Genomic DNA, 59798 nt, shown 5'->3' with positions numbered 1-59798 from the left:
TCTCCAGACAGTACAGTGTTAGTCAGCAGCCTCTACTAGTAATACATCGCCCCTGTCCAAAATCTCTAGGTAAAAAAAACACATTTTATACATTTGTCTGTTTAAAGATATAATCTCTTTAAAAAAGACAAAGGGTTTGTGTGTCAATTGTTTCGAATTAATTTCGAACGCAAAGAAAAGTAGTTTTCTTCCAAGAAATCACACATTTGTCGCATCCTCCATACTATACTTCTCTCTTGTAGTAGTAAAGCATTTTGATTTAAACTGAACAATATATTAAATGTTTCATCTATACACTTACGATTAACATAGGCAGCCTTGAACGGATTGCGGAAATCAAATATACAGATGGATTCAGAGTGTGCTTTCCAACTTTTGTGTAACATTTTCCTTTGATAGGTCGGAGTTGTTTTTAAAATCTGGATTAAATAAAAAGGAGTGACGTCAGTGTAAAACAGCTTTCCTTCATGGGGAACAACGGTTGTGTTCCATATTTCTAATTATTTTGGTTTCAAGATAGCAATTTAGTATGAAACATAAAAGCCAGCTGGATAAATCTGTTACACGTCATTTACAATGGTCTTTCAACTAATAGCCCGTGCAGGGATCAAACCCCAACTGTTGGTATGAGTTGCGTAAGGCTCTGCAACGTGCAGATGAGAAACTAACCTCCGCTTCTTCATTATATACACAGTGAGCTATATATGCGGTCTTACTGCCCCCTACGGGCTCTGTATTTGATTGCGGTACAAGACCGGCCATGGAGAAATGAAGTGAAGAGGGTGTGTTCATTAAAAGGCTCATAGCGTCCCAGGGAGGTCTCAAACCACCACTCTTTTGGTTAATAACCGAACCACAAAGACTCATGTACAGCTTAACACTTCTCGGTCTCAGTGAAAGTGATACACTCCATCTTAAAGGAAAATCGCCAACAGTGGCCGATATCTATTGGAATTTTTTTCATTCTATACTGCAAAGGGATGGACATATAAGGTCAGCAGGCTTGGGGAATTGGACCTTATGGTGAAGGCTGCGGGCTCAGCATCAGCAGAACCTGATCAGTATCGGTTGACTCCGATATACTTTGACAACTTAACTTCTGGATTTAGAGACATTTACCTTAGTGTCGGTATACTAAGATGTTTTGGTAACGAGGAAGGAGGGACAAAGCAAATTCGCAGAATGTGTGCTATTTTTAGTCCTCACATGCCAGAGGGTCAATATTAAAAAAAAATGTAACAGTATAATCTCTTGTACTTCACAATTTAATAGTGTCTGTTACATTGTGTCTCACACCTCAGTGTCAGACCTGTGAGACGAGCTTGTAATCAGGAGGGAGGGCCATAGCAATTCAGCAGAAATTGCATTCATCTTTTCCCAATGCATTCTTACATGCCATTTTCTCACATGCCATGCTCAGAGGGTCATATTTTTAAAATGGTATCATAAAATGTCCTGAAGTTCAGGATTTTGACAGTCTGTTATATTGTGTCTCACACCTTGATGTCAGAAATATGAGACGATTTTAAAATCAGGAGGGAGGGCCCTAGAAATATAGCAAACATTGCATTTACCATTTGACAATGTATTCTCTCATGCCATGTTCAGAGGGTTGTATTTAAAAAACGGTACAGTACAATGTCCTGAAGTTCAGGATTTTGATAGTCTTTTCCATTGTCTCTCACACATCTGTGTCAGAATTTTTAGACATTTTTATAACCAGGAGGTAGGTTCGATCACCCTCTGCTCATCCTCAGTTAACCATATAGTCTCATATACCATGTTCTAAATGTCCCATTTAAAACTGCTATATTAAAATTTCTTGTAAAATGCAAGAGTTTGAGTCTTTTTATGAACAGAAGGCAAGGTCGTGGAAAATATGCAGAAAGTGCCAGTGAATTTACGTTTTGCCTTTGTCTTATTTACTCGTGGTATAACATGCCAGTTTGTTTTATTGTGAGTTGTGTTTCTGAAATGTGTTTCATACAAAAATGCAATTTGGACAGTCTCTACTTACATATTCCCCTTTACTGAGGAAATATACAGTAATACATCCGCATAAGTATTTTAAAAAATGACTGTAGAGAGCCATCTACAGGCGAAAGACGACATAACATCACAGCAGCAGCATTTAATATGAAACGAAAAACGCAAAGCAGCAGCTGGCGAATAAGAAGCCAACTTCAGCCTCGTTAATGCAATAGCATTAGGTGAGGTGGAAAAATATTTCTTGCTCTGAATCTTAACATTTTTATAGGAGGTGTTCTAGGACTTCTTGCCTCAGAAAAAAAAACTGCCAGATATTTCTACTCCATCAATAGCAGCAGTGTTATCAGTACTGAGCCCTAAATGTAGGTCCTATCATCATATAAAAAGTCGAAAGTATCGACTGCATTCAACTGATAAAATGTATCTTCTATGAGAGTTATATCTTTATCCAAAATACATCGGAAACAAATTTGCACGTTTTTTGGGGGGGATCCTGAAGACTGAGACTCAAAACTTTTTTTTCCTTCTTTCCAGGAGGAAGGATTATTCAGATGCAAACATTGTCCCAAAATCGATATACTCTTCAATGATATTCAAATCCTCCATCTGAATGTCGATATTGAAATATGATATCGTACAAATTGTGGTTTTCTTTTTAAAGCAAATTTTATGCTTTAAATTAAATAAATTGTATTTATTATGAATGTGCCGGAATTTTTTCAGTACTTTAGAGGGTTCTGCCATTTTAGATGTTATGCTGTTCCTGTCTGATTTATCAAATGTGTCATTTAAATCTCCCGTCATTTCTATATCAGCATGAAGGCCTTGAAGTAAAGATTGCAATTCATCCAAAAATGCAATTCATCCAAAAAAAGTTTCCCACTGATGATACATACAAGGAAATGAATGTACATTTTCCCCCCAAATCAACAAATTTAAAATCAAATACCTCCCTCATCTGCAGGTGGAGAGAATAATGTCAGAATAAATACAGGTTTAAAAGTCAGAAGCATTGATAGTGCTATTTTAAAATGACACTAAAATGCTCACAATATATTAAAAAGCTCTGTAAAATAATAAAAAAAATAAAACAAGGTAAAAAGAAATAATACACAGTTATAAAGCTCAGGAATTATCAATGGGAAGTTACAATGGGTTGATATGATTTAAAAAATAAAATGTTTGAAAAAATCCACTTACAATATGCTAAAAATGGCAAGAATGCTTAAAACAGGTGTGTAAAATTTTAAAAAAATAAATAAAACAAGTTAAAAATAAATACTAAATGGGTTTAAAATTCAGGAATGTGATTGGTCAGATGCTTACAATGAGTGTTGCTGGTGTTTCGTGTGATTTACCGAAATGAAAAAAATATTCAATTTAAAAACGGCAAGAGCTCGTATGAAAAAAAAGTTCTTAAGTATCTTTGTTGTAACAGCTGCGCCAGAACTGGTGTATTCATATACATCAGAAAAGTAGCTGAACTTGACTGGTTTATATTCAGTTATATGCACTGGGGACGAAAAGGAGACTTACATGGATTTTATTAGGTTTGAGGAATCAGAAAATTAATTTTTACATGTTTATGCCTACGAGCAGAAATAACTTCCTGCTTTCAGCACTTTTATTGTTTTTGCTTGTAACCTCGAACAGAGAAACCCAGTACTGACTCATAGAAACGCCCCGGAGTTTCTGTGTTTCTGGGATTTAAGAGGGATGTACTGTATGAAGACAGTAAAGGGAGTTTTTTTTTTCCCGCTGTAGAGTATGAAGGCGGTTTGATGAGTCTGAAGGGAGGAGACACGCATTCCGCACGGGGAGCGCAGAACAACGAGTTTCACCTGCAGCTCGCCGAGTCCTGTCCTATATAACCCCTGAGCCTGGGACACACTGAGTCTCTAACCAGTGTTCGAGATGTAAAGGGTTGAACCCAGAAGTCGAGAGTGGAGTTTTTGTATAAGTGTAAGATTAAGGGAATAGGGTTTTGGTGGGTTTGGTGCACAGATGAGGTTTCGGTTTAGGTTTAGTTTGCTTTTGACACATTTGTAACGGCCATGGCAGCCTGTAGAGTTGGCATGTGCTGTTACTTTTGCGCACGTTTGGTGTATAAGGGTGGTGAGGTTTCGGCTCACTCGGGTGATATTTCATGGTTGGACTTTTCAAGGAAGGTGTTACAGAAAGTCAAATGATGTCAAATGCTTAATCACTTTGCTGAAGGGAATTGGTTTTGACATTAGTTTCAATCGGTGAAGTTACTGGAAGAATTCTGGATGAAAATAGAGGAGGAAAAAAAGATGTGGGCCTGATTAGAATGTTTGAATGGCAGAAGCTGATGGATCTTTCTAATGTGGTGTGAGCCTGGTCAGTACCTGGATGGGAGACCTCCTGGGAAAAACCAAGGTTGCTGCTGGAAGAGGTGTTAGTGGGGCCAGCAGGGGGTGCTCACCCTGTGGTCTGTGTGGGTCCTAATGCCCCAGTATAGTGACGGGGAAACTATACTGTAAACAGGCGCCGTCCTTCGGATGAGACTTAAAACCGAGGTCCTGACTCGCTGTGATCATTAAAAATCCCAGGGCGTTTCTCGAAAAGAGTAGGGGTGTAACCCCGGCGTCCTGGCCAAATTTCCCATTAGCCCTTACCAATCACGGCCTCCTAATAATCCACCTCTATGAATTGGCTACATTACTCTGCTCTCCTCCCCACTGAAAGCTGATGTGTGGTGAGCGTTCTGGCGCAGTATGGCTGCCATCACATCATCCAGGTGGATGCTGCACACTGGTGGTGGTGGAGGGGAGTCCCCATTACCTGTAAAGCGCTTTGAGTGGAGTGTCCAGAAAAGCGCTATATAAGTGTAAGCAATTATTATTAATTAATAGGACTGTGATTGTTCGCATGTTTAATGAGATGGTGATGAAGGAAGATGTTTTGACATGGTTGTCTAAGTATTGTTTAGTGAAAGGTGAGCTTCAGAAAGTCTTAGATGATAATGGCATCTGGAACTGTGCATGGAGAGTACCTGTTTCATTGCATGAAGACAAAAAATGGTTATGGTGGATTTAAACACATTCCTTCTTTGATTGGATTAGGTGAAAATAGAGGCCTTGTGTTCTACCAAGGGCAGCCAAAACCGTGCAGGAGATGTGGGGAGCTGGGTTACTTTGTGGATGCCTGTACAAAAGTGGTGTGTGGTATGTGCAAGGAAATTGGACATGCATATACTGAATGTACAAGCGTGAGGAAATGGAATCTCTGTGAGTGTGAAGGTCATGTGTTTAAAGACTGTCCAAATTCCTTTGCAAATAAAACAAAACTGGGAAGACCAATGCAAAAACGGGAAGAGTTTGAAGAGGCTTTTAGGGCTGGAGCAGTGGTTATGGATCAGGAACTGGATGTGGTTGATGTTGAAGAAAGTGGTGAAAAAGAGAGCGAGGGTTCAGAATGGAGTGAAGGGGATGAGGGGGAGGTAAAAGAGAATGATGATGTTGCAAAAAGTGAGGTGGAATCTGAATTGATTGGTAGCATCTCTTCCAATAGCCTGCCACCTGTGGAGACTGAAAGTGCTCAAATGAAATGTACAGAACAGAGGGTGCAGTCTGAAAGAGACATTGGATTTAGAAAATGATTTAACTCCGAGCAGTAGAGTGAGGGAAGATCATTTTCCGAGTCCTCAGGTAGGTTCTCCCATGGGTTTAGATGTCTCCAATATATGTGATCTTACTGACCAAGCTTTAGAACCAGAGACTCAAGGAGGGCAGGTGGAGAAATATCCTATGGAGACAATTAAAGCAAAAGGGGGGGTGTCACCTACTGAATGATTGTAGCCAGAGCTTTAAGTCTCCCCTGGTCCTACTTAAGTATGGCTCTTAATATTGTGTCAATAAATGTGAGAAGCATTCGCTCTAAGTTAAGGGCAAGGAATATACTATAATTTGTGAGGAAGGTAAATGCTGATATTGTGTTGTTACAGGAGTGGGGGTTACCCTTTAAAAACTGCTAAAGGATATGGATGAACTGTGGACATTGGGCCCATCAATCTGGAGTGGGTCCAAAGAAAATAAATCTGATGGTATAGCTGTTCTAACTAAAAATAAGATGGTAGAGGTACGTCAGCACCTTGTAGTGAAACCAGGGAGAGCACTGGTGGTGTATCTGGGTTTCATGAATGTCTAATTTAAACTCTTAAATATATATTGTCTGAGTTGCTCCCATGACAGACATGTCCTAATTCAGGAACTGAGTATATTTATTGGGATGGGAACCAGTGGTTTTAGCTGGGGATTTTAATTCTCTTTTAGAAAGAGAAGGCAGAATGAGGGGCGAGAGACGGGTCTAATTTGATAAATCATCAATATTATTGCAAACATTATGTAAAGATTTTAAACTGAAAGATGGCTTCAAACTTCATAGTCAGGGGAGGGCAGGTTTCACATGGCACTAGTCTAATGGGAACCAAGCCTCACACATTTTGTTTTGATACGTGATTTTACTTGCACGACCGCAGGCCTAACCCCTGTTTTTTTTTCTCTGACCATTGTCTGCTGTCATGTACAATTTCTATTCCAACAGCTGTTACTGTGGGGAAGGGTGTGTGGAAGCTCGATATTTTGCTTCTGGAAGGTGAGGAAGTGACGCACAGGTTCAGGGAAAGATATAAGGAATGGCGGTCTTTGTATGACCTGTTTGACACAAGAGCACAGTGGCCGACCCTGCGCTCTGACCCCCAGCTTCTCTCCCTGTCTGTGTGTCTCATGGAGTTAGAAAGACTACAAGCTGTGCAAACTTTTAAATCTGTAACATAATTTCAAGGGTGTATGATAGATCATTCACAAGATCAAATGGCTGTTTATTATTGTAAGAACTGTAGTTCACTACTGTTCTTTTGACTCTTGAGCTTGCATTATACAGCCGTTGAGTGCATTTTGAACCTAAGAGATATCCAACTGATTCAACCTGTCTGATGAATGTTAAATGGGTTGTGACTTTTGGCAAAGTTTTTTGCAACATTATTTGTTTCATGAATACCATTCATCTCTATAACAATTTTCCTGCACCCTGAACATATGTTTTAAATTGCTTGATCCCATTTGGTGCAACCTTTCCGTTGTACTCTTAATGTGTTGTTTGCATTAGGAGTGTGTTAAATAAGCAGAAAAGAAGCCCGTTTCTTCTACTGCTTCTGATCTTATACAGTGGTCAGAATCTCTCATCCAAAAGCTGATGAGTGGGAGGGGGGGGGAATTAGTGCAATTAAATTAGATCAATTAAAGGACAACAACCAGAAACACTGGTTCTCAGACTGAACGCATTCTCCTTCAATAATCTTTTTTACCAACAGGTGAGTGGAGTTGCCATGGGCACCAGAATGGGACCCAGCTATGCCAATATCTTTGTTGGCTGGGTAGAAGAACGCTTCTTCGCTTCCTACACTGGCTATGTCCCTGACCTCTACAAGCGATATATTGATGACTGCGTCAGTGCCGCCACATGCTCCAACGATCAGCTTAAGTGCTTCCTGCACCATTTCACCAACTTCCACCTGTCCCTCAAATATATGGTTAACATATCTTCCACTACTCTTCCGTTTCTGGACATCAACTTCTCCATCAACTACCCCAGACTCTCCACTTCTGTTTATTACAAACCCACGGATTCACACAGCTATCTCTTGTTTTCACCCCAAACATACTAAAAATTCTCTCCCTTTTTCACAGTTCCTTCGGCTACAACAAGTATGCAGTGACGACATCGACTTCCAGAATCAAATCCTCAAAATCTACTCCTTTTTCATCAACAGAGGATACCCCAGCAGTGTTATTGACAGGGCCCTTGCCCGAGCCAAAAACACCCCTCGGACCATCAACCCAATCAGGAACTCCCACCATAACAACCGCATTCCTTTGGTGCTTCCCTAACACACTTCCTATCCCCAGGACTGTTAACGACAACTTTTCCATCCTACAGGATGATCCCTCCATTGGGGCCCTCTTTTCTGACCGCCCCATCATCTCATATCGGCAATCACCTAATCTGCGCAACCTTCGTGTTCACAGCTCCCTTGACCGCTCTCAGCAACCATCCACACCAGGTACTTTCCCCTGCAACAGAGCTCGCTGTATCGCCTGCAAGTACACATCCAACACCACACTCATTCAAGGCCCCTCAGGACAATTCTGAATCACCCAGATGGCATCTTGTACCTCCAGCAACCTTATTTACTGTATCTCTTGCAGTAAATGCCCAGTTTCTCTCTATATTGGAGAAACAGGAAGGAGACTTGGAGACCGCTTCAGAGAACATGTCAGGGCTGTGAAGATTGAAGATCTCTCCAAAAACCACTGTTTCTCATTTCACCTCTGATGGCCATGACCACTCTAATCTCTACGTCTGTGTTCTCAAAGATGGTTTTCTGAACTGATAAATTAGTAAGACTACTGAAACCAAACTTATCCTGCAGCTAGGATCACACCTTCCCCCTTCTCTAAACGACAGACTACTATTCTACTAAGTTTTTCTCCATTCATTGGAAGTTTCATTTCACACCTCTCAACACCTTTTCTGACTTCACACCTCTTGATTGGCCTCTCTTTCTGTCCCCTGCTCCCGCCTCTCACCCCTCCTCCCTCCCAGCCTTTGTTCTCCCACTACATTACCTTTGCCTACTGCCTTCTCTCTCTCACACCTGAAGAATGCTCCACGGCCGAAACATTGTTTTCTCTCTTCTTTTTTTCAGCATGGAATAAACCTATTACTTGTTCCTTAACAACCGGAAACAATATCTTCGGTCTTTCCAGAGCTGTAAGTAGTCATTCCAAGTTTATTAACTTGTCTCTGTGCTTGTATGTACTCTTCAATAGCCACTAATGTTATTTACAACAGCTATTTTAAAAAAGTAAATTTGCATTCTTTTGGACTTCTTTCTAAAGAATTGGCACATTTGGCAGCGCGGTGGCTCTGTGGCTAAGGATCTGCACCTGTGGCTGGAAGGTTGCTGGTTTACATCCCACGGTCGGCAGAGGAATCCTACTCCATTGGGCTCCTGAACAAGGCCCTTAACCCCAACTGCTCCAGGGGTGCCGTATAAATGGCTGACCCTGCGCTCTGACCCCCAGCTACTCTCCCTGTATGTGTATCTCAAGGAGAGCAAGCTGGGGTATGCAAAATAGGAATTCCTAATGCAAGAAATTGTATATGGTCAAAACAGTGATCATATCTTATTGGCACATGGTAATCTCCAAGGAACAAGTAATAGGTTTATTCCATGCTGAAAAGAGAAGAAGAAAACACAATGTTTTGACCATGGAGACTTCTTCAGTTATGATTTGATTTTTTACAATCATACCCACACAAACTTTGGAATTTTTAAAAATCTTGCAAACACAACCCAGATATGTTGACTTTTAAAAAACAAAAACAATTTGGGGGTATTTTTTTTAAAGAAACACATACTTCTTTTCTAGTTTTTTTTATGTGGCTTTGACTGCCAGAAATCCTCAGTGAAACGGTATGCAGATCCTATGCAGATGCAGGAGCAAGTAGTTATTGAGACAGGTGAACAATCCAGAACGTCAGGTGAGATTGTTAGGTGAAAGGTAGATCGAAATACTTGAAGTACAGAGAGAAGCAAACAATCCAAATCGGAAGGTGAGGTCTAAGGTCCAGAGGCAAAAGGGAGTTCAGAAACCAGTAAGCGAGATTCAGAGTAAACGCGAGGTAGAGCTCTCAAAGAGAAGACTCAATACCGAGTAGCGGGAAGCGGGTTTGGATGGTTAAAAGAGTGCTGCTTGCCGCACAGTAGAGCATGTGCTGGTGGATTAACACATGTTATTATTAACCCGCTGCTGGTACTGGTTAGTTCTTTTGTGAGTTGATCTCCCCGGGTTGGTGGTCGTGACATTGACAGAATGCTGTTTTGTGATTGATGCTATATCAAAATATAGGGTCCCTCAAAAATTAAACACAGAAATAAAAACATTTAATGGACTTGTACATCTGTTGGGTATTGAATTTCAATTATGTTTCCACTTCATTCAGATGTGTTCCCTATTTTTCAGATTGTTGGCAATGCCACATGTTAAAGGAGGACAGAGAAGTAGGAGGCCAGAGCTGTGGTCAAGGGCTGGTGGAGTAGGGAGTGAGATCAAAGAATTTCTGAAGTTTTCTAAGATAGAAAAAAAAATTAGGTGGCATGACAATATGTGGTCAACACTGTCAAACAGAGTCCTTGGAGAGGATTGCTCCAGCAACAAGAAATGGTTATCAGTGATTTGGCATGAAGATAGAAAAAAAGTAAGAATCCAAGTGCTTAGGGCGCAGAAGGAGGTGAGTATTGGTAAGGATTCACAACCAGATGACAGTACACAATCTATAGTCCATATTTCAAGTCAAAGTGAGGGACATAGTTTGGAAGGCAACACAGAGCTCAGAAGTTCATCAGGAGATACAGAAGATGCATGGGCTGCACACGGCAGCACAGACAGTGGTGACATGTTTGAAGGAGAAAAAATCTGTGTAGAATCAGAAAAAAAGCCTGAAGAGCACAGTGAATATTCCCAGGGGGAAAGCGTACCTGGGACATCACCTCAGGATAAAAAGGGATTAAGAAAGATTATGTCTGTGCCTAAAACTTTCCAAGTATGTCTGAAGGCTGAACAATGGAGAATAATACCACCTTTAAAAGGTACATCTAAACTAAGATGATCATGGACCCATATCTTATATAGAGAGTTCAGGAAGATAAATCCTTGCTGCCCAATAGCCTTCAAATACCAATACATCAGGAAAGAGAACAGTAGAAAAAAAAACTTTTTTATAATTATAGCAGTCTGTACTTTCAGTTCCTACCTTCAGTACCTTCAGTTCAGTACTTTCAGTTCCTGTAGTGTAAAATACACAATGACAACAAGACACAAACCAATGGGCAATGATGACATCACAATTGATGTTGTACGAGTAGGGCAAATACAACACAGTGAAAGGGAAACACAATTTCGACAGGCACGTCAGCCTTATCGTTGAAAGATTGCCCGTGCCCTCACAAAAGGAATCAGCAATGTGTACTAGAGGCAGCTGAACAGAACTCCGCTTGCTGAAATTGCAGCAGCCAATTTATCTAGGGCTCACAAGCAAGTATTAAACTTGCTCGGCAAGTTCGGCATTTCATTTATTCTGCGGAAACATCGTATCGGAATGAACTGCCCGAGATAAAAGAGTAATTGCGGCTTCAGGTTGTTTTTACAGAGCATTGCGTTGTTCTGTTCATGCTGACTACATGCTTAAAAGTAGTCATTTACTGCAAGCGTTGCTTTTCCAGGTTTTTCTGAAATTCCTCGCATGTGAGCCAGCACTAAAATATTTCATTCCCGTCGCTGAATACATCGTGGAAACGGTATTTGCAACAGAATGCTGTCACACATGAAACCTCTTTGTTATTCGGTTCTGAAGTTTGAAAATGAAAATAAAACGGGGGTCACTTCATAGGCTTGAAAGAAGTCCAAGCAGCATAAAAACCCATGAATTCTCACAAATTGCATTGTGCAATACTAATCACTGGCGACAGTTATGTTCTCTGGCTATTGAGACTCCCACATTGCAAGTTTTTTTTGAAGACTTTGAAACAGGAATGGGTGGGGTTTGAAACCACAATCTTCAGTTTAGGAATCCAACGCCTTACCATCTGGCCACTGCAACTTTGAGTAAACATGGGAATAATGTTGTTCAAATTATTTTTTTTCTGAATCTGGTTTACATCGCCTGGAGGTAGCAACAACAATAAAAGGGATACTTAACAAGGAGATACGCTGTAGCAGTGTGACTCCAACAGATGCTCCTGAAGCGGCTGGAGGTTTAAGCCAGCTCCTTAGAGCGCTCGGCCGCGTTACTATCAACAGCGGCTCTTCAGCTCTTGTTGTTTGACCTAGTGGTTTTATAAGGCGTGGAAACGACCGCAACTTCGTTTTCTGAGATGCTTTCTCTCACGTGGTAAAATCTCAACCTCTTTGACATCTCTGGCTATAGTTTTTCTGTAGAGCACATCTGCTTATAGTGCCCTTGAAGGCATTTTATTTTTACAGGAAGACGCATTCCATAACAATCTCCCCTGTTTTAGAAATGCTTCATAAGGCGTGTTTGATTCAATGGACAAACAGTATACTAATTGTACAATGCAGATCTATGCGGCATTCGTATTGGATTTGAGTGGGATTCTGAAATACTTCTTGAAAAGGTATTCAGATTTTCTTGAACCTATAATAAAAACACAGACCTGAAACTCCCTAGCTTCCAATCTCTGATGTTGCTGTCCTTAAACTCGGACGTGATGTTCTGCAGACGTGCAGTGTCCCTTTACTGTCGTTGTTTTCAAAACGACCTCCGTTGTCGGGCGCAGTTAATGTGGAACTGGCCTGACTGCACAGGAAAGTACAGAATGATAAAATGTTTCTACGGCTCAAAATGTCCCTTTAGACCCTCGTCATGTCTCTTTGAGGAACAGGTAGGTAGAGAGGTTTAACAGATGCACATGATGTTTCACACGGGGTGTTACCTGTTGTAGTGTTTCAAAAGATGTGTTAGCGGACCACAGATTATCTTGAAAAGATTTGGGTTTGCACTGGCTGGGATTCAAACCTGACTCAATTATTTGGAAGGCGCCTGTACTACCAACGCACTTCTGAGAAGCACCTGCAAATTATCACAATCCTCTCTCTCACCTACAAAGTTATGGAGACACAGACGTCCAATGAAAGCTCAAGGCTCCACTCAAGGCTTTATTCACTCAAGCCTCCACTCTTTTGTTGTGATGTCATTTTAATTAATATTAGCTTTGATAAGGTGTCATTTTTGCCTCTTAAAGGTAAAGTCTGCTCCTTTCTTCCTGGTATAGAAAGAACGTGTTCCATCTTTGTTTAAAAACACCACTAAAAGTAAATTATTCAGCTCTACCGCCTGTGTGCATTGACAAGACATCTCAAAAGGACATATTAAATAAGAACACGATCCTTTCTGTTACCATTCCTGTGGTTGGGGCGTCGTTTCACCCTTTTACGTTAAATCATCAGCACTGCTGTTTTTCTATGCATAGTTTAATCAAGAGCACTTAAAAGATGCAAAAAGCTTTCAAATAAAATAGAATTGAAAGACAGTCGAGTAAGGAAGTAGAAAAAAAGCACTCCCCCATCTGGGAATCAACCACCGTCGCCCATGTAACTGGATGCAAAAATAACAGATTAATTTGTGCCCAGTCTCTTGAAGCTTCGATGCGATTATTTTTCCTTCCTTATTTTTTAATTCCTATGAATTTACTCTGTAGTAGAAGAAACGCGAAAGTGGGAAACTGCAGGCATTCTTCATGAGTGGTGTGATCAGTGAGCATTTGCACATCTCTAAGTCTGTTCCATAACCTTTTTCATCGGGGATGTAGCTCAGTGGTAGAGCGCATGCTTTGCATGTATGAGGTCCCGGGTTCAATCCCTGGCATCTCCGGGTGCTTTATATTACAGTACTCACATCGCAATCTTCTGTTGAGTGAGAACTCTTTGCTTGTGTTCAGAGAGAGGCAGGTTTACACAATTAAATGCAGGCACACTCAACGTGTTGCAGAGTTGCGCTGCTGTTTTAAATGTACCTCTTTTAGTTCTGTTAAATCCTAAATTATTTGAACTAATAATATACTATAATAATATACAGTAAATATACTGATCCACATAAGAAGCGCTTTCGGTTTCTGATCATTTTTATTGAGCGCTGCTCTAAACTTTACATTTGCTCGGGCTAGTTTTCCCCATGAAAAAAAGACATATCCCTAACATAGAATATGGGAATATGGAATATAGAATATGGAGATCATCTCCAGCTTTGAGCTCAACTACAACAAGAAGTCATGCTAAATGAAGTATAGTAAGTAGACATCGCCAGACAACAGAACGAGAGAGTAGAAGGCAGGAATATATCTGTGTAGTTAATAAAATAGTTAAAACAATATAAAAACGTCTCTTTATTAAGACACACAACATGGCGACGAGAGATGAATGCTTGACGGACTCAAAGCGAGCAGAACACTGCAGATTTTAGTTCTCTTGCTGGTAGAAACGAACTTTTGAATTTTCGGACTTTTCGTTTAGCTTGCGCCATGGAAGATATGGCAGCCGCACCAAGAAGCTTTGCTTATGCCCAGCTTTTTCCACCGCCTCTACTGAACCTCGGAGCTCCGGATTTGTATACGGAATACAAGATATGGAGTCGTACAGATTTTTTTTTTAAATAGCCAGTGGATCTACAGAAGCTTAGGATGCCGTGAGACGTGCTACATTACTGCACTGTATCGGGGCTCCAGTGCAGCGGATTTTCGCCAACCTCCCTGTAGAAAAAGGTACATATGAACAGACTGTAGCTGCCTTAGACGCTTACTTTACACCGCGGAGAAATGTGGTTTTGGAACGGCATAAATTTAGGCAGAGAACTCAGTCTCAGGACGAATCTGTTGATGTTTTTGTGACTGTACTAAGAGAACTGGCTAAATCGTGTGACTTTGGAGTATTGGAAACTGACATGTTAAGAGATCAACTTGTGGAAAAATGTGCACATAAGAGACTATAAATTGCTGCAGGAGGAAGGGCTGACTTTAGAAATTGCTCTTACAGTCGCTAGAATTCATGAAGCAGCTCAAGCAGAATCAAGAATGCTTTCTGACCACAGTGACAAAGTGACACTGAACGGGGCGCTCGCTCATACTTTACAAACAAAAGCCGAGCAGCAGGGCGCAGTCATGCTAGAGAAATAGAAGAACAGGGGACGGCTGACATTACATGTTACAGGTGCGGACTAACAACGCACAAAGCAGATGAATGCGGAGCGTGAACAGCAAAATGTCTACACTGTAAGAAAACAGGACATTATGCACGAGTGTGTAGAAAGAAAGACGCTTCTCATCAGGAAAATAAATTTAATACAAATAAGGAAGGGACAAAACTGCGAGCAGTTCAAGAACCTTCTTCAGACACAGATGAATTTGTTAATTCCACTGACCCTGAAGGTAAAGAAACTGTTCAAATAAATGGCCAAGAGATAAAAATGGTGATAGATACAGGAAGTCAAATAAACTTCATTGGAGTAGAACTTTTCAAGAAAGTGTTTGCACACAGAACTAAACCTCAGCAGACTAAGAAGAAAAATTATGCCTATGCACATATGAGTCCACTTAAGTGTGTTGGCTACTTCGAGGCACAGCTGAAATGGCAGAAAAATGTAATAAAGGACAAAGTCTTTGTAGTTGAAGGAAATATAGAAGTGTTGTTGAGAAGAAAAGCATGTTTTGATCTGAAGATTCTGAATGTAGGAGACACTGTCAATGCGGTTGACCAGTCTTCAGAGAGGTTTAAGCGGTTAGCACAGGAATATGAGTCACTCTTTAAAGGCTTAGGACAGATCAAGGGGTTACAGTCACAAGGTTACAGTAGATGAGAAAGTTTCACCAGTAGCTCAAAGTCTGAGACAAATACCCTATCCAATGATAGAAGCTGTTAATCAAGAGTTAGATAAAATGTTGGATGATGGAATTATTAAAGACGTGAATGAAGGTGCAGAATGGATCTCAAATATTCTGATAATACCTAAAAAAGACACCAAGGAAGTGAGACTGTTTGTGGATCTGCGAGAAGTGAATAAAGCAGTTATCAGAGAGAGACATCCAGTACCAATGGTTGGCAGCATATTGCAAGCAGTGCAAGGAGCCAAAGTTTTTGCAAAGTTAGATGTTCGAAAAGGATTCTGGCAAGTTAAGTTGGCCCTGGGATCAAGACACCTTACTACCTTCACCACACACAGGGGTTGTTACCATTTCAGAGTAGTTGCTTTTGGCTTGTCTAGTGCCCCAGAGGCCTATCAGAAGGCTATGGACTCAATGTTGTGTGAAATGCCAGGTGTTTTATGGTATATGTATGATGTTGTAGTAAATGCGGAAAATGAAGAACAACTAGAACAGAGGCTCAGGCAAGTATTCCAAAGATTCCAAGACAGAGGCTTAACTTTAAATAAAGATAAGTGTATATTTGGCCTGAAAGAGATCGAGATACTGGGACATTTGGTCACTGCAGAAGGAATAAAACCAGACCCGAAAAAGGTGGCAGCTGTTTGCAGTGCACCGAGACCTGAGAATGTTGCGCTTCTGCACTTGTTCTTAGGCACTTGTGGATTTTTGATTAAATTAATTCCTAATTATGCAGATATATCAGAACCCCTTAGAAAACTAACGAGGAAAGGACAGAAGTGGGAATGGACATCGGAAACTGAGAAAGCCTTTGCCGAGTTGAAAAGAGCACTTGTAACTGAACCGTGTCTGGCATACTTCAAACTAGATGCGCCACCAGTAGTGATCAGTGACGCGAGTCCTGTAGGACTTGGAGCAGTATTGCTACAAAGACCAGAAGAAGCCAGTGGCATATGCAAGTCGCTCACTTACCCCAACAGAAAGGCATTACTCGCAAATAGAGCATGAAGCCTTGGGTTGTGTTTGGGCAGTGGAACATTTTAGGACATATTTATGGGGAGGCAAGTTCACACTTCAAACAGATCATAAACCCCTCATTTACATGTTCAATCCCAAAAAGGCAACATTGTTACCACCCAGGATACAAAGACTTGGATTGAGATTACGGCCATATGATTACAAAATTGAACACATAGTAGGGAAAACCAGTGTCGCAGACTCATTGTCACGTCTTCCTTTACCAGACACAGAAGACACTGGTTATGTAGACACCTATGTTGATAGAGTGCTTTCAATCAGCACTTATGAACTGCATGCACTGACATTTGAGGAACTTAAGCAAGCCACAAACGAAGATGACACATTGAAATTGTTGATGTCCATATTGGAAAAAGGACAATGGCCTAATCCAATTCCAGAAGAACTTCAGCCATACCACTGGTGTAGGTTGGAGTTATCTACATATGATGGACTGCTTTTAAGAGGACAGAGGATTGTGTTACAGAAAACAAAAATCAGACAAGCATTGAAAATAGCACATGAGACACATCAGGGTGTGGTTCGTACAAAACAGTACCTGAGAAGGAAATTTTACTGGCCCAACATGGACAGTGATGTTGAAAGACTAGTCAGGAATTGTTCCACTTGTGTGTTGAATCAGCCATTGTAGGAGGATCAACCTCTCCAACCACTTGAATTACCACCAAGGCCTTGGACAAAATTGGGCATTGATCTGGTAGGTCCCATTCAGAATGAATACATATTGATTCTCACAGACTATTATACCTCTTACCCTGAGGTGGTAGTTGTATCAGACATATCTTCAGCCACAGTTATTAGAGAGCTGATGAACATCTTTGCATGATTTGGTTATCCAATAGAGGTAGTAACAGATAATGGCAGGCAATTCATAGGACAGTTGTTTGAATAATTTCTGACTAACTGTGGAATTAAACACATCCGTGCATCACCTTACTATCCGAGCAGTAATGGCAAAATTTAAAGATTTAAATTTTGCCATTATCACAGATACCTGAAAAAGGCCTTGAGAGCAGCTGCGACAGAAGGAAAAAAAATGGAGAGAGGAACTCCCTAAGATTTTGCTGGCTTATTCATCAACACCTCACAGGGCATCTGGAGAAACCCCAGCTAATCGTATCTTTGGACGTGATATCCGGACTAAACTACCAAACGTGGAAAAGAAAGAAGAAGAGCCAAGGGACATTCAAAAGACAAAAGATTTCCATAGACATCATGAGGAGTACGCACACAAAATGAAATTATATGCAGACGAGACACATCGATCAAAGGGATCACAACTTCAAGGTCGGTGATGTAGGGTTTGTAGCTGGCCTAGACAATGGTAAATTGGATGCCAAGTTCAAAGACACTCGCTATATGTTATTGAGAAACAGCTCTTGTAAGTCTTTTGAGTTAGTGAATGTGGAAGATGGCTAAAAAATAATGAGAAATGTAAAACATCTTCGACACGCTCCTCCATTGGACCATGATTTTGAATCTGCAGAAACAGAAAATGCTGAGAATACTGGACTTTCTGATGTGCAGGAAGTGCCGAGTTCCCAGACAGTGGAGAGTACATCCATAGGAGAGCCAGTAACTTTGCCCAGAAGTGAAGTAACAACCAGAAGTGGCAGGGTTATCAGGAAACTGGCTCATTTCAGAGACATTTAAAAATATAAGACTTGCACAGCTCTCCAAATGTTAAATTGCCCTATTTTGTTTGTGTTATCTATGTACAGTAGATGTTGCTTAGACTGCTAGAAATGAGGTGATATTTAGAAATGACTTAAGTAGAAATTGAACTAAAATTTGAGTTGGAACGCATAGAAATAGTTGAAAAATAAAGTTGTAGGTGTTGAATAGAAATGGAAGGTTTTACATACATTTTGTTGTAATAGTTAATAACCGTTTACTGCTTGTTGATATAGAATTGTTACAATTGTATGGTAAAGTTATGGACTTTAAAAATAACAAAGGAAGGGATGTAGTTTAGTGAGTAGACATTGCGAGACAACAGAACGAGAGAGTAGAAGGCGGGAATATATGGTGTAAGGGCGTGATCTGTGTAGTTAATGAAATAGTTAAAATAATATAAGAACGGCTCTTTATTAAGATACACAACAGAGATATTTCAAACTTGATGGGAAATTAATTTTTTGACACAGAATCAGATTGAAATAACACAGACGACCGGGATATGTAATATCACTTTAAATCTCTGAAAGTCACAATCAGTTTGACACAAAGTACACAAGGAGTCTTGTCTGCACTAGAGTTCAACGAACAGTCAGGCAGGCTCATAGTTCCTATTAGCTGTAGACCTCCACTAATTAAGACTGTAGACCTGAGGAGTTACTCTGCACCATTGAGTAAGATAAATGTTTAAGGGCTTTTTCTGGTTTTGAGTCTCTGTAAGAGGCGAAGCAGACTTGGCTCTTGAATGCAGGAGAGAAATCCAGAGGATTCCTACCCACCCCCCCATGCAGGAAGGCCAATGTGCAGGGTGTGAATCCACACTCTGTAGGGGAATGTTGGGCTCTGTGGACACTGTGGACAGAGAGTCAGCACCAGGAATGGCTACTGGTGGATATTTCTTCATTACTGAAAACTCTGCCAGATGCTGTAGCACCCCCTGGCGTTCACCCATCTGCACAGCGCACAGTGGTTCCCTTGTCTGCACTGGTGCACCCTGTAGCTGTGGCCATAGTCAAGACAGGACACCTGAAGATAAAGAGTGCAGTGCCTCTCTCACCAGCCGTGGCTCAGTGTTTGAGAGGATAGGTATCACTGTTATGGCCTGTTCCTCTTGATCCGCTCGTAGACGTCTGACGCTGCTCTACCCACCCATACACTGGCCGTAGTGCCGACTATAGTTCCTGTGGCGATCCCAGCCTGCACAGTTATAGCGCCCCCGACCAAGAAGGCCCCAGCCACGCCTCCAGCCACACCCCCAGCCACGGTCAGCACAGGTATGGTCACCACACAGCCCACAGTCAGGCCAAACTTGATCTGATAGATCTGCAGGAACTTCTCACTCTTAGTGGCTGTGTACTCGCAGAGCTCCTCAAACTCCCACTGGCTGACTTTGTCCTTTACATAGTCCAGCAGTTCTGTCTTCTTTACCTCCAACATCTCCCTCATCTTCTTTGGACGTTTCAGCATGTTATTGCTCTACAGAACATTGAGGGGTAAGTACACTTCAGAGTAAAGGATAGCTCCATATATCTTTTGAACATTCCAGTACACCCCAGAAACAAGCAGAAGACTGCTCCAGAACACCCTGGACACAAGAGCCTATGCCAGAACACCCCGGACAAAAACAGAATGCAAATGTACACAAAGAAACAAGGAGTGTCCATCAGGACAGCCCAGAATGAAGCAAGAGGTACCCCAATTAAACTCCCACACACATCTATAAACTCAAAATATTCCCACACAATCATATATTTACCTGCTTATGCAGAAAGCCATCAAATTCCTGCTGCGCCTGCAGGAGAATTAACTCCTTCAGGAACTTCTCTCGCTCAGAGCCAAGGAACTGTGAGAGCTCCTGGAAGTCCTGCTGACTGACTTCACCCTGCACATGGGACAGCAGCTCTACCTCCTTCTGTTCTACAGTCCTCCTCATCCCCTGTGTGGGGACGGGCATGATACTTCTCTGAGGAAACAGAGCACAGGTTCACTTTAGAGCAGAGGGCATCACACTACACCCTCTGAATTGCACAGGGCTCCCAGAAACAAAAAGGAGCCAACCCCAAAATACCCCAGAAACAAGCAGAAGACATCCCAGTGGCATCCAGTAAAATACACAGACAATGTGACTTACAAACACTCTCTCATACCCTCCTTGTTTGTCACACTCTCACAGCCTCCGTGTTTCTAACTCTCACATGCTTCTTGTTTCTCATACTCTCACACCCTCCTTGTTTCACACACTAATACACCCTCCTTGTTTCACACACTCACACCCTCCACATTTCTCATACACACTCCTTGTTTCTCACACGAACACACCCTCCTTGTTTCAAACTCACACCCTTCTTTATTACTCTCACACCCTCCTTGTTTCTCACTCTCACACCCTCGATGTTTCTCACCCTAACACACACACCCTCCTTGCAAGACTTTAACATATCAAAGGATCCTCAGTTCCTCGCAATATTGTCTGCAAGGTGAACCTTTGTAGGGATGTCTGAGAACATTTTTGGGTAATGTTTCTTTCTTGAGGTTTGGGAGCGAGCCATAAACTCTACTGGAGCTTTCAGAGGAGTAAATGGTTTTCTGGAGGTCAGGTTGTCTCAGTATCTAGGACACATAGAGCGCAGAGACAGTAAGATCTGACTTCAAGCAGAACCTTTTCAAATCTTAGGTTCTTTTAAAACCCTGTGTGACAGAGGGATCTCTTTCACCGTCCACGGACGGTACAGTACACAACACACATTATCCCACAAGTTACACCTGTATTGCATCCACTTTCCTGTCAGTTAGCTAGCTATTGAGGGTGCACCCTTGTGGCTTGGCTGGCAGTTTCCCATTTCATACATGCAAAACATTACCAGAATTTATTTTGAAATCGGTTTCCTGTTATCTGTAGTAAATCAGACACAAACACAAACTCTGAAGGGCTAACGTTATATTTTCTGTTTATTTGTACTTTATTTGTAGCTGTGTGAGAGAGCTGATAGGGGCTAAGTGTGTTGGGACTCCTTGTTTGTAATTATCAGAGGAAGGGCTTATTATTTTTTGTGTATATTTGTTTCATTTCTTTACTTTTCCACTATATATAATTGTTTGTTGGTTTGTGGGGAGCACTGTCCTAATAAATCATCACTTTTGCACCTAAGTGCTATTGTGGCCGAGCCATTGTTCTGTTTTAAAATAACTAACTTGGGCACCCCTCCTGCCCTCCCTGTGACACCCTGCTCCCTGATATTGTGACAGAAAAGAAGTAGGATTGCTTTGTAGTAACAATAATGGAAAATAAAGAAATTCTTACTGATCATAACTGATAATTCTGTTGCTGCATGCTGTAGGTCAGAACCAGTAGGTTCTTGAAAAACCTCTAGCAGTCACAAGACTTTAACATTAGGGGAAAGAGAAACACAGAGAGGACATTGCTGCACAACAGCTTGAAAGCAGGAGTGTGAAAACATCAAATCTTGAAAAAGATGAGGGGACCCATGGTTAGTATCGCTGTCTCGCGCCGCTGGTGCCTTCATTTCAGTTCTGGTCCTGGGGCTCTATCTGGGTGGAGTTTGCATGTTCTCCTGTGTTCATGTGGGTTTTCTCTAGGTGCTCCTGTTTCCTCCCAAAGTCCAAAGACATGCTGGTAGATAAACTGGCTTCCCATGCTGGGAGTACCCTGTCTTCTGCCTGCAATCTAAAAATGCTCTTGGAAAACTAGTTTACACAAATGTTGTTGCGTGGAACCTTATTATTTTCTGTGACCCCTAATGTAACATTTATAATGTGCTGGCTGTCTTTGCAGTTTAGTTAATACATTTGATGTTGTTTTGTAATATTTTGCAGAGTCTATATGTATTTGCCCTTCATTGTAGTATTTCGTCTCCGAATAATAAACTTCAAAAAAAGAAAACAGAAGGATTATAAGTAGAACACACACACACTTCTTGTTTCATACTCACACCCTTCTTCATCACTCTCACACCCTTCTTCATCAGTCCCACACCCTCCTTGTTTCTCTCACACACAGCCTCTCAACCCTCCTTGTTTCACACACTCACACGCTCTCCTTGTTTCTCTCACATAGTCTCACACCCTCCTTGTTTCTCTCACACACTCTCATGCCCTCCTTGTTTCTCACACACACTCTCACACCCTCCTTGTTTCCTCGTTTCTCACTCTCATACCCTTCTTCTTCATCACTCACAGACCCTCCATGTTTCTCACTCTCACACACAAACCTTCCTTGTTTCTCATTCACAAACCCTCAAAGAAAAAAACTCAGTCTTCACTCAGCTTTCCAGACAAGCTTGTCAGAAGATTGTCAAACAGAGATCTTTAATTCAATATTCTGAAGGGGAGCATATCACAGAGAATGGGTTTCTCCTAGCACTCAGTAAGATATGCTCAGTTAACTGAAGTTACACTTTCCTTATTATACATTAAAAGTAGGCTAGACTTTAACATATTAAATAAATATACAGGGAAAAGACAGTGTCAGAAGTGTTTCAAGCATAAACAAAACAGGACAGGAAGATGCCATTTGTCTCTACTTGAATACAGGCTTTAGTTGCAGAAAGACTTCGGTCTTAGGTGCAAACAGAAAACCTTTCCTGTGCATCGTCACTGTCTAGACCCATGTCACTCAGTCTTCCACACCCTCCTTGTTTCTCCCCTTCCCCCCTCCAGTTTCTTATATGCACACACACACACACACACACACACACACTCTCACACTCTCACACACACACTCACCTGCTCATTCAGAAAGTTGGTGAATTCCTGCTTCTCCCTCATGATGATGAGGAGAGTATATTCTTTCAGGAATGTCTCACGCTCAGAGCCCAGGATCTCCAAGAGTTTCTGGAAATCCTGCTGACTGACTTCACCCTGCACACGGGCCTTCAGCTCAGCCTCTTTCAGCTCCACAGTCCTCCTCATCCCCTGTGTGGTGTTGTGGATGATCATTCTCTGAAGAAAGGGGGAGCAAGGTCAACAAGCCCAGGAGTTCAAGCACACACACACTCTCTGACACCTTTATACTAACATTGTCACACACTTTCACACACTGTTACCTGCTCATTCAGAAAGATGGTGAACTCCTGCTTCACATGCCGGAGAGTGAGCTTGTTGAGGGCATGGATTAGCTGGAGGAGGAAGCAAAGGAGTTACCGATTTAACTGACATTGATAGAGATGTTCTGGAATGAAACACACATTTCAAGGAATGTTCTATCCTGACAGGCTGAACGAACTGAGTCTCTTTATTCTGAAGGAACTGAAAACAGGAACAGAGAACAGTTGAAAAGGTTTTCTGGGTCAGCAGGGAAGAGAGGGACACACCTCTGCAGGAGAGGAAATTCTGTATGTGCTTGTGAGAATCACTTGTGCCACTTCCTGTGAAGACAAGAACAAGTTCAGTGTGGTTTCGTTGTGTAGTGTGGGGTCACAGCTTCACAGTTTCCATCACAGGCTATGCAGGTGTTAGTTAGCCCCAGTTCTGTCAAATTGGGACTGACACCTACACAGCTTCTTCCCCCAGGCCATAACTCTTATAAACAAGGACACTTCTCTCATCCCTCCTCTGTGATCAGCTGTACATCTTCATTTGTAGTGCAAAAACAAAATCTACAGATAAAAAGTGATATGTACAATTTAACGATACACACAGTTAAGTAATAAAATGTAAAATTAATACTGTGTTTATTTACAGAAAATATCAGTAGCATGTGCCATTAAATATATATATAGAGATATTACTTTTATGTTATTGGAATTTATGTCAATACCTGCACCAAGAGAAATTTATTGTACATTTTGTAATTAATGAATAAGGTTTCTGAATTCATTCTCAATAATTGACAGACAACACATCAGAACAACTAACAGTTCATATCACACTGTATCCACTGTATGGCTTGTAGTATATAGGGCTTTACTGCACTGTACTGGTTTTTAACTTTTTAACATGATCTTTGATGTGTTTTACCCTAGTGGTGTATTGATGGCTGTTGATTGGTTCAATGAATAATGTCTTACCTTGAATATCTCTGCCAGTGTCTTTCCTGTCACAGTTGACTGTATTGTCTGCAGGACCTGGACAATGTGGTTGATGTACTCTTTCAAGCAGTGCTGAAACTGTTCATTCATTTCTTAGAAAAACACGAGAAAACAAATGAGTAATAGAAGCTAGTCTTGAATTTAGACTAGACTATTAATTTTTGCTATTCACAATCCTCACAAACTCTGACACATGCAACCCAGTGGATTTCCTCAAAATGAACACTAAACCACCAACCAGATGTCACACTCCTTTATAAGCTCTTTGGGGTTTCTTTTCTTTATCATACACACACTTTCCACTGAGGGTGGCAATCACACTAACCACATCATTGAGGTAGCAGGATACATAATGTTACGATCCGTGCCTCTCGGCAACGGAAGAGGCAGAAGTAGGTGTAGCCCCTATCCATCAGTTCACCTATCAGTTTTCCCATTCACCACCACACCCCCGTCTCATCCTACTTAAACACCTGTCCTTCCCTACCTCGTTGCTCAGTATTGGTTTTCCCTATCGAGCTTCCTGGTTGCGCTTCTTCTACTCTGTGTTTGTCTTGGATTTCGGCTTACGGTTTTTCCCTTTGGACTTCGGCTTTTCGGATCTCGGCTTGGATTGGTACTTTCGCTCTGTCTTGGATAACTGGCTACCTCTGGATTCTCGGATTGCTCTACGGACTACGACTTCGGATCACACTTCGGCTTCGGTACACGTTCCCTTTCAGATATCTTGCTCCCCCTGGACTCTCGGCTCGTTCCTACGATTACGGTTTACTTTCGGTTTACGACTTGGCTTTGTTCGCTCCTGCAAGTGGGTTCACTCACTAGTTCGGTCCCTATTACCGAACTCGTAACACATAAATCCATAATCCATTACATCTGGGCCCTTTGACTTCAGAGTCTCCAGTTCATCCGTTTCTCCTCACTGCTAGGAACCTCCTGCTTCCAGACCCCAACACAGAGCCTCATGCTTCTACTCCATTAGGTCACTGTTTCAGACTCAACAGGTGCCTCAGATTCCCAGGTCCACCTCCAGCCATGATGTCCTCCCCTGACGCCACCAGGTTGAGTTACAACCTGGTGGCTCACACAAGCTCACACTACCTACATCACAGAGTCTATTCGGCACTACACACTGTGCCGAGACCCAACACACTGTCCCTCTCTAACACACACTCACAACCTCTCTGGTTTCTCACTCTCACACCTTTAGGTAATGAACTCACAGCTGCCAGCGCACCACTGTGTTACACCTACGTAGCTGCCAGCTCACTTCATTGTGCCCAGCCACCACCGCACTATCTCCCAGAGGGTGCAACTAGATAGACCCCACTCGCTTCCCCGATAACAATGTATTGCCAGGGGGAGGGTCCCTCTACCACACAACCCTCTCTGATCCACACACACTAACTCACAACTCACACATACAGTGGACACGACAGCCCTTCTCTCACACACTAGCAGGATGCTGTCCCTTTAAATCTTTCTATGATCTCATAAAGCTCAGTTTCTTCTGTCAGTCTCCTCACAGACTGACGTTTTCACTCTTTTCCCCGCAGGCTATTCCTCTCATAATCCCCGCTGGAATTGTCATTCGTCTCCACCCCCTCACAAGGTTAATTCATCAGCGAATCATTCTTTATTCACTCATACTAGACATGGCGGCACACTCTTCTAACATCGTCCCGACTAGTAGCGGCTCACAGCAGCTCACAGCTGCTACTGTCAAGCTTCAGCCCGGCTCTCCCACAGCAGAGCCTCCACATTTGTCCTTTCACTACTGCAGCCACAGCCACACTATGTTCTTGCTGGATGTTCCCCCCCCTTTTAAACCACTTCTACAGCTGCAGTTCATTCACCTATTCAAGTCTGGTGTGGTTTCCATGGCAACGTGTCTTCCTTAATCCGAGTTTCCACCCTCCACACCAAACACTCCCTGCATTGTACCACACATGCTTCCAGGCCATTAACAAACTCACAGCATTGCAGAACTTTACCACCCGGAGCTACCTGTAGCTGGTTTGCTACTCAACAGTACCTCCCTGTGGTTGACCAGAACACCTGTCTACAAGATTAGGGCAGCTGCTCTGGGAGTGGAGCTTTTTTACCTTGCATGGTTCCCTGTTGACTCCAAAGCAGTCGGTCCCCAGGAAAGGGCATGAGGTGGCAGCATGGCCTCTTCTCCCTGAGGATCCTCAGAACCTGTTTGTTTGTCCCTGACTCCTCCAAGCGCTGAAAGCACAGACAGACGTGTCGACAGGAAAGGGGTAGGATCCCATCCCTCTGTGTCTAAAATAATGCAGCTCTGAGCCTGAAGGAACAGGCTCTGGAGGGGGTTTCTTTAGTCTTGAGTCCCAAAATGACAGTCTGAAGGAAAGGAGTCTCTTTAGTCTGTAGGGTGTGTCCCACACTGCCAAGCTGGAGGAACAGAGTCTTTTTTAATCCAAAAGGAGTGTCCCACACTGACAGACTGAAGGAACTGCTTCTCTTTAGTCTGTGGCCTGTAGTTGTCTGTATGAGGCAGTGTTGTAGCTCCTGACCGGTCTAGAGTATCAGTATCTCTCTGCCTTTCTCAGCACGGGTCAGGGTTATATATACAGATGCAGCCATTCAAAATGCGCGGGCGATACCGCATTATTTTCCGGTATGCTGTATGCAGTCTACCGCAAGCTACCGGTAAATACCGCTAGTTACCGTAAATTCTCCTATAATACGACAAGCAAAATAATAGTATCCCGAATTTCCGCAAGGTGGAGCTAATAACGCTCAACCTCTCATGTTTGAGCTGTGGCCATCAGTCTTTAACGAAGATATTACTAATAGTATTAGTAATGAATGACCTTGGACAAGCTGTAAGTGTAAACTCAAAGTATTGCCCTGGTCAACATTCTTTTTTTCATTGACCGTCTTTGTAAAAGTACAGAAAATACAGAAAATGTAGAAATGCATTAGCCTGATTATGATTAAAAAACACATAATTAAACACGCGTTTGCGATTTAAATCAGAACACGATTTAAATCAATATAAATGTTTATATTGTAACGCATACTGTCCAGCCTCCATTTCTCTATAAAAATTCACTCTGTTGCACACACACACACAATAGAAGCAGGAACCGCTGTCAGAAAGGAAGAAAGTGACTATTCATTGTTATCAAAAATGACTTAGAATCGATCATGTTGTGATATTTTGAAATATAAAAGTCAATTGATTGTCCATAATATCGCTATTCTATTCTTTCGAAGAAATGTTTGTTAAAAGAAAAGTCCAGCACCAGCTGGATTTGAACACACAACCTGTGCGTTGTTAGTCACACACCTAGACCAGTAGGCTCTGTACGGGGGAACTCACATGAACAGGGAGGCGAAACAGCCTTACACAGCCCTGTCGCAGTACACGAATATAATCATACCGTTATTAAATTCTTGAGATACGCGATTCCATATTATATTCCCATTTAATCAAATTCTAAAAGTATGCTTGTTGACTCCGGTATCACGTTAGTTAAAGACTTCGAAGCTTAAAATGTTTAGGGAGAAATGGAATACTGGTGTGTATTTTTTTCTTTAAAGTACCAAGACCAGCTATATACTGTATGTTTATTTTCCAAAATTAATATCGTTTATGGCCTTCACACGCGTTGCAGTATGCTCCTATTCTTTTTATGCTCAGCTACTAAGATTTCCCTTCAGTGGTAAAATTCAATATCTAAAACGGGCACAGTAAAGACGTTTACAGTAAGTCTTTCTACGACAGACCAACGGACCACGAGTGCCCCTGTCGGTCAACCGATTACGTACCGCGTCATGATACGCGATACCGCAGCCAATTACCTGCGGTACGTGTCTGTACCGCACACTTTGAATGGCTGCATCTGTATATAAGGTCCATAGTATTTCTCCTACCTGGATGATTCTCTCCAGATGTCGGAATCCTCCAGACTGTCCAAATTCCCGAGTTTGTGTCCAGTCCCGCACCAGGAAATCAAACCCCTTTATCAGAGATTGAGAAAGATCTCATATCAGCTCACCTCACAAAGTCATGAAATCCTAACGATTTCTATAGATTGAAGAGCCTCACTTGCTGTCCTACAGTACAGCTCAAGTAATAATGTGCATGAGAATGATTGAAATAGATTAAATGGCCAAACCAACACTGAAGTAGCTGTCTCTGCACTAACTGCATTTCTAATATAAAACCCTGGGTAACTCTAAATTTCCTTAACTTAAACTACAACAAGACTGAAGTCATGTTGCACCTGTGTAACATTAAGGTAAAGCCAGTGTAGTAGCCCTATCTGTGGATAGCAGTGTGCTGGAATTTCAATCAAAATTGAGGAATTTAGGAGTGATCCTAGCTTGACTTCCTAACCAGGTGCACGTGATCACATTACCCCTGTCCTGGAGTCCTTGCACTGGCTTCCTGTCAGGTTTCTTGTTGATGTCAAAATCCTTTTGCTCACCTATAAGGTTCTGCATGGCCTGGCACCTCAGTAACTGTCTGAACTATTAACACCCTACTCCCCACCTCGCAACCAGTTAAAACAGGCCCTGGTCTGCAGGTGATAAAAGAGATCTGATCTTTTTTTGTGTTCACTGCACTCAAGAGTAAATTTCATACCTGAAAATGCTTCAGGTTAAAGGCTCCTTCACCCTTTTGTGCCACAAGATACAGCAGCTGCAAACAGAGTAAACACAAGCCAGCTGTGTCTCAGAGACAGAGAAAGAGAAAGTCATACTGTAGGTTCTCTCTGTTAAAACTGTCTGTAATTGCAGAGTTAATTGTTTCTGTTTTGGCAACAGTGTAGTTTACCACTCATGCCAATAATCCTGAGAAGAATTTGAATCTGTCAGACAGTCTGACAGAGACACAGGCACTCATAAAAAATAAACATGGATACACATATAAAACAAATATACACATATAAAACAAATATACAAATACAATCACATACACAGGCAGACACACATGGGGAAAGATAGGACTGGCCTATTTATATAGCCCTGTGAGGAAAACCAGGCAGTACAGAGCATCACACACAATAGCACCTCGAGTCATGCAGTGCTGTGCTCATGCCACACGTCACCAGCAGGGGGCAAACTCATACCCCGGTCAGAGAGACCCAGCACTGCAATTGGTCCACAGTCCCAGTTGAAGGACCTGTGACACTGAGAGGTTCCCGGTTTTAGCCCCCCACTGCACCACAGCTCCCTTGTGCAGGTGCTATGTGGCACATCAGGGGATAAGACCGTGGCTGGGTGCTGTACCTCCAGGTATTCCAGGTCTGTTTTCTTCACATCAGCATGAACGTTGAAGATCTGGGAGAGAGGACAGGGGAGACGTCACCTCTCCAGAGCACAGCAAGGGGTACAGAGTCATCAAGGAAGGTGGGACAGGGCCACGCAATTCTCACCATATGTGAGCTGAGAAAGACGCTCAGGGCAGACAGCTTCACACTCAGCTCCGTCTCCCGCAACAAATCCACGGATCCCTCAGTGTCCACCAGGAAGACAGCCAACTGGACAGAGGGGACAAAAACGGAATGTTCTGATCAGAGATGCAGTGGTCATCTGTCTCCTCTTCCCTTCCGGTACCAACACAGAGCTGATAGAGCTTTACACAAAGGGTGGTGAGAGTGTGGAACAAGCTGCCCAGCCAATGGCTCAATGGCCTACTAACTACTGTACCAATCAGACTGGATGGGAATGACCTCCTCTTATTTGTCTGGTGATTTGATGCACCAAAACCTTCCCATTCCTGAGCAGAGAATGCCACACAGATGCCCTGAGTGTGGACAAGTGGGTAACAGGGGCTGGTGAGGGTCAGTAGAGCTCTCATTCCTGCTTAGTCAGGATGCCTGCAGGGTCTGTGAAAGACTCTCTGACTTAGTTCAACCTGCACCTGTCTGAGTCATACAGTTGCGCCCCCTACAACAGATGAATTCCCAGCTTGCCCAGCCCTTGCCTTGCCCTCCTGTGTCTCCAGAAACAGAGGCCGGCTCCAGATGAACACACCCTTCGTCATGGTCTCAGTTCCAGGCTGCCACTCGAACCCTCGCAGAGGCTCATCGTCACTCATCCAGATGTCCTGTGTTCACAGGTAAAAGAGCATTCACAACCATGGTCATAAGACGGGACTTTACTCAGAGAGTGGTGGGGGTGGGATGTCAGGGCTGTATGACACTGCTTTATACAGAGAGCGGAGGGGGTGGGGTGCTCTCACCATTTTAGACAGTTTGCGCAGGAGGTAGTTGAGGAGGAAAGACTTGCCCTTCCTCCTCTCCCCGACAATGGCCACCACACAGAGTGGAGTCTCCCTTACATCTGAGCGCAGGAAACACTGCCGAAGCACATTCTCTTTCAACAGGAGGGAGCCATCAGGACTGACATGGACCAGCTGAATGGGCTTGCCAGAGCCCTGGAGGTGGGAGACAACATTTAGAACTGAGACCAGGAGGCATTTAACTTTACACAGAGGGTAGTGGAAGTGTGGAGCAGAGTGCTGATGCCCACTGGACGGGCATCTCTCTCTGACATCCCCCAGGTCAGAGTGCTTGCTGTTGCACCAGGAGCACAGGGCATCTAAAGTCTACCCATCTCACAGTGTATACTGTGCACCTGCCACACCAGGATTCTCCAGCAAGTGTATCTGGGTTTCAAAATGTTCCCCGTAGCCTGACTGTCAGGAAAGCTTCTAATGGAAAAAGAGACGCAGCCTCTGTGTCACCCTGCAGCCCTCGCAGAAAACAATACTACAACTCACCTCCTCTCTCTTGACTGTGCTCGCACGCTCACACACCTTGTGGCATTGGGGACAGGTGACCACGAGGTCGACCCAGAAGGACTCGATGCAGTCTTGGCAGAACTCGTGGCCACACTGGATAATCACTGGCTTGGAGAAACTGCCCAAGCAAATGGAGCACTGAGGCTCAGACAACACGGAGCTTCCTATGTCCTCCTGCTCGAGATCAGGAAACAGAGAGCTCTCTACTGCCTCCTGCTGCTGATCGGACATCAGGCAGGCCGAAGACATGCTGGAGCAGAGGGAAGAGAGAGACCGAGACACAGTCAGCAGCCAATCCACAGCCAAAGACAGAAAAGGACTTGGATGGCAGGACCAGCTGTCCTGGAACTGAGTTGTCTTCTAAACACATTATTATGATTTTAAGTTTAAATCATAATAATACCTTTTTTCTGATGGGCACTGAGAATTCCCCATTGACTGTCCCAAGTCACAATAATCCTGTTAAGACAAAGATAAAAACAAGAACAAGGACCAATTCAAGTACGATAGCATTTATAAATACACACACTGACAGATCAGAGCAGTGTAACATACAGTATCGATGACACACTGACAGATCAGAGCAGTGTAACTCACAGTATCAATCACTGACAGCCCACAGCAGTGTAACTCACAGTATTAATTACATACTGACAGATGAGAGCAATGTAACACACAGTATCGATCAAACACTGACAGATCAGAGCAGTGTAACTCACGGTATCAATCACTGACAGCCCACAGCAGTGTAACTCACAGTATTACATACTGACAGATGAGAGCAATGTAACACACAGTATCGATCACACACTGACAGATCAGAGCAGTGTAACTCACAGTATCAATCACTGACAGCCCACAGCAGTGTAACTCACAGTATTACATACTGACAGATGAGAGCAATGTAACACACAGTATCGATCACACACTGACAGATCAGAGCAGTGTAACTCACAGTATCAATCACTGACAGCCCACAGCAGTGTAACTCACAGTATCAATTACATACTGACAGATGAGAGCAATGTAACACACAGTATCGATCACACACTGACAGATCAGAGCAGTGTAACTCACAGTATCAATCACTGACAGCCCACAGCAGTTTAACTCACAGTATTACATACTGACAGATGAGAGCAATGTAACACACAGTATCGATCACACACTGACAGATCAGAGCAGTGTAACTCACAGTATCAATCACTGACAGCCCACAGCAGTGTAACTCACAGTATCAATTACATACTGACAGATGAGAGCAATGTAACAATCAGACACCGACATTTACTTAGCAGTGTAGCAGACAGCAGTGATCACACACTGAAAATCAGCAATATTTAACACTGATCACATTACTAAGTATTTATGTTTCAGATACAGGTCCAGTATTTTCACAGTGTTAAATAGATTTTAAATTTCTCTGAAGCCATAATAGGCTCTTGAACCAAGAAGAAGTATAGTAAGACAGTAATAATAAGAGGAACAGCCACACAGAACTCAACACCACACAGTCCGTCCTATAATAATAATATTTGCTTACACTTAATATAGAGCTTTTCTGGACACTCCACTCAAAGTGCTTTACAAGTAATGGGGAATCCCACTCCGCCACCAGTGTGCAGCCCCACCTGGATGATGATAATAACTTCAGCTCTGCTAGTCTAACACATCTGTACGATTTGCTCTAATTTCACTGGGCTGTACTGAAATACCACAGCTGTCTGGGCTCTCCTGATCCCTGTCTGTGTGGATGAGAAGATTTAATTTGTATTACTCACCAAAAGCAGCAGCTCCTTTTTCAGCAGAGTTGAAGTGAAAGTGAAAGATGTTCCATTTAAGGAAATTAGAACTATCAATTGTGAGCTGCTCACTCAGAAGGGTTCACAGAAATTGTTATGAAAGACTCTACTGCTAGAACACTTTCGGCCCGACAGTCTTCTTTTAAATTCTGATCTCACTGGACTTTGTTGCATTGGACCTGTTTTATACCCCAATTACACTGGGCTTCATTGCACTGGACTGTGTTTTTACCCTGGTCTCATAGGTTCTACTTCATTGCACTGCATTTTTACTCTGATCTCATAGGTTCTACTGCACTGTGCTTTTGTCATAATTTCACTGGGTTTACTACACAGACTGGGTTTTTACCTGAAATCACTTGGTTTTATTGCATTACACTGTGATTTTATCCTGATCTCTTTGGGCTTTACTGTACTGTACTGTGAGGATGTGGTCTGTTTGACTGGAGAGCAAACATAAATCATACTGACAGATCAGGGAATTAATATACTGATGTAACCTGAAATATTAGCCACCAATCAACACATTTGGCTTCCATCTCATGTAACTAAAATTTGTTGGCTGTGGCCTCACATGATTTTAACTTGTGAATCACTTGACTTCCAAGAAAGCACAAGGCAGCATGCTTTTTGTGTATTGAAATTCTATGTAACACTTCCAGGGTTATATATCATACTTAGCCTAATAAATAGATGTAATGTTTTGGATGTGATACCTAGCTTTGATGATTATTTGGATTCAACATTCATGAAATGCTATGAGCTGTAACAAAGTAGTTGGCACAGTTGGTATGTAATTCTTACATAATTTCCACCACTGGCATTATTCTGTTCAGTTTTACTTCTACTGTAGCTTTTAGATGACTAGCATTTTTACCCCCTTGAAGAAGTCAAAGATAATGAGAACTGCTTTTTGAGGTTTCAGGAGTATGAGGAAGTGCAGGTAAGCAGAAAACAAAAGGCTGGTTTTCAAGAATGTCACTTACAGATAAGGGTAGTATCAGCTGATTGTGGCAAGTCTGTTTATGCAGTTTTGCAATGCCATAGTCCCTGTAATGATTATGGAATGCATTGTCCTCTGTGAAACCAGTGCAGCAGTAGTAATAATAGCAATTGTTTGTAAACTATACCTTAACATTTTATTAATAGTGTTATGAATAGTTACAAGCAATCACCTTGTCTTGACGTTTACTATTTCCCCAATTTCGTCTGCACTACCTAAACTGCAAATCCCTTCTCCTAAATGGAGGACACACATATCTCCATTAGCAGGGCGATGTAACAGGTATGTAATGCATTGCCTGGGCATACTGTCAAAGTCCCTAAATAATGTTTAAGAAAACAAAAAACTACCTGATCTGTCAAATACTTTATCACAGTTAACTTTAAAACAAGGGTCTCCAACACAAGTTCTTGAGAATTATTTAGAATCAGTTGTATTGTGTTACAAACATGATGATAAGTTTCATTTATCTAATGAATTATATATAAGTGATAAAAAAATGAAAAAAATGAATAAAAGAATCAGAAAGAACCATAACTCCTAGTTGTGGAAAATATGTTGAGGCGAGCTGACTGTGTTCATCCCTGCCACAACCCTGGAGCAGGTCATCTTTCGGATAGTGCATCCTAGGAAGTGACTAGATATAACAACAGAAAGAGTTAACTGTGGTTCTCCCTTCAAGACTAATACACTAACTGCTGTGTCTATGTCCCTATCCTTCAGACATCTGAGAAAATACCTTTGATTCCTTACTGGTGGAGAATCTTTACACTTCCAAATGTTGCTAAAAATGGTTGACATCTTAATTGGGCTTAACAAGGTGGCTGAAACAAAGCCATGATGCTGGTCACAAAACCACCCATAAATTAAAAATAGTTTTTTTTTACATATTCCCACTCTATTTTAGACTTCCATAGATTGTGTGCAAGGATCAGGAAATTTGTTGTGAGAGAGAGAGATGGAAAAGGAGAAGGGCAGGAGATAATCCTGACAACCCTGAAGATATACATAGTATAAGAAAGTGTTTTTCACCCCAAGACGAACTCCCTCATCCCCTGAGAGTTCCAGTACAAGAGTACTCAGAAGGGTTCACAGAAATTGTTATGAAAGACTCTACTGGTAGAACACTTTCGGCCCGACAGTCTTCTTTTAAATTCTGATCTCACTGGACTTTGTTGCATTGGACCTGTTTTATACCCCAATTACACTGGGCTTCATTGCACTGGACTGTGTTTTTACCCTGGTCTCATAGGTTCTACTTCATTGCACTGCATTTTTACTCTGATCTCATAGGTTCTACTGCACTGTGCTTTTGTCATAATTTCACTGGGTTTACTACACAGACTGGGTTTTTACCTGAAATCACTTGGTTTTATTGCATTACACTGTGATTTTATCCTGATCTCTTTGGGCTTTACTGTACTGTACTGTGAGGATGTGGCCTGTTTGACTGGAGAGCAAACATAAATCATACTGACAGATCAGGGAATTAATATACTGATGTAACCTGAAATATTAGCCACCAATCAACACATTTGGCTTCCATCTCATGTAACTAAAATTTGTTGGCTGTGGCCTCACATGATTTTAACTTGTGAATCACTTGATTTCCAAGAAAGCACAAGGCAGCATGCTTTTTGTGTTTTGAAATTCTATGTAACACTTCCAGGGTTATATATCATACTTAGCCTAATATATAGATGTAATGTTTTGGATGTGATACCTAGCTTTGATGATTATTTGGATTCAACATTCATGAAATGCTATGAGCTGTAACAAAGTAGTTGGCACAGTTGGTATGTAATTCTTACATAATTTCCACCACTGGCATTATTCTGTTCAGTTTTACTTCTACTGTAGCTTTTAGATGACTAGCATTTTTACCCCCTTGAAGAAGTCAAAGATAATGAGAACTGCTTTTTGAGGTTTCAGGAGTATGAGGAAGTGCAGGTAAGCAGAAAACAAAAGGCTGGTTTTCAAGAATGTCACTTACAGATAAGGGTAGTATCAGCTGATTGTGGCAAGTCTGTTTATGCAGTTTTGCAATGCCATAGTCCCTGTAATGATTATGGAATGCATTGTCCTCTGTGAAACCAGTGCAGCAGTAGTAATAATAGCAATTGTTTGTAAACTATACCTTAACATTTTATTAATAGTGTTATGAATAGTTACAAGCGATCACCTTGTCTTGACGTTTACTATTTCCCCAATTTCGTCTGCACTACCTAAACTGCAAATCCCTTCTCCTAAATGGAGGACACACATATCTCCATTAGCAGGGCGATGTAACAGGTATGTAATGCATCGCCTGGGCATACTGTCAAAGTCCCTAAATAATGTTTAAGAAAACAAAAAACTATCTGATCTGTCAAATACTTTATCACAGTTAACTTTAAAACAAGGGTCTCCAACACAAGTTCTTGAGAATTATTTAGAATCAGTTGTATTGTGTTACAAACATGATGATAAGTTTCATTTATCTAATGAATTATATATAAGTGATAAAAAAATGAAAAAAAATGAATAAAAGAATCAGAAAGAACCATAACTCCTAGTTGTGGAAAATATGTTGAGGCGAGCTGACTGTGTTCATCCCTGCCACAACCCTGGAGCAGGTCATCTTTCGGATAGTGCATCCTAGGAAGTGACTAGATATAACAACAGAAAGAGTTAACTGTGGTTCTCCCTTCAAGACTAATACACTAACTGCTGTGTCTATGTCCCTATCCTTCAGACATCTGAGAAAATACCTTTGATTCCTTACTGGTGGAGAATCTTTACACTTCCAAATGTTGCTAAAAATGATTGACATCTTAATTGGGCTTAACAAGGTGGCTGAAACAAAGCCATGATGCTGGTCACAAAACCACCCATAAATTAAAAATAGTTTTTTTTTACATATTCCCTCTCTATTTTAGACTTCCATAGATTGTGTGCAAGGATCAGGAAATTTGTTGTGAGAGAGAGATGGAAAAGGAGAAGGGCAGGAGATAATCCTGACAACCCTGAAGATATACATAGTATTAGAAAGTGTTTTTCACCCCAAGACGAACTCCCTCATCCCCTGAGAGTTCCAGTACAAGAGTAGTAATACGTGAAATAAAGGCGTGTTAAAAGCTGAACATAAGGAAAACACATATATTATTATAACATTGAAACATTCACCACTTTCATCTGAAAGTTGGAGATCCTGCCAGTAAGAATGAAGGTAACAGATGGAAATTGAATCCATTATTGATCTATTTAAGAATGTAAGAAAATAACTGTTTTAACTTAGAAAGTCTTGAAGAAACAACTATGTAGATCTGTTTTCCAGCTTTGTATGTCTTGGAAAAATACATGGCTTGCTACGAAAGGTTGCACAGTGAGTTTAAAACTTAAAGATAAAGAAAATAATTTTTTATTTTCAATAATTTTTCAATGTCTTTTTTAACCCACCTCCACCCCACAACTTTGGATGACTTTGTTATTTTTATTTTTGTTTTCACTCACTCATTTTTGTTCTTTATTAGACAATAACAAAAAGAAAAACGTACATTCACAAAAAAATAATCCAAAAACGTCCTACTAATATTCTTAACATCCAGTGCCATTCAAGTATGTCTCTAATGGGCATCAAAAATTCATTAAGTTTCCCCTGTTAATTATATGAAATCTTTTCAAATGTAACTTGTGATACAGCCTCTTTAATCCATTCTTTGTAAGATGGTCCTGTACTGTCCATCCATTCTCACAATATTATTTTTTAGCAATAATACAGAGAGTCAAAAAAGTAGTTTTATGTTGAATTGCTGCTTTAACCTTTGATAAATCACCAAGGATACATGTAATGGGAGTAAGTGGAATTGAGATATTTAGGTGCCTGAGAGCTTTTCCCACTGTGGAGGTCCAGAATGACTGTATGTGCTGACAATACCATAGTGCCAAGTGCAATACCAAAGTGCGATAGTGATCCTTTATGTGTGTTACATTTGGAACACATTCCTGTATTATGCCACTTATGCCAATTTTTCTGGGGTATAATAGAGTCTGTTTAAAATTTTGTACTCAAGCAGTTTGTTATGTATAGTTCTAAATGGATAACTAACATTATGCAACACAATATCACAGTCTATGTCCTCTGACCCTACACAGAGATCAGCTGTCCACTGAGATGCACACATATCAAAAGACTTCTCTGACCTTACATTGAGAAGGTTGTAAAATGTCCAAGCCTTCACTTGTATGGTAGTCTGCAATAGTTTATTGCTGTAATTATCCAGTTCTTGTTTTAATTTACTTAGCAGAAAGGGTTTAGACAGTACATTTTTAAGTTTTGAGTAATTTAAAAACAAATTCGCTGGAAGAGATGTTTGATGAGATAATTCAGAAAAGGACAACAATTTGTTATCTCTAATCACATGACCCAATTTACTAACAGCTACTTGAATCCATACTGACCAATTAATTTGTTTTGACAGTATAGTTATTCTTGGTGATCTAAATAATGGTTGATGTACAGATAGTGAAGCATCATAAAATAATATTTTTTGCAGCTTTTTAATAAGAACCAACTTCTTATTATTATCATCTTATTATATACTTCTTATTATTATCAACCAAATAAGAACTTCTTTTTAAAAGAAGAACCAATTGGTGTTTCAAGTAAAGATTTAGGGCATGCTCTGCTATAATACAAACTTTCTAAGGAGATACCTAGCTATGATGCTGTATCATGCTCAATTTGTACCCAATCCTTTTCTTTTCTGATTTAAACCACTCCTTTGCTTGAACTGAGCCAAATGCCAAGTAATAATTGTAAAAAAGGTCTAACCCACCTTAATTTCTGCTACAGTAAGTATTTCAAAAGAACAAATAGCTTTTTTCCCTTTCCAGGCCAAAGATGTAATTGTTTTATGCAGTGCCTCAAACCATTTCTTGTCAATCTCCACAGGTAGCATTTTCAGTGTATAATTTACTTTAGGTAGTATTGACATCTTGACTATATTAGTTCTACCCCACATGGAAATAGATAAGCATCTCCATCTGAGTATATCCCCATTTATTTGATTTAACAAGTCTCTTAAATTAACATCTCTGGTAGCTTTCAAGCTAGACTTTATTCTCAGCCCCAGATACCCTATCTCTGTTGTAACTCGTACTGGGTGAGCAATCTTATGATTCAATGATAATGAATTGAGATACATAAGCTCCGTTTTGCTCCAGTTGACCTTATAACCTGACATCTTACCAAAACTTTCAGCTGCTGAGATTGATTTGTGCACATCTGTTAAAAACAGTATAACATCATCATCCTATAGAGCAATCTTATAAACATTTTTATGAACACCTAAACCTTTAATCTTGACTGATTCTATTATTTTGCAGGCTAAAGGTTCGAGTGCTAAATTAAATAGTAAAGATGAAATAAGACACCCTTGTTTGGTGCCTCTATATAAACAAAAGGTTTGGATACACAGCTGTTAGTCACTATGGATGCCTGTGGACTGCGATATAAGATTCCTACCCATATACAAAACACTTTTAACACATTAAATAAGTACTTCCATTAAACTCTGTCAAGGGCCTTCTCAGCAGCCAGTGTGCATATAGCTGATGTTGATTTACTGAGTTTAGCATGATAAATCAAATTAAACATTTTTCTTGTATTATTTAAAGAATAACTATTTTTCATAACTCCTGTTTGATCTGGATGTATGGTTTTTGGTAACACCGATTAGCAAGTACTTTGGCTAGAACCTTATTGTCCAAGTTCATTAAGCTTATTGGGCGGTAGCTACTGCACAATGATGGATCTTTACTCTTTTTATATACAAGGGTTATTAGAGACTCTCTAAATGATAGTGAAGTCATGTCTGTTAACCACAAATTATTACATGTTTGCAGTAAGATTGGACTAAGTACGGACTGAAATGTCTGGTAGAACTCAGCTGTATATCCATTGGGTCCAGGTGATTTATTGTGAGAAAAGGAATTGCTATTGCTTCTTTGACTTCTGATAGAGTGAGAGATGACTCAAGTTTCTATCTTCTGTACTAAGTTTTGGGAGCTCTGTATCTGCATATCTTCCAGTGTGCTAAAGGCTTCAGATGAATATACATTTTTCAAAGAAACTAACAAAGGTTGAATTTCTTTCTTTCTGATCTTTGGTAATTGTCCCATCCATTTTCTTGATGTTGCTAATAGTATTGCACATACAGCGCTTTTTTAACCAAGCTGCAAGCATTTTCCCTGCTTTTTCCCCTTCTTCACAGAAGCTATGTTGTGCTCTGCTTAATGCTAACTATATAAGTATAAGTGTAAATATAAGTGTTTGCAAACCTTATCAATTCAGCTTCTATCGTTGTAATAAATATTGGGTCATCTAAATTAGGACCATATACATTAACAAAAGTCACTAACTTGGAGTTTCATTTACCAGTCAAACAAATAAATCTACCATCATGACACTCTATTTTACTTTTGAGTGAAAAGGGAGCAAGTTTATGAATAAGAATGTCAACAGCACCCTTTTTGGATGAAACTCCAGATCCATAAGCTTGTCCATCACAATTTCTACAGATGTGATGCACATCCTCAGTTTTCAAATGAGTTTCTTGCAGGAATACTACTTGTGTTTTTAACCTCTTCAATCTATTCAATATCTTAGAGCGTTTGGTTATACTATTGACACCTTTATTATTCCATGTCACAATGTTGAGAATTATCCATTAAACATAAACAAATACAGTGTGAGAGTGAGAGAGTATGTTACAATGTTGTATATCCCAACCACCAAAGTGATGACTGCAAAATGCTGTCTCAAGCTCCCACCCTCCATTCCCCTTCCCTTAATGATCATGAAGCTGAGAAAAAAAAACCTTTCTTTTTACTCACCCAAGTCAATCATTATACCAGTATCTAAATGTATTCTTTATTAGTATACAACTTCACAAAATAATGTACATAAACATTATTACATTTCATATCTTGAAACATATTGTACTCTGAGGGCAAGGCTATCTTTCCAAATTTCAATGTGTTTAAACAATACACAAAGCACGTAAGCTGCTTTAACACAACATAGCACAACATAGACACAAGCAGAAGAGATTATAAATTCTATCCAGTTAAATGAAATACATAGGCGTTACACCATGTAAGAGTGGGGAATGAGACGGACAGATTTCACAGACGTCTGCTCTTTATTGTGCATAACTCATAACAGACACAGAACAGCAAAAACCCGCCAAGGCACCCAAGTGCCGCAAAGTGGTAATCCCCAAAACCCAAAGTGCCACAGCATCATAAACCCCAAATGGACGCTGTGTATGACATCCCCCATCCACCCCTTCAGAAGATGAAACAAACACAGTTCTTCCAGACAGTGAAAAGCCCTGCTGGAAGTAGGGCTGGCCAGCACAATAAAAGCTATAAAAAATCAGTAATAAACACATTAAGCCAGGCTGGTCTGGACCTGACTCTGGCTGGCCATGGAGAAGGAGCTATGGGTTGCTCCGTCACAGGAACAGACGGCTCCACCGGGACTTTGACCTTTCGCCTGGGAGTCCAGAAGGGGCAGGCTCGGCCTCCACGTCAGAGTGTGTGGGCGCTGTCACTCTGCCGAGGCAGCTGGCGTGCCATCAAAAGAGAGGCAGAAGGTGGAGGGACCCAGCTACTCTGTGACCTGTAAAGGAAAAGACAAAAAGACTGCAGCTTGTGCTCCCAATTGGGCCTTCGGATCCACCTGGACAGCGATCCCAAGCAGCTTCATTCACCCTGTGCGACATGTCATTCCACCTTTCATGTGGCGCTGGCGTTCGGCCACCCTGCTGTGGGTGCGTGCCATTTTTGAGAGTCTGGATCACGCGTTCCACACACCCGTTTGCCTTCAGGTTGTAGAAAACAATGCGAATGTGTCAAATGCCTTGATCAGTCAAAAAAGACTCAACCTCTCCAGACACAAACTACGGCCCATTGTCAGCTGTGATCAGGGGAGCCCAGTCAGCTGTGTGATTTCAGGCCAGTGAGATTAGAGCAAAGCACACAGATATGTGTTAGACAAACAGTGGTGAAGTTACTATAGTACAAATGGTACCTGTGTGCTTTTCCTCTTATTACTGCGGTCTTACTGTAGACTTTTTCTTGGTTCAAGAGGCTGTTATTGCTATTCCTACAGAGAAATATAAAATCCAGTTAACATTGTAAAAATACATAACATGATCGATTCTGAGTGTTACATTGCTCTGATCTGTCAGTGTGTGACCAATACTGTGTGTTACGCTGCTCTGGGCTTTCAGTGTGCGATTGATATTGTGTGTTACACTGCTCTGATCTGTCAGTATGATTTATGTTTGCTCTCCAGTCAAACAGGCCACATCCTCACAGTACAGTACAGTAAAGCCCAAAGAGATCAGGATAAAATCACAGTGTAATGCAATAAAACCAAGTGATTTCAGGTAAAAACCCAGTCTGTGTAGTAAACCCAGTGAAATTATGACAAAAGCACAGTGCAGTAGAACCTATGAGACCAGGGTAAAAACACAGTCCAGTGCAATGAAGCCCAGTGTTATTGGGGTATAAAACAGGTCCAATGCAACAAAGTCCAGTGAGATCAGAATTTAAAAGAAGACTGTCGGGCCGAAAGTGTTCTAGCAGTAGAGTCTTTCATAACAATTTCTGTGAACCCTTCTGAGTGAGCAGCTCACAATTGATAGTTCTAATTTCCTTAAATGGAACATCTTTCACTTTCACTTCAACTCTGCTGAAAAAGGAGCTGCTGCTTTTGGTGAGTAATACAAATTAAATCTTCTCATCCACACAGACAGGGATCAGGAGAGCCCAGACAGCTGTGGTATTTCAGTACAGCCCAGTGAAATTAGAGCAAATCGTACAGATGTGTTAGACTAGCAGAGCTGAAGTTATTATCATCATCCAGGTGGGGCTGCACACTGGTGGCGGAGTGGGATTCCCCATTACTTGTAAAGCACTTTGAGTGGAGTGTCCAGAAAAGCTCTATATTAAGTGTAAGCAAATATTATTATTATAGGACGGACTGTGTGGTGTTGAGTTCTGTGTGGCTGTTCCTCTTATTATTACTGTCTTACTATACTTCTTCTTGGTTCAAGAGCCTATTATGGCTTCAGAGAAATTTAAAATCTATTTAACACTGTGAAAATACTGGACCTGTATCTGAAACATAAATACTTAGTAATGTGATCAGTGTTAAATATTGCTGATTTTCAGTGTGTGATCACTGCTGTCTGCTACACTGCTAAGTAAATGTCGGTGTCTGATTGTTACATTGCTCTCATCTGTCAGTATGTAATTGATACTGTGAGTTACACTGCTGTGGGCTGTCAGTGATTGATACTGTGAGTTACACTGCTCTGATCTGTCAGTGTGTGATCGATACTGTGTGTTACATTGCTCTCATCTGTCAGTATGTAATACTGTGAGTTAAACTGCTGTGGGCTGTCAGTGATTGATACTGTGAGTTACACTGCTCTGATCTGTCAGTGTGTGATCGATACTGTGTGTTACATTGCTCTCATCTGTCAGTATGTAATTGATACTGTGAGTTACACTGCTGTGGGCTGTCAGTGATTGATACTGTGAGTTACACTGCTCTGATCTGTCAGTGTGTGATCGATACTGTGTGTTACATTGCTCTCATCTGTCAGTATGTAATACTGTGAGTTACACTGCTGTGGGCTGTCAGTGATTGATACTGTGAGTTACACTGCTCTGATCTGTCAGTGTGTGATCGATACTGTGTGTTACATTGCTCTCATCTGTCAGTATGTAATACTGTGAGTTACACTGCTGTGGGCTGTCAGTGATTGATACTGTGAGTTACACTGCTCTGATCTGTCAGTGTTTGATCGATACTGTGTGTTACATTGCTCTCATCTGTCAGTATGTAATTAATACTGTGAGTTACACTGCTGTGGGCTGTCAGTGATTGATACTGTGAGTTACACTGCTCTGATCTGTCAGTGTGTCATCGATACTGTATGTTACACTGCTCTGATCTGTCAGTGTGTGTATTTATAAATGCTATCGTACTTGAATTGGTCCTTGTTCTTGTTTTTATCTTTGTCTTAACAGGATTATTGTGACTTGGGACAGTCAATGGGGAATTCTCAGTGCCCATCAGAAAAAAGGTATTATTATGATTTTAACTTAAAATCATAATAATGTGTTTAGAAGACAACTCAGTTCCAGGACAGCTGGTCCTGCCATCCAAGTCCTTTTCTGTCTTTGGCTGTGGATTGGCTGCTGACTGTGTCTCGGTCTCTCTCTTCCCTCTGCTCCAGCATGTCTTCGGCCTGCCTGATGTCCGATCAGCAGCAGGAGGCAGTAGAGAGCTCTCTGTTTCCTGATCTCGAGCAGGAGGACATAGGAAGCTCCGTGTTGTCTGAGCCTCAGTGCTCCATTTGCTTGGGCAGTTTCTCCAAGCCAGTGATTATCCAGTGTGGCCACGAGTTCTGCCAAGACTGCATCGAGTCCTTCTGGGTCGACCTCGTGGTCACCTGTCCCCAATGCCACAAGGTGTGTGAGCGTGCGAGCACAGTCAAGAGAGAGGAGGTGAGTTGTAGTATTGTTTTCTGCGAGGGCTGCAGGGTGACACAGAGGCTGCGTCTCTTTTTCCATTAGAAGCTTTCCTGACAGTCAGGCTACGGGGAACATTTTGAAACCCAGATACACTTGCTGGAGAATCCTGGTGTGGCAGGTGCACAGTGTACACTGTGAGATGGGTAGACTTTAGATGCCCTGTGCTCCTGGTGCAACAGCAAGCACTTTGACCTGGGGGATGTCAGAGAGAGATGCCCGTCCAGTGGGCATCAGCACTCTGCTCCACACTTCCACTACCCTCTGTGTAAAGTTAAATGCCTCCTGGTCTCAGTTCTAAATGTTGTCTCCCACCTCCAGGGCTCTGGCAAGCCCATTCAGCTGGTCCATGTCAGTCCTGATGGCTCCCTCCTGTTGAAAGAGAATGTGCTTCGGCAGTGTTTCCTGCGCTCAGATGTAAGGGAGACTCCACTCTGTGTGGTGGCCATTGTCGGGGAGAGGAGGAAGGGCAAGTCTTTCCTCCTCAACTACCTCCTGCGCAAACTGTCTAAAATGGTGAGAGCACCCCACCCCCTCCGCTCTCTGTATAAAGCAGTGTCATACAGCCCTGACATCCCACCCCCACCACTCTCTGAGTAAAGTCCCGTCTTATGACCATGGTTGTGAATGCTCTTTTACCTGTGAACACAGGACATCTGGATGAGTGACGATGAGCCTCTGCGAGGGTTCGAGTGGCAGCCTGGAACTGAGACCATGACGAAGGGTGTGTTCATCTGGAGCCGGCCTCTGTTTCTGGAGACACAGGAGGGCAAGGCAAGGGCTGGGCAAGCTGGGAATTCATCTGTTGTAGGGGGCGCAACTGTATGACTCAGACAGGTGCAGGTTGAACTAAGTCAGAGAGTCTTTCACAGACCCTGCAGGCATCCTGACTAAGCAGGAATGAGAGCTCTACTGACCCTCACCAGCCCCTGTTACCCACTTGTCCACACTCAGGGCATCTGTGTGGCATTCTCTGCTCAGGAATGGGAAGGTTTTGGTGCATCAAATCACCAGACAAATAAGAGGAGGTCATTCCCATCCAGTCTGATTGGTACAGTAGTTAGTAGGCCATTGAGCCATTGGCTGGGCAGCTTGTTCCACACTCTCACCACCCTTTGTGTAAAGCTCTATCAGCTCTGTGTTGGTACCGGAAGGGAAGAGGAGACAGATGACCACTGCATCTCTGATCAGAACATTCCGTTTTTGTCCCCTCTGTCCAGTTGGCTGTCTTCCTGGTGGACACTGAGGGATCCGTGGATTTGTTGCGGGAGACGGAGCTGAGTGTGAAGCTGTCTGCCCTGAGCGTCTTTCTCAGCTCACATATGGTGAGAATTGCGTGGCCCTGTCCCACCTTCCTTGATGACTCTGTACCCCTTGCTGTGCTCTGGAGAGGTGACGTCTCCCCTGTCCTCTCTCCCAGATCTTCAACGTTCATGCTGATGTGAAGAAAACAGACCTGGAATACCTGGAGGTACAGCACCCAGCCACGGTCTTATCCCCTGATGTGCCACATAGCACCTGCACAAGGGAGCTGTGGTGCAGTGGGGGGCTAAAACCGGGAACCTCTCAGTGTCACAGGTCCTTCAACTGGGACTGTGGACCAATTGCAGTGCTGGGTCTCTCTGACCGGGGTATGAGTTTGCCCCCTGCTGGTGACGTGTGGCATGAGCACAGCACTGCATGACTCGAGGTGCTATTGTGTGTGATGCTCTGTACTGCCTGGTTTTCCTCACAGGGCTATATAAATAGGCCAGTCCTATCTTTCCCCATGTGTGTCTGCCTGTGTATGTGATTGTATTTGTATATTTGTTTTATATGTGTATATTTGTTTTATATGTGTATCCATGTTTATTTTTTATGAGTGCCTGTGTCTCTGTCAGACTGTCTGACAGATTCAAATTCTTCTCAGGATTATTGGCATGAGTGGTAAACTACACTGTTGCCAAAACAGAAACAATTAACTCTGCAATTACAGACAGTTTTAACAGAGAGAACCTACAGTATGACTTTCTCTTTCTCTGTCTCTGAGACACAGCTGGCCATAAACGATATTAATTTTGGAAAATAAACATACAGTATATAGCTGGTCTTGGTACTTTAAAGAAAAAAAATACACACCAGTATTCCATTTCTCCCTAAACATTTTAAGCTTCGAAGTCTTTAACTAACGTGATACCGGAGTCAACAAGCATACTTTTAGAATTTGATTAAATGGGAATATAATATGGAATCGCGTATCTCAAGAATTTAATAACGGTATGATTATATTCGTGTACTGCGACAGGGCTGTGTAAGGCTGTTTCGCCTCCCTGTTCATGTGAGTTCCCCCGTACAGAGCCTACTGGTCTAGGTGTGTGACTAACACCGCACAGGTTGTGTGTTCAAATCCAGCTGGTGCTGGACTTTTCTTTTAACAAACATTTCTTCGAAAAAATAGAATAGCGATATTATGGACAATCAATTGACTTTTATATTTCAAAATATCACAACATGATCGATTCTAAGTCATTTTTGATAACAATGAATAGTCACTTTCTTCCTTTCTGACAGCGGTTCCTGCTTCTATTGTGTGTGTGTGTGCAACAGAGTGAATTTTTATAGAGAAATGGAGGCTGGACAGTATGCGTTACAATATAAACATTTATATTGATTTAAATCGTGTTCTGATTTAAATCGCAAACGCGTGTTTAATTATGTGTTTTTTAATCATAATCAGGCTAATGCATTTCTACATTTTCTGTATTTTCTGTACTTTTACAAAGACGGTCAATGAAAAAAAGAATGTTGACCAGGGCAATACTTTGAGTTTACACTTACAGCTTGTCCAAGGTCATTCATTACTAATACTATTAGTAATATCTTCGTTAAAGACTGATGGCCACAGCTCAAACATGAGAGGTTGAGCGTTATTAGCTCCACCTTGCGGAAATTCCGGATACTATTATTTTGCTTGTCGTATTATAGGAGAATTTACGGTAACTAGCGGTATTTACCGGTAGCTTGCGGTAGACTGCATACAGCATACCGGAAAATAATGCGGTATCGCCCGCGCATTTTGAATGGCTGCATCTGTATATATAACCCTGACCCGTGCTGAGAAAGGCAGAGAGATACTGATACTCTAGACCGGTCAGGAGCTACAACACTGCCTCATACAGACAACTACAGGCCACAGACTAAAGAGAAGCAGTTCCTTCAGTCTGTCAGTGTGGGACACTCCTTTTGGATTAAAAAAGACTCTGTTCCTCCAGCTTGGCAGTGTGGGACACACCCTACAGACTAAAGAGACTCAGTTCCTTCAGACTGTCATTTTGGGACTCAAGACTAAAGAAACCCCCTCCAGAGCCTGTTCCTTCAGGCTCAGAGCTGCATTATTTTAGACACAGAGGGATGGGATCCTACCCCTTTCCTGTCGACATGTCTGTCTGTGCTTTCAGCGCTTGGAGGAGTCAGGGACAAACAAACAGGTTCTGAGGATCCTCAGGGAGAAGAGGCCATGCTGCCACCTCATGCCCTTTCCTGGGGACCGACTGCTTTGGAGTCAACAGGGAACCATGCAAGGTAAAAACCGGACACCTCCACTCCCAGAGCAGCTGCCCTAATCTTGTAGACAGGTGTTCTGGTCAACCACAGGGAGGTACTGTTGAGTAGCAAACCAGCTACAGGTAGCTCCGGGTGGTAAAGTTCTGCAATGCTGTGAGTTTGTTAATGGCCCGGAAGCATGTGTGGTACAATGCAGGGAGTGTTTAGTGTGGAGGGTGGAAACTCGGATTAAGGAAGACACGTTGCCATGGAAACCACACCAGACTTGAATAGGTGAATGAACTGCAGCTGTAGAAGTGGTTTAAAAGGGGGGGAACATCCAGCAAGAACATAGTGTGGCTGTGGCTGCAGTAGTGAAAGGACAAATGTGGAGGCTCTGCTGTGGGAGAGCCGGGCTGAAGCTTGACAGTAGCGGCTGTGAGCTGCTGTGAGCCGCTACTAGTCGGGACGATGTTAGAAGAGTGTGCCGCCATGTCTAGTATGAGTGAATAAAGAATGATTCGCTGATGAATTAACCTTGTGAGGGGGTGGAGACGAATGACAATTCCAGCGGGGATTATGAGAGGAATAGCCTGCGGGGAAAAGAGTGAAAACGTCAGTCTGTGAGGAGACTGACAGAAGAAACTGAGCTTTATGAGATCATAGAAAGATTTAAAGGGACAGCATCCTGCTAGTGTGTGAGAGAAGGGCTGTCGTGTCCACTGTATGTGTGAGTTGTGAGTTAGTGTGTGTGGATCAGAGAGGGTTGTGTGGTAGAGGGACCCTCCCCCTGGCAATACATTGTTATCGGGGAAGCGAGTGGGGTCTATCTAGTTGCACCCTCTGGGAGATAGTGCGGTGGTGGCTGGGCACAATGAAGTGAGCTGGCAGCTACGTAGGTGTAACACAGTGGTGCGCTGGCAGCTGTGAGTTCATTACCTAAAGGTGTGAGAGTGAGAAACCAGAGAGGTTGTGAGTGTGTGTTAGAGAGGGACAGTGTGTTGGGTCTCGGCACAGTGTGTAGTGCCGAATAGACTCTGTGATGTAGGTAGTGTGAGCTTGTGTGAGCCACCAGGTTGTAACTCAACCTGGTGGCGTCAGGGGAGGACATCATGGCTGGAGGTGGACCTGGGAATCTGAGGCACCTGTTGAGTCTGAAACAGTGACCTAATGGAGTAGAAGCATGAGGCTCTGTGTTGGGGTCTGGAAGCAGGAGGTTCCTAGCAGTGAGGAGAAACGGATGAACTGGAGACTCTGAAGTCAAAGGGCCCAGATGTAATGGATTATGGATTTATGTGTTACGAGTTCGGTAATAGGGACCGAACTAGTGAGTGAACCCACTTGCAGGAGCGAACAAAGCCAAGTCGTAAACCGAAAGTAAACCGTAATCGTAGGAACGAGCCGAGAGTCCAGGGGGAGCAAGATATCTGAAAGGGAACGTGTACCGAAGCCGAAGTGTGATCCGAAGTCGTAGTCCGTAGAGCAATCCGAGAATCCAGAGGTAGCCAGTTATCCAAGACAGAGCGAAAGTACCAATCCAAGCCGAGATCCGAAAAGCCGAAGTCCAAAGGGAAAAACCGTAAGCCGAAATCCAAGACAGAGTAGAAGAAGCGCAACCAGGAAGCTCGATAGGGAAAACCAATACTGAGCAACGAGGTAGGGAAGGACAGGTGTTTAAGTAGGATGAGACGGGGGTGTGGTGGTGAATGGGAAAACTGATAGGTGAACTGATGGATAGGGGCTACACCTACTTCTGCCTCTTCCGTTGCCGAGAGGCACGGATCGTAACATTATGTATCCTGCTACCTCAATGATGTGGTTAGTGTGATTGCCACCCTCAGTGGAAAGTGTGTGTATGATAAAGAAAAGAAACCCCAAAGAGCTTATAAAGGAGTGTGACATCTGGTTGGTGGTTTAGTGTTCATTTTGAGGAAATCCACTGGGTTGCATGTGTCAGAGTTTGTGAGGATTGTGAATAGCAAAAATTAATAGTCTAGTCTAAATTCAAGACTAGCTTCTATTACTCATTTGTTTTCTCGTGTTTTTCTAAGAAATGAATGAACAGTTTCAGCACTGCTTGAAAGAGTACATCAACCACATTGTCCAGGTCCTGCAGACAATACAGTCAACTGTGACAGGAAAGACACTGGCAGAGATATTCAAGGTAAGACATTATTCATTGAACCAATCAACAGCCATCAATACACCACTAGGGTAAAACACATCAAAGATCATGTTAAAAAGTTAAAAACCAGTACAGTGCAGTAAAGCCCTAAATACTACAAGCCATACAGTGGATACAGTGTGATATGAACTGTTAGTTGTTCTGATGTGTTGTCTGTCAATTATTGAGAATGAATTCAGAAACCTTATTCATTAATTACAAAATGTACAATAAATTTCTCTTGGTGCAGGTATTGACATAAATTCCAATAACATAAAAGTAATATCTCTATATATATATTTAATGGCACATGCTACTGATATTTTCTGTAAATAAACACAGTATTAATTTTACATTTTATTACTTAACTGTGTGTATCGTTAAATTGTACATATCACTTTTTATCTGTAGATTTTGTTTTTGCACTACAAATGAAGATGTACAGCTGATCACAGAGGAGGGATGAGAGAAGTGTCCTTGTTTATAAGAGTTATGGCCTGGGGGAAGAAGCTGTGTAGGTGTCAGTCCCAATTTGACAGAACTGGGGCTAACTAACACCTGCATAGCCTGTGATGGAAACTGTGAAGCTGTGACCCCACACTACACAACGAAACCAAACTGAACTTGTTCTTGTCTTCACAGGAAGTGGCACAAGTGATTCTCACAAGCACATACAGAATTTCCTCTCCTGCAGAGGTGTGTCCCTCTCTTCCCTGCTGACCCAGAAAACCTTTTCAACTGTTCTCTGTTCCTGTTTTCAGTTCCTTCAGAATAAAGAGACTCAGTTCGTTCAGCCTGTCAGGATAGAACATTCCTTGAAATGTGTGTTTCATTCCAGAACATCTCTATCAATGTCAGTTAAATCGGTAACTCCTTTGCTTCCTCCTCCAGCTAATCCATGCCCTCAACAAGCTCACTCTCCGGCATGTGAAGCAGGAGTTCACCATCTTTCTGAATGAGCAGGTAACAGTGTGTGAAAGTGTGTGACAATGTTAGTATAAAGGTGTCAGAGAGTGTGTGTGTGCTTGAACTCCTGGGCTTGTTGACCTTGCTCCCCCTTTCTTCAGAGAATGATCATCCACAACACCACACAGGGGATGAGGAGGACTGTGGAGCTGAAAGAGGCTGAGCTGAAGGCCCGTGTGCAGGGTGAAGTCAGTCAGCAGGATTTCCAGAAACTCTTGGAGATCCTGGGCTCTGAGCGTGAGACATTCCTGAAAGAATATACTCTCCTCATCATCATGAGGGAGAAGCAGGAATTCACCAACTTTCTGAATGAGCAGGTGAGTGTGTGTGTGAGAGTGTGTGTGTGTGTGTGTGTGTGTGTGTGCATATAAGAAACTGGAGGGGGGAAGGGGAGAAACAAGGAGGGTGTGGAAGACTGAGTGACATGGGTCTAGACAGTGACGATGCACAGGAAAGGTTTTCTGTTTGCACCTAAGACCAAAGTCTTTCTGCAACTAAAGCCTGTATTCAACTAGAGACAAATGGCATCTTCCTGTCCTGTTTTGTTTATGCTTGAAACACTTCTGACACTGTCTTTTCCCTGTATATTTATTTAATATGTTAAAGTCTAGCCTACTTTTAATGTATAATAAGGAAAGTGTAACTTCAGTTAACTGAGCATATCTTACTGAGTGCTAGGAGAAACCCATTCTCTGTGATATGCTCCCCTTCAGAATATTGAATTAAAGATCTCTGTTTGACAATCTTCTGACAAGCTTGTCTGGAAAGCTGAGTGAAGACTGAGTTTTTTTCTTTGAGGGTTTGTGAATGAGAAACAAGGAAGGTTTGTGTGTGAGAGTGAGAAACATGGAGGGTCTGTGAGTGATGAAGAAGAAGGGTATGAGAGTGAGAAACGAGGAAACAAGGAGGGTGTGAGAGTGTGTGTGAGAAACAAGGAGGGCATGAGAGTGTGTGAGAGAAACAAGGAGGGTGTGAGACTATGTGAGAGAAACAAGGAGAGCGTGTGAGTGTGTGAAACAAGGAGGGTTGAGAGGCTGTGTGTGAGAGAAACAAGGAGGGTGTGGGACTGATGAAGAAGGGTGTGAGAGTGATGAAGAAGGGTGTGAGTATGAAACAAGAAGTGTGTGTGTGTTCTACTTATAATCCTTCTGTTTTCTTTTTTTGAAGTTTATTATTCGGAGACGAAATACTACAATGAAGGGCAAATACATATAGACTCTGCAAAATATTACAAAACAACATCAAATGTATTAACTAAACTGCAAAGACAGCCAGCACATTATAAATGTTACATTAGGGGTCACAGAAAATAATAAGGTTCCACGCAACAACATTTGTGTAAACTAGTTTTCCAAGAGCATTTTTAGATTGCAGGCAGAAGACAGGGTACTCCCAGCATGGGAAGCCAGTTTATCTACCAGCATGTCTTTGGACTTTGGGAGGAAACAGGAGCACCTAGAGAAAACCCACATGAACACAGGAGAACATGCAAACTCCACCCAGATAGAGCCCCAGGACCAGAACTGAAATGAAGGCACCAGCGGCGCGAGACAGCGATACTAACCATGGGTCCCCTCATCTTTTTCAAGATTTGATGTTTTCACACTCCTGCTTTCAAGCTGTTGTGCAGCAATGTCCTCTCTGTGTTTCTCTTTCCCCTAATGTTAAAGTCTTGTGACTGCTAGAGGTTTTTCAAGAACCTACTGGTTCTGACCTACAGCATGCAGCAACAGAATTATCAGTTATGATCAGTAAGAATTTCTTTATTTTCCATTATTGTTACTACAAAGCAATCCTACTTCTTTTCTGTCACAATATCAGGGAGCAGGGTGTCACAGGGAGGGCAGGAGGGGTGCCCAAGTTAGTTATTTTAAAACAGAACAATGGCTCGGCCACAATAGCACTTAGGTGCAAAAGTGATGATTTATTAGGACAGTGCTCCCCACAAACCAACAAACAATTATATATAGTGGAAAAGTAAAGAAATGAAACAAATATACACAAAAAATAATAAGCCCTTCCTCTGATAATTACAAACAAGGAGTCCCAACACACTTAGCCCCTATCAGCTCTCTCACACAGCTAAGTACAAATAAACAGAAAATATAACGTTAGCCCTTCAGAGTTTGTGTTTGTGTCTGATTTACTACAGATAACAGGAAACCGATTTCAAAATAAATTCTGGTAATGTTTTGCATGTATGAAATGGGAAACTGCCAGCCAAGCCACAAGGGTGCACCCTCAATAGCTAGCTAACTGACAGGAAAGTGGATGCAATACAGGTGTAACTTGTGGGATAATGTGTGTTGTGTACTGTACCGTCCGTGGACGGTGAAAGAGATCCCTCTGTCACACAGGGTTTTAAAAGAACCTAAGATTTGAAAAGGTTCTGCTTGAAGTCAGATCTTACTGTCTCTGCGCTCTATGTGTCCTAGATACTGAGACAACCTGACCTCCAGAAAACCATTTACTCCTCTGAAAGCTCCAGTAGAGTTTATGGCTCGCTCCCAAACCTCAAGAAAGAAACATTACCCAAAAATGTTCTCAGACATCCCTACAAAGGTTCACCTTGCAGACAATATTGCGAGGAACTGAGGATCCTTTGATATGTTAAAGTCTTGCAAGGAGGGTGTGTGTGTTAGGGTGAGAAACATCGAGGGTGTGAGAGTGAGAAACAAGGAGGGTGTGAGAGTAATAAAGAAGGGTGTGAGTTTGAAACAAGGAGGGTGTATTAGTGTGTGAAACAAGGAGGGTGTGAGAGTATGAGAAACAAGAAGCATGTGAGAGTTAGAAACACGGAGGCTGTGAGAGTGTGACAAACAAGGAGGGTATGAGAGAGTGTTTGTAAGTCACATTGTCTGTGTATTTTACTGGATGCCACTGGGATGTCTTCTGCTTGTTTCTGGGGTATTTTGGGGTTGGCTCCTTTTTGTTTCTGGGAGCCCTGTGCAATTCAGAGGGTGTAGTGTGATGCCCTCTGCTCTAAAGTGAACCTGTGCTCTGTTTCCTCAGAGAAGTATCATGCCCGTCCCCACACAGGGGATGAGGAGGACTGTAGAACAGAAGGAGGTAGAGCTGCTGTCCCATGTGCAGGGTGAAGTCAGTCAGCAGGACTTCCAGGAGCTCTCACAGTTCCTTGGCTCTGAGCGAGAGAAGTTCCTGAAGGAGTTAATTCTCCTGCAGGCGCAGCAGGAATTTGATGGCTTTCTGCATAAGCAGGTAAATATATGATTGTGTGGGAATATTTTGAGTTTATAGATGTGTGTGGGAGTTTAATTGGGGTACCTCTTGCTTCATTCTGGGCTGTCCTGATGGACACTCCTTGTTTCTTTGTGTACATTTGCATTCTGTTTTTGTCCGGGGTGTTCTGGCATAGGCTCTTGTGTCCAGGGTGTTCTGGAGCAGTCTTCTGCTTGTTTCTGGGGTGTACTGGAATGTTCAAAAGATATATGGAGCTATCCTTTACTCTGAAGTGTACTTACCCCTCAATGTTCTGTAGAGCAATAACATGCTGAAACGTCCAAAGAAGATGAGGGAGATGTTGGAGGTAAAGAAGACAGAACTGCTGGACTATGTAAAGGACAAAGTCAGCCAGTGGGAGTTTGAGGAGCTCTGCGAGTACACAGCCACTAAGAGTGAGAAGTTCCTGCAGATCTATCAGATCAAGTTTGGCCTGACTGTGGGCTGTGTGGTGACCATACCTGTGCTGACCGTGGCTGGGGGTGTGGCTGGAGGCGTGGCTGGGGCCTTCTTGGTCGGGGGCGCTATAACTGTGCAGGCTGGGATCGCCACAGGAACTATAGTCGGCACTACGGCCAGTGTATGGGTGGGTAGAGCAGCGTCAGACGTCTACGAGCGGATCAAGAGGAACAGGCCATAACAGTGATACCTATCCTCTCAAACACTGAGCCACGGCTGGTGAGAGAGGCACTGCACTCTTTATCTTCAGGTGTCCTGTCTTGACTATGGCCACAGCTACAGGGTGCACCAGTGCAGACAAGGGAACCACTGTGCGCTGTGCAGATGGGTGAACGCCAGGGGGTGCTACAGCATCTGGCAGAGTTTTCAGTAATGAAGAAATATCCACCAGTAGCCATTCCTGGTGCTGACTCTCTGTCCACAGTGTCCACAGAGCCCAACATTCCCCTACAGAGTGTGGATTCACACCCTGCACATTGGCCTTCCTGCATGGGGGGGTGGGTAGGAATCCTCTGGATTTCTCTCCTGCATTCAAGAGCCAAGTCTGCTTCGCCTCTTACAGAGACTCAAAACCAGAAAAAGCCCTTAAACATTTTTCTTACTCAATGGTGCAGAGTAACTCCTCAGGTCTACAGTCTTAATTAGTGGAGGTCTACAGCTAATAGGAACTATGAGCCTGCCTGACTGTTCTTTGAACTCTAGTGCAGACAAGACTCCTTGTGTACTTTGTGTCAAGCTGATTGTGACTTTCAGAGATTTAAAGTGATATTACATATCCCGGTCGTCTGTGTTATTTCAATCTGATTCTGTGTCAAAAAATTAATTTCCCATCAAGTTTGAAATATCTCTGTTGTGTATCTTAATAAAGAGCCGTTCTTATATTATTTTAACTAATTCATTAACTACACAGATCACGCCCTTACACCATATATTCCCGCCTTCTACTCTCTCGTTCTGTTGTCTCGCAATGTCTACTCACTAAACTACATCCCTTCCTTTGTTATTTTTAAAGTCCATAACTTTACCATACAATTGTAACAATTCTATATCAACAAACAGTAAACGGTTATTAACTATTACAACAAAATGTATGTAAAACCTTCCATTTCTATTCAACACCTACAACTTTATTTTTCAACTATTTCTATGCGTTCCAACTCAAATTTTAGTTCAATTTCTACTTAAGTCATTTCTAAATATCACCTCATTTCTAGCAGTCTAAGCAACATCTACTGTACATAGATAACACAAACAAAATAGGGCAATTTAACATTTGGAGAGCTGTGCAAGTCTTATATTTTTAAACGTCTCTGAAATGAGCCAGTTTCCTGATAACCCTGCCACTTCTGGTTGTTACTTCACTTCTGGGCAAAGTTACTGGCTCTCCTATGGATGTACTCTCCACTGTCTGGGAACTCGGCACTTCCTGCACATCAGAAAGTCCAGTATTCTCAGCATTTTCTGTTTCTGCAGATTCAAAATCATGGTCCAATGGAGGAGCGTGTCGAAGATGTTTTACATTTCTCATTATTTTTTAGCCATCTTCCACATTCACTAACTCAAAAGACTTACAAGAGCTGTTTCTCAATAACACATAGCGAGTGTCTTTGAACTTGGCATCCAATTTACCATTGTCTAGTCCAGCTACAAACCCTACATCACCGACCTTGAAGTTGTGATCCCTTTGATCGATGTGTCTCGTCTGCATATAATTTCATTTTGTGTGCGTACTCCTCATGATGTCTATGGAAATCTTTTGTCTTTTGAATTTCCCTTGGCTCTTCTTCTTTCTTTTCCACGTTTGGTAGTTTAGTCACGTCCAAAGATATGATTAGCTGGGGTTTCACCAGATGCCCTGTGAGGTGTTGATGAATAAGCCAGCAAAATCTTAGGGAGTTCCTCTCTCCATTTTTTTCCTTCTGTCGCAGCTGCTCTCAAGGCCTTTTTCATGTATCTGTGATAATGGCAAAATTTAAATCTTTAAATTTTGCCATTACTGCTCGGATAGTAAGGTGATGCACGGATGTGTTTAATTCCACAGTTAGTCAGAAATGATTCAAACAACTGTACTGTGAATTGCCTGCCATTATCTGTTACTACCTCTATTGGATAACCAAATCATGCAAAGATGTTCATCAGCTCTCTAATAACTGTGGCTGAAGATATGTCTGATACAACAACCGCCTCAGGGTAAGAGGTATAATAGTCTATGAGAGTCAATATGTATTCATTCTGAATGGGACCTACCAGATCAATGCCCAATTTTGTCCAAGGCCTTGGTGGTAATTCAAGTGGTTGGAGAGGTTGATCCTCCTACAATGGCTGATTCAACACACAAGTGGAACATATTCCTGACTAGTCTTTCAACATCACTGTCCATGTTGGGCCAGTAAAATTTCCTTCTCAGGTACCGTTTTGTAAGAACCACACCCTGATGTGTCTCATGTGCTATTTTCAATGCTTGTCTGATTTTTGTTTTCTGTAACACAATCCTCTGTCCTCTTAAAAGCAGTCCATCATATGTAGATAACTCCAACCTACACCAGTGGTATGGCTGAAGTTCTTCTGGAATTGGATTAGGCCATTGTCCTTTTTCCAATATGGACATCAACAATTTCAATGTGTCATCTTCGTTTGTGGCTTGCTTAAGTTCCTCAAATGTCAGTGCATGCAGTTCATAAGTGCTGATTGAAAGCACTCTATCAACATAGGTGTCTACATAACCAGTGTCTTCTGTGTCTGGTAAAGGAAGACGTGACAATGAGTCTGCGACACTGGTTTTCCCTACTATGTGTTCAATTTTGTAATCATATGGCCGTAATCTCAATCCAAGTCTTTGTATCCTGGGTGGTAACAATGTTGCCTTTTTGGGATTGAACATGTAAATGACGGGTTTATGATCTGTTTGAAGTGTGAACTTGCCTCCCCATAAATATGTCCTAAAATGTTCCACTGCCCAAACACAACCCAAGGCTTCATGCTCTATTTGCGAGTAATGCCTTTCTGTTGGGGTAAGTGAGCGACTTGCATATGCCACTGGCTTCTTCTGGTCTTTGTAGCAATACTGCTCCAAGTCCTACAGGACTCGCGTCACTGATCACTACTGGTGGCGCATCTAGTTTGAAGTATGCCAGACACGGTTCAGTTACAAGTGCTCTTTTCAACTCGGCAAAGGCTTTCTCAGTTTCCGATCTCCATTCCCACTTCTGTCCTTTCCTCGTTAGTTTTCTAAGGGGTTCTGATATATCTGCATAATTAGGAATTAATTTCATCAAAAATCCTAAGAAGTGCCTAAGAACAAGTGCAGAAGCGCAACATTCTCAGGTCTCTGTGCACTGCAAACAGCTGTCACCTTTTTCGGGTCTGGTTTTATTCCTTCTGCAGTGACCAAATGTCCCAGTATCTCGATCTCTTTCAGGCCAAATATACACTTATCTTTATTTAAAGTTAAGCCCCTGTCTTGGAATCTTTGGAATACTTACCTGAGCCTCTGTTCTAGTTGTTCTTCATTTTCCGCATTTACTACAACATCATACATATACCATAAAACACCTGGCATTTCACACAACATCGAGTCCATAGGCTTCTGATAGGCCTCTGGGGCACTAGACAAGCCAAAAGGAACTACTCTGAAATGGTAACAACCCCTGTGTGTGGTGAAGGTAGTAAGGTGTCTTGATCCCAGGGCCAACTTAACTTGCCAGAATCCTTTTCGAACATCTAACTTTGCAAAAACTTTGGCTCCTTGCACTGCTTGCAATATGCTGCCAACCGTTGGTACTTGATGTCTCTCTCTGATAACTGCTTTATTCACTTCTCGCAGATCCACACACAGTCTCACTTCCTTGGTGTCTTTTTTAGGTATTATCAGAATATTTGAGATCCATTCTGCACCTTCATTCACGTCTTTAATAATTCCATCATCCAACATTTTATCTAACTCTTGATTAACAGCTTCTATCATTGGATAGGGTATTCGTCTCAGACTTTGAGCTACTGGTGAAACTTTCTCATCTACTGTAACCTTGTGACTGTAACCCTTGATCTGTCCTAAGCCTTTAAAGAGTGACTCATATTCCTGTGCTAACCGCTTAAACCTCTCTGAAGACTGGTCAACTGCATTGACAGTGTCTCCTACATTCAGAATCTTCAGATCAAAACATGCTTTTCTTCTCAACAACACTTCTATATTTCCTTCAACTACAAAGACTTTGTCCTTTATTACATTTTTCTGCCATTTCAGCTGTGCCTCGAAGTAGCCAACACACTTAAGTGGACTCATATGTGCATAGGCATAATTTTTCTTCTTAGTCTGCTGAGGTTTAGTTCTGTGTGCAAACACTTTCTTGAAAAGTTCTACTCCAATGAAGTTTCTTTGACTTCCTGTATCTATCACCATTTTTATCTCTTGGCCATTTATTTGAACAGTTTCTTTACCTTCAGGGTCAGTGGAATTAACAAATTCATCTGTGTCTGAAGAAGGTTCTTGAACTGCTCGCAGTTTTGTCCCTTCCTTATTTGTATTAAATTTATTTTCCTGATGAGAAGCGTCTTTCTTTCTACACACTCGTGCATAATGTCCTGTTTTCTTACAGTGTAGACATTTTGCTGTTCACGCTCCGCATTCATCTGCTTTGTGCGTTGTTAGTCCGCACCTGTAACATGTAATGTCAGCCGTCCCCTGCTCTTCTATTTCTCTAGCATCACTGCGCCCTGCTGCTCGGCTTTTGTTTGTAAAGTATGAGCGAGCGCCCCGTTCAGTGTCACTTTGTCACTGTGGTCAGAAAGCATTCTTGATTCTGCTTGAGCTGCTTCATGAATTCTAGCGACTGTAAGAGCTCTTTCTAAAGTCAGCCCTTCCTCCTGCAGCAATTTATAGTCTCTTATGTGCACATTTTTCCACAAGTTGATCTCTTAACATGTCAGTTTCCAATACTCCAAAGTCACACGATTTAGCCAGTTCTCTTAGTACAGTCACAAAAACATCAACAGATTCGTCCTGAGACTGAGTTCTCTGCCTAAATTTATGCCGTTCCA

At 42.1% G+C, this 59798-nt stretch overlaps 3 protein-coding genes and 1 non-coding gene across 4 annotated transcripts; 2 read left to right on the top strand and 2 right to left on the bottom strand.

Annotated features, from left to right (window-relative positions):
- Window positions 1–13395: 13395 nt before the first annotated feature.
- Window positions 13396–13467, top strand: trnaa-ugc (transfer RNA alanine (anticodon UGC)). Its single transcript has one exon. It is a non-coding gene; the product is annotated as a tRNA-Ala (tRNA).
- Window positions 13468–21488: 8021 nt separating this feature from the next.
- Window positions 21489–29705, bottom strand: LOC138242665 (RING finger protein 112-like). Its single transcript, XM_069198221.1, has 10 exons — window positions 29643–29705; window positions 29497–29547; window positions 28850–28906; window positions 28135–28221; window positions 26337–26460; window positions 24211–24323; window positions 23515–23568; window positions 23248–23319; window positions 22928–23143; window positions 21489–21551 (listed from the first exon to the last, which is right to left on the bottom strand). The coding sequence occupies exons 1-10, from the start codon at window positions 29643–29645 to the stop codon at window positions 21489–21491; spliced, it is 840 nt and encodes a 279-aa protein (XP_069054322.1). The 5' UTR covers window positions 29646–29705.
- On the bottom strand, window positions 29655–31466 carry LOC138242420 (RING finger protein 112-like). The gene is made up of 5 exons (XM_069197906.1): window positions 31416–31466; window positions 30992–31262; window positions 30452–30646; window positions 30244–30316; window positions 29655–29747 (listed from the first exon to the last, which is right to left on the bottom strand). Exons 1-5 carry the CDS (start codon window positions 31445–31447, stop codon window positions 29722–29724), a joined length of 597 nt encoding a protein of 198 aa, XP_069054007.1. The 5' UTR covers window positions 31448–31466; the 3' UTR covers window positions 29655–29721.
- A 12445-nt stretch (window positions 31467–43911) lies between these two features.
- Window positions 43912–45704, top strand: LOC138242421 (RING finger protein 112-like). The gene is made up of 5 exons (XM_069197907.1): window positions 43912–43962; window positions 44116–44386; window positions 44732–44926; window positions 45062–45134; window positions 45631–45704. Exons 1-5 carry the CDS (start codon window positions 43931–43933, stop codon window positions 45654–45656), a joined length of 597 nt encoding a protein of 198 aa, XP_069054008.1. The 5' UTR covers window positions 43912–43930; the 3' UTR covers window positions 45657–45704.
- The last annotated feature ends 14094 nt before the right edge of the window (window positions 45705–59798 follow it).

This window comes from Lepisosteus oculatus, chromosome 14 (assembly GCF_040954835.1).
Source record: "Lepisosteus oculatus isolate fLepOcu1 chromosome 14, fLepOcu1.hap2, whole genome shotgun sequence".
NCBI classification, from domain to species: Eukaryota; Metazoa; Chordata; class Actinopteri; order Semionotiformes; family Lepisosteidae; genus Lepisosteus; species Lepisosteus oculatus.
Note: the sequence above shows the minus strand (reverse complement) of the source record. Positions and strands in the feature narration are given on the sequence as shown.

Coding starts and splice junctions, on each gene's coding strand:
- LOC138242420 (XM_069197906.1), bottom strand. CDS start 31,447: ATGGGGAATTCTCAGTGCCCATCAGAAAAAAG. Junction 31,263..31,415: donor CAGTGCCCATCAGAAAAAAG/GTATTATTATGA, acceptor CCTCTGCTCCAG/CATGTCTTCGGCCTGCCTGA. Junction 29,748..30,243: donor AACTGAGACCATGACGAAGG/GTGTGTTCATCT, acceptor CCCTCTGTCCAG/TTGGCTGTCTTCCTGGTGGA.
- LOC138242665 (XM_069198221.1), bottom strand. Junction 28,907..29,496: donor CAGACCTGGAATACCTGGAG/GTACAGCACCCA, acceptor CTCTGTTTGCAG/CTGCTGTATCTTGTGGCACA. Junction 23,320..23,514: donor GAATTTCCTCTCCTGCAGAG/GTGTGTCCCTCT, acceptor TTCCTCCTCCAG/CTAATCCATGCCCTCAACAA.
- LOC138242421 (XM_069197907.1), top strand. CDS start 43,931: ATGGGGAATTCTCAGTGCCCATCAGAAAAAAG. Junction 43,963..44,115: donor CAGTGCCCATCAGAAAAAAG/GTATTATTATGA, acceptor CCTCTGCTCCAG/CATGTCTTCGGCCTGCCTGA. Junction 45,135..45,630: donor AACTGAGACCATGACGAAGG/GTGTGTTCATCT, acceptor CCCTCTGTCCAG/TTGGCTGTCTTCCTGGTGGA.